The sequence below is a fragment of the Camelus bactrianus genome, chromosome 8 (genome assembly GCF_048773025.1).
Source record: "Camelus bactrianus isolate YW-2024 breed Bactrian camel chromosome 8, ASM4877302v1, whole genome shotgun sequence".
NCBI classification, from domain to species: domain Eukaryota; kingdom Metazoa; phylum Chordata; class Mammalia; order Artiodactyla; family Camelidae; genus Camelus; species Camelus bactrianus.
This window is the reverse complement of record NC_133546.1, coordinates 62,521,373-62,593,461: the sequence shown is the minus strand read 5'-3', so window position 1 is coordinate 62,593,461 and position 72,089 is coordinate 62,521,373.

The following is a 72,089-nucleotide window of genomic DNA, read 5'->3' as shown; positions in this document are numbered from 1 at the left end:
GGTGAGGTCTGGCACTCTCTGTGGCAGCTCCAAGAAGGAGCCTGGCCATTGGTTATAATCGCGCTGCTATGGCAGGAGGCTAAATGAGCGACACGTGGTGGTGTTCGGGGGTTATCATCTGTCTTCAGTTAATAGCGACATTTCCAGTGCAGGATTACTAACGAGAAGACCCCAGGACCACTGCCCAAACTTCAGATGTGAAGCATTAGTGAGCTCCCATGTAGGTTTTGTGAACAATAAAGAAAACGTTAAAGATGAGATCCAGTTTTCCATGGAGATGTTTGTATTTTGCCGGATGCTCTGGCAACAGTACAGAGAGCTCGTATTCAACACATAGAAACACATGCAGACGTGTACACGCACTGAGACACGCCCGGTGACTTCTCAGCACACTGATCTTAGGTCTCCTGGTCAGTCCTGGAGTGAGGCCGGTGTGGAATCATCTGGCATAAGCCCCAGCTCTGACACTCAGCTAAGTGAAGAGAAGTGTAAAAATGATGCTCCACTGTGAAGTGTGTCAGGCAGACAAACACACCCTCGTGTGCCCCGTTCCTCTCTCACCCGGACAAGGCATGTGCAAAACATGCTTCCCCTGAAGGGAGCCCACACCCTCCAAGGCCCTCCAGGTCATAGCCCATGGGCTGGGTTCCGAGCCAAACAAGGCAGATTTTACCCCTGACTGTAGAAGGAACTCAGAAAGGAGCTTCCCATTCAAAGAACCTGCCTGACCCATGAGGGTCTTCAGTATGTATGATTTGAGGGTTTCCATCTTCAGTGGGAGTGAATAGATAAAACAAACAATGGGACAAGAATGTCATAAAGTCAATAAGCCAATCATATCTTTAAAAACATTAATTTGCCCTAAATCTCTATGCCTATTATTCCCACCCCCAACCCCACCCCTGCTAAAATATTAGGCATCAAAAGCCAGCATTATCTGGAGTTGATTCTACTCTCTAAGAGTATTGGAGACAAACGTGAAGTACTTAGCCCAGGATTACCTGCTTTTGTGTAAAAGAGAGAAAGAACTCCAGTTGTAAAACCGTTGCTAAGAGGAGTTCTTGTCATCAAAGAAACAATACATGAATAATTCCCATGTCTTTCACTTGTGAATGCATAATTCTGTAATTAATAATCCATAACATAAATTATTGTATTGATCAACAAAGGCTACCAGTCATTCTAGGTGCACTGAGAAACTAAATTAGGACCAGGCAACAGTGGGAAAAGAAAAGAAGGTGCGTTAGACACGGCTCTTGGCCTCCAGATGCTCGCACAGGACTTTAGGAACAGATGCAGACAGAAGTATTGATATAGTAGCAACCGCACTGTAAATGGCAAAATGATCAAAAGGTACAGAAGCCCAGATGACGGAACTGTCTCTGTGTAAGTATATGCATGTTCCAAATATGGGTTTTGGAAGAACTGCAAACACTTAACGAAAAGAACATAGTTGTCATCATCAAATACTTTCACATCTCTTACGAGATGGCTTTGGGCGAGTTGTTTGGGTGAGCAATCGATATGAATGTGGATTATAAGCTTCACAAGGGTGAGAATGAGGCAGTCTTACCACTGCAGCCAGTCTGTGCAGTGGCTGAAGCTGTACCAGCTGAGCTGGGACGTCACTAGCCGTGCGACACTGGGAAAGCCATGTGGGAGTGAAGGGTCTGAGACGTCTCCTCAGGCACTCTCCAAGGACCCGTCCAGCTCCAGGGATGCCATGGCACGACATAGAGGCGTTTACATCCAGGCACCACCCTCACAAGGAAAGCCCGAACAGGCTCCAAGCACCCAAATGCCCCCCCACTTCCTTTGTCTATCAGTCTTTCTCTTTGGTCTAGAGCTTGATTCTCGCCACAGCTGGCACTTCACAGGTAAATGATCAAGACTGGAAACACATCCTGAAGCACCATTTTCCACACACTGTTCCCTGAAACACATGTGACTTCTTGAAAAAAGATCAAATAAGACTAGGATATACAAAAGCCATCCAGAGGCACACTAACATATTAAAGGATTTGACAAATTCTTCTGCAACACCCCCTCCTTTTCTTAACAGTTTTTTTTCCTTATCCCTAGTACTACTTAGAGATTACGGCCTATACACATTAAAGAAGATCCAGGTGATGCTCAGAGAAAACCTGATTCTTGGGCAAGGTTCATAAAATCCAACAAGGTGTAGGACGTGACAGGTGAACACTCGCTGGACAATTTCTAAAGAATAAGAAGGATATGGTTGCAAAAAGAGCCCCAGTTCTCCCACTGTCCTGCATCCAAACTCTTTCCAGTGTGACTTTCCAGTTTCTCCTATTTAAAGGGTGGATTCTATTTCTCTACCTTTGAATCTGGAATAGCCTTATGATTTGCTTTGGCCAAGTAAACACAGCAGAAGGGACCTTGTATCAGTTGTGACTCTAGGCTTTAAAAAGGATGCTGTCACTGGCTTCCTTGGAAACCTGTCATCATTCTTTGAAATGACCCTGAGATAGCCTTCTGGATAATGAAAGACAAGTGGCCAAGTCACTCCATCACTCAAACCAAGAGACGGCCAATTACTTGACATGTCAAGGAAGACCATCTTAGTCTGAGCCAATCCCTACTGAGCTACCAGCTGACCACAGATGAACGAGTCAGCCCTGCAAGGATCATCTAAGCTGGTCCCTGCACTTGTGAACATTAACAAATGGTAGTGGTTTCAAGCCATTATTTTTAGGTGCTTTGTTACAGAGCAATCCAATAATCGATACACAAGATGAAACCCCTACTTACTCCCACAGACAAAAATAGAACCCTGAAAAACATGAGATGATGACACCCTGTAATATATTGCTGAAGCAGAGAAGGAGAACTGATTCCAGCAAAAAGCATAAGCATTTCCAAGGCAGGGTTAGGTCTTACTCACATCTATATCCCTATACCAACACAATGCTGCACAAGTGGAATGTTCATCAATGTTTCTGAAGAATAAGGGCTTGGTAAATTGTCAGCGTCCCAGATAGCCAACTGTCTCCAAGGACCCATGAATTACATATCATGATTTGAGGAAGAATATAAAAAACAAGCATCCTTAAAAACAAGGGGAAATGATACTGGTGGCGGACAGTTGGAATTAATCGTTTTCCTGATCTGAACTCCTGTTTCTCATGCTCCTGGGATTGTAGGCGGGCGGTCCTTCCAGCATCTGACCCCCAGGATTCACATCTGCGCGAATGTGGCAATAGAAGAAGGCAGGGTGGATGAATCCCTGACTTGTTCTCCCTCACATTCACGGATATGTTTCCTTGGATGATTCCAGTTCACAGGTGCACTGGCCACACACTAATTGAAAGAATTATTTTCTTAACATTCGGTGTCATCTGCAGAGGTTTTGTGAAGAGCAGAATTGTTTCAGCCATCTGCTAGGAGCTGTTTGTATTCATTTAAAAAAAAATCAAACAATGCTGAAGCAGGGGATGTTTGCAATATTTTCCCCATTCACATTCTTTTGGGGGAATAAACGAAAAACAACCACCTACAGCTCCATGAGGCTAAGACCTCTGAAGACCAAAAAGCTGGGCTCTGTAAACACAGCAGCAACACAAGTGTGTCCCTTTTCTCTCTATTTTTATCCTCTCCCCATGACAGGCTGTCTGTGTACAGTGTGTCTGGGGGGCGCCTGCTGGGATTAGGGGAGCCCAGAGCAGGTCCTTCAGGAGTCCAGGCACTGGCACTGCCTGATAGATTTAATCTCATTAATCCCACCGTGTGTGCGCCCTTCAACAAGAGAAGGTGCCTCAAGTTCAGTGATTCCTGTTCTTTGGCTGGCTGCCAGATCCATCCCCAAGGGACTGGTCCTAATAACTGAAAAATCTCCTTATGGAGTCAAATCTCTAATGTATACAAATTCCCAAATTTTCCCAAAGGCAGACATACTGTAAATCACTCTGAACACTCTAAATGTCACGGCAGCATCATACTACTTTCTTTTAATTATTTGCTTTCCCTCCCTCTTTGATTTTAAGTTCCTCAAAGTGGCAGGTTAAAAACAAAACAAGAAAACACCCAACCAAAAAAGAGACAAGTGAGACACTAAAGGAAAAAGCATGCACACTGTCCTTCTCATCATACGGGGAAGCCAACAGTGACCTAAGATTGTGAGAATCAAGGTTGAAAGTGATAGACTGTCCTTTTAAGTGATGAAATAAGACACAGATCAAGATAAAATATTATTTTATAAGGCAGAATTGGGCTCTTTGACTACTTGAAATTTTTAGATATACTTCCTTTAAGGTCAAAATAGATAGATGCTCTTTGTAATCATTTGTAATAGAAAAGAATCTGAAAAAGAATATATATGTGTAACTGAATCACTTTGCTGTACACCTGAAGCTAACACAACATTGTAAATAAACTGTGCTTCAATAAAAAGTTGTTGGTTTGGGGGGAAAAAAAAAAAGATGCTCTGAGCAGAGTTTTGCACACACTTCTCTGAGATTACGGCATGGTTAAAACACACAACTGAAAATGTTAGCGTCATCCTTAAAATGTAATGCATTCATTCTGGAGCATGGTTTCCTTACCTTTTAAATTTTTTCCCTTTTTTCACATTACAATCAGCAGCAAATTAAATGCAAATGTCTAGAGAAATGAAACACTTGCGCTACAAATTTACACACACCAAATCAGAAAAAGAGAAAGTTATAGTCCTCTGGCTGATTGTAAATCCCCAGACTTCTAAATATGTACACTCAGTGTATTAAAGAGCAACTTAACCTTGCTTGGAGGACTTTGACTTTTGCAATTCCTAACATATGTTTATTCTTCAAACTAAAAATTGCATTTCCATTGGGTTTAATATTAATATACCAGTTTCTGCTGGTGCTTAAGCTACTTGTTAGAAATAAGTCTGGTGCTTTTAAAAATTACCTAGCGCTTTTTAGATAACTGGAGTCCCATATAGAAGAATATCATCAAAGGGGAAGGCCAAATTGTAATTAAATACCAGATTGTTTTAAAAGACAAAACATAAAGAAGCAATCATGTATTCAAAGTCACATGGGGGCAAACTCTGCCATGAAATGCCAGTGGGTTTTGCCATCACTCATAGACACGTCTCCCAGCAGGCAATCTTTACAGCTAGGTTATTGCAAAGTGTGCCATTTGCTAAAATTTAATGCATCGCCACAAGTCACCACCCCCACTCTACCACATCAACCGAGCTTCACGTCATCCTTTCCCAGATGTTGGATGTATTAGATAAAATGGGGAAATGGTACACTTCCACTTTTTAACATTTCTTTGTAATTGCTTCACCTAATGTAGCTCTCAATCACCCTTGTCCTCACTGATCTTCCCAGACCAGAAACAGATGTGCAGTGTCATTGTATACTCACCACTTAATGATTAAAAACAAGGGAACTGAATAGGGCAGGACAGGGTTGAAAGTCACCATGTAGATATTGGATTTCCCTCCGTATTCAGAGGAACTGTGCTGAAAACCCACAGAGGAAAAGGAGAATTAGAGTGAGAATCAAAGCTGCTTTTTGCCAAAGTTACTCATCTAACAAGAGATACTCTTGGTTCTCCCAACACCCCCCGCTGTGTATTCTCTGTTAAAAAATACCTCATAAGGACTACAATCCAAGGGCCACGTGTTCACAGACAAGGAAATGAGAAACGTTCCATCCACCAAAGAGGAGTACGTGTAGATTACTGGTCAACCTGAACAGGACAGAATGTTTTTATTGACAGTGAAAACCCTCATTCGGAAAGATTCAGTTACTTCAGAAATGAGGCCACCCTCCTCTCCTGCCGTGTAGAAGCCAAAGCCACAGGGAAGCTGGGGCCCGATGGGTTAGCAGCAGGTGATCCAGATGTGCACATCTGCTGCAGCCCACCCCCTCCCCCGGGCGATGGCTGGAAGACGGCCCGTCACTGGGGACAGCCCGCACAATGGGGAGGCAGAAGAACAAGGTAAAATGACATTTGGAGGGTTTTCTGAGTTATGATGATCGTCTTTGAAATTCCCAAGCCTTGTGAAGGGTCTTCAAAGGGATTCTCAACGCCAGGATTTAGTGCTCTGGGCAGCCGCCCAGGTACCACAAAATCCCCATGTGTGCATGTCTCCTTTGTTACCCGTGTCTCTACTCCCCTCCGACGTCAAAGCCATGTTTGCTCAGCTTGTTGGAAACGTGCTCTTCGCTGGCCACATTCTTCCCTTTTCTGAGTCTGTCAGGCTTCTGCAGAGCGATGGCACTGAAGCTGCACCCTCCATCGAAGGGACAGGGAGGAAGGACAGTTGTTTCTGGGTTGAGCTATAGGCTAACCAGACAGTGCTTGTTTGCTTGAGAAACCTTGTGTTTATTTCTTGTTTCTGTTTGTCTGGCATCTCACCAGCAGTGTAGTAAAATGTCTGTCCCTTAGCTTTGGGAATGGGAGACTTGCATAAGAGGGGTTCGCACCTTATTCATTGGTCCCTTGGTGGAGAATTGTTCTGAGAATGCTCCTGGACATGGCTTAGCCCAGCGTGTGGCGAACGTCTCTCTCTACCTTGAATAAGAATGAATGTAGGGCTGGTGGAGGATGGTGGCTTCCTGCTGTGTGCAAGGGATGGTGACTCTCATCGACTGTCCTGGGGTCTAAAAAAATCTGAACACTTGCCAAAGTCTTGATTGAATTGTAGTACAAGGAGGTAAAAACAAATCAAAAATCATCTTGATTATTCAATGAACTAATGTTGGCTATTTGGAGGCTTAGCCATTTACAGCTACTCCGTGTGGGACAACAAAACCTTCATCACCTCCTTTGCAGGCATCAGTTTTACCTTACAGCCTAGAAAGAAGGATTTGTGACCTTGTGTGTGTGAATACAGGTAAGCAGCACAGAGAAACCGTCTTAGCTTGCTGTGTGTGTGTTTGTGTGTGTGTGTGTGCGTGTGTGTGTGCGCGTGTTCTGAGACTGCTGTGCTACACTTGTCAGGCTGAAAACAGAGCAGGAAGTGCTGTGGGCTCCTGATTCAGACCCAGGAGGAGTTCCCCTCCAAGCACTGGAGGAAATCCGTAAGCCCAGGTCCCCAGGCCGCACAGCCGGAGAATGCCTCTCCGACCCAAAGACACGGGCAGCAGCTATTCCCTATGTAAGTGTGTGAAGTTTAGTTCCATGTGCTCGAAGGGCAGGAGCTGTGTCTTTTACTCTCCTGGCCTCCACGGCTCTGCTAGAGGCAGAGCCTGGTCTGTTCCGTGTGATTTATTGGTAAGAATGGGGAAAGGGCATGATATTTGTTCCGTGCCTATGATGTGACAGACTTTCAACGTTTGTTACCTGACTTTTAATCTATGAGGCAGTTCGTCCCATTTTACAGCTGGGAAACCGAGGTAGAGAGAGCTTACAGAACGCATTCAAATTCATATAACTGATCACTGATGAAGTCAGAATTTAATCCCAGGCCACAATGACATTAGACTACTGAAAAACAAAGGGTCTGACACTACATTCTTTCCAGAAAGATCTTATAACTTCATGGCTGGCCCCTTGAAGCTGCTGTCATGACAACAGATGTCAGGTGGAGAGCAGGGAGCACGGGAAGCTTCTGATGATCTGCTCTGTGACCTCCCAGTGTCCTGTCCACCTTGTCACCACACCTCACCCCTCAGATTCCTCAATTTTTACCCCTTATCGCAAAAGGGCCTACTCTACACCAGCTACTCTCTGGGGGCCTTGGTCACAAAGGTAAATGAAGACTCTCTCCCAGAGAGGAACTTACACCCTAGTAACATTTTCTCCTCACCACTAGGGTAGAGGTAACTAAAAGTGCACTTATTTTCAGAATTGAGAATCTGAAGAAATTCTTTGTACTCATTGACAACCGCTGACACCTTTCTACCTAGCTTGGCCATTCTCAGTCTGGAGCCCCTGAAATGACAGGGGTGTCTATAAACTATTTAGTTTAGAATGTTGGCCTTTGAGAGTTACTAAAATATTTAATCAGATTAAATGGAAACCATATCTTTACTTAAGAAATGTGTCACATGCTAATTCAAACATCAAGGGCCTTTGTGCTTTTACTGGAATTATAGTGAAATAGGCTTTTGATTCATTAAATGGGAAAACTATTTACTAGTTTACAATATTGCATATAAAGCAGGAGGGGTGGGAGGTCTTTCCCTGATGACCCTGGTGGTGTTGAGGAAGGAGGCAATAAAATAACTTTATGGTGGCAAGAAGTTAGATATCATTGACACTTATTGCTTCAACTCAGCACGGGCAGGAAGGCATTTGGGAAATTGTACATCATACGTTAAAAACAGGAGATAAAAGTGATCAGCCCGAGACCTGCAACAGTTGTCAGTATAAGGAATAGACCCCAGATCTTCTTATTCCAAGCCCCTCGTAACTCTGAAGATATGCTAATTCAGTCAATGTGTGCCTAGTGGCTGTTTTCTAGAAAATCATTCAAAGTTCCGAGAATACGGTTAAATGTCTAACACTTCTGCAATTAGATGAGCGTGTGTTATAGTCTAGATTTTCCGAGATAAATAGGAAAGTGCCAAGGGAAACAAAAACTCTTCAAATTCATTGTATATTGCAGGAAAGGGTTTGCATCTAGACCACCTATGCATTTGGTTGGCCACAGAACCGATCCAGTACATGGGCAGAGACACAGCCCCAAAGAGATTTGGCAATGAGTAGCTAAGAAGTAGCAACAACATCTCATTTTCAATGAAAATGACAGCCCACAAATAATGTATTCCTTCAAACACAGTTTGTTTGGTGTCCCATTTCCCCACCCATGGTTTCCCATATTGAAATGAAGGATCTCGCATAGGGTCTGCTACTTCGAATTTTCATCATATATTTTTTTTTGATGAAGGAATGGTGCCAAGACATCATGAAGAACATTGGGTCCATGGGCCAAAACGGCAATTATAGCTAAATGAAACAAAAAAATTGAAGGGTGAAGACTTTATTCAGTTCAGCTGTTAAGTCTTAACGCAAAGAAATAGCTTTCCACAAATCTGTAATGGACACCAATTTAATCTCCCCTGTTATTAGCTTTTGAAACTCTTATCATGGTGTATTTTGGCGGCCAACCAAACCCAGGATGTTCAGCTTAATAGATTTAACCTGAATTTTAAGGGTTTCCCCTCTTCTGCCATTCAAAGCATACAATTAAACCTCTTGGTGAACTGCTGATATAACATTTCTCTAAGCTAAATTTGCTTTTGGATACAAAAGACACATTCCTGAAGACTGACATAGCATTGCCACTAGGCCAAAAGGCAAACATGCTGTGGAACTTTTTTTTTCAAATGACAAAGTATATTGTTTCAGGATTATATGCAGCAATGTGCTGTATCACTAACCAGATATCAGGCTGCTGGGACTGAAATAACATCCTTGTGGCCCGGGCGGGGTGGAGGAGGGGTGTAGTTAACAGAGATGTCTCTGTCAGACCAGCTGTCTGGACATCAGCATACACAAACTCTCTGTCATTGTAGATGGCACAGTGAGAAACAGAACTCAGATGAAAAGGGTACATGCTAATATGTGCTGTTAAAGTTTCCTTCTGGCAGTTACAGAGAAATAGTGACACTGCCTGGACCACACTAGCCTGGAATATTGGATCAAACGAAGCAATATATTCATTCAACAAGTTATCTGTTGAATAACTAAACTGCACTGGCTCTGTATAAGGAGTAGGGATCCAGAGATCTTGAGCTAACAACCTGCTGGGTTACAGACTTTAATCAACAACTCATGCAAATAAACCTCAAATTGTACCCAGGATGAGAAGGCTGCAGAGGATGAATGGCTAATAGCTGAATGTGTTTCAGCTGTGTGAAGTTGGACACACTGCCTGATCTTTCTGAGCTTTTTTCTTCTTTTTAAATGAGGTTAATGATGGTCCCCATCTCAGAGACAGGGTTGTCGTGGAGCATTATATGAGATGATCAGTGTAAGTGCTGGCAATAGTGCCTGTCTATAGGATGCTCTCAATAAATGCCAGCTACTATTACTGCCACTCACTATTGTTTTCATTCCTATCAGTAAAGGGGGGTCAGAAAAGCCTTTCTTGGGGAAATGAGGACTGGGTCAGGGAGCTGAGGATAAGTGGAAGTTAACATATTAAGGAAGAAAGGGGTGAAACTTCTGGAATGGGAGACCAGCAGGTGCAAATGCCCTGTGGCGAGTGGAAGCACGGCAGGAGGAAGACCCCAGAGAGGCTGGCAATGGGGACACTGAGAAGATGTCAAGTGAGGCTGGAACGGTGGACAGTATTGAATATCTCTATGGATGTATTTATTAGCTCATCTCAAACATTTCTTGTTGCTTTGAAAACACATACACAAAATGGCATTTCCATTAACGTGGAAATCCTAATTTCACAACGCTATGCAGAGCAAACAGAGCATAATTCTGTTCCTGTACCTTCAGAGTGGACCATTTATTCATTCATTTCTCCATCTTCCAACCAGTCAACACTTACTGAATGCCAGCTCTGGATGGAGCAGGGAGTCAGTGCTGAAATTACAAAGGGGAATCAAGCACCTTCAGTGCAGGAGCTAGAAATATGAACAATAAAATAACTCCTAGAATTACCTAAAAGGGAGAGAAAAGAGTTTCTAGGAAGGACAGAGGGAGTATCCACTGACTGTGTGAAGAACAGAGGAAACATTAAGGAAGAGACTGGGAGACTTGAAGAAGAAATAGGAAAAAAGGAATGAAAGGAGCATCTCATGGAGAGGCAGCAGAGCACGAGGGGGGCCGTGGTCGGCCAGGCGGCCGGGGTGGGTGGGAGGGTTGAGGGCGGGCAGGAGCCGCGTGGGCGGGGGACCTGGGGCGGTCCTAGGACCAGGGCCCAGGGCTTTGAGTGATTTTATGCTTCGGGAACCTGGAACGGAAAGATCGGAGCAGAAGCCACATCGCTGGGGCAAGCGGGGCCCCTTCCATTATCTGACTAAGCCATCCCTCCTGACCGTGCCGGGGCAGAGACGCGTGAGGCGCACGTACGCACTGCGCCCAGAGCTGCTCGTTTCTCCTTTGGACCGTCCGAGCCGCTGCTGAGCTTAGGCTGGAGGGCGGAGGAGGGCAGAATCTCATCCCAGCGTTGTTACCGAGAGTGAGACTCGGAATCACTGCAGGTTGATAAAGCGAATCATAGTTCGCACTTGAAAGCAGGAAATGTGTAGTTTTTAAAAATCCTATTTTTGAAGAGTATTTGATGTCAGCATCAAAGTCTCACCGTATAATGCTGACTAAACAAAAACAGGAGACAAAGCCACACACAAGTGAGAGACTGCAATTTGGTTATGAACGCAGGGTGTATGTGTGAAACACCCAAAAGGAAAAACACCAGAATGTTCAAGGATATGATCTCTGAATGCTGAGGTTATGAGTGACGTTATTCACTTCTCTTTACTTTGGGTGCTTTTCCAAATCGTCTTCAAATATGTATATATTGATTTTATAGTCAGAATAAAAAACACGACAACTGGAAGTCTATTTAAATGAACATCTTCAGTGGTCAAGATAACATGCAGGGAATGCAGCACCGAAACGCTGGGCCCACCAGCATCAGACCTTTGACGCCAGTTACTTAATGGTTCGTAAATAACTTCAAATCATGCCACCAGGTCACCCTTCAACATTATGTCAAATATAAGGTAGATGATTAAGGTAGAGACAATAAACCCTAATTCTAAGATAACATATAAAGCACCTGCAAGAAGGTCAACATACCATTAATGATAGATTTAGCTCTTTTTCCTGAAACTTAGTGATTTTCTTTCTCATAGAGGAGCAGACACTATTGGCAAAAGAGTGAAGCAATTTAGCCCTAAGAGGCCTAAAGGAATATGGAGCCTACTGAGTAGAGAGCAAGAAAAGATAGTCTTACGAACAAGCCCTGAGGAAAATGCACACATGCCAATTACGGCCAGTTTCAGATTACAGAGCACTACAGTGCATTTGAAGCAAAAGGGAGTTATGTGGCCAAGAATGGGCATGTGGGCATGTCTAAATCCCCACCTATGGCTCAAGTGTTAACCCTCAAACATAACATGTAGCATCGTGCTCCCCTGAATACCTTGTAAACCCAATTGTACGTGAATTATCATTATTATTTTTTAAGAGTTGACTTGTTTAGGATAAAATAAGAAGGAAGGCCAAAGCAGGAAAGAAAAGAGAAAGAAAGAAAGAAAGAGAAAGGAAGGAAGGAAGGAAGGAAGGATGGAAGGAAGGAAGGAAAGAGGGAAAGAAAGGAAAACCTTGAGCACATAGAATTGCAACCGTTTATTCAAGCCTGGGAACATGAATGGAAAAACTGGACAACACCTGAATGTTTGATAATCTCCTGATTTCATCTAAGCTCAGAAGGTTAACACCATTTTAAGGAGCAAAAGCCATCAGCTTGTAACAGCACAGTAAAATAAGACACTGAGCGTGAAAGAGGGAAGGGGCGTCCTCCAGAGTCCTGTTGGATCCATCCCTCCACTTCACGGTCCTTTGAGTAAAACCAAGTAGTTTTTCACCTTGTTCTCTGGTGCTGTTTCTGTCTCATTATCTTTCTCTCGTATCAAAAGTACACTCTCACTGGCTAAAAGATGGCTTCTCCCTTTGTTTAATATTCAATAGCACCATCCATGAACCCCAGAAATATTTAGCAACATTTCCCAGGGGAAAAGTAGAAAACTGATGTCTTGCAAGTAATGGTTTTGTTGTTATAATGAGGAATCCAACTATTTACTAGAGTGAAGGAATTCGTACCCCAATCAGCCAACTCTTCCTTATTAGAAGGACTGGGGGTTATAATTTGAAGTGAAATCATTCTACCGATCCCAATGCCAGTTCAAGCTTGTTGACCCTCATGGGGAAATTCACACTTGGAAATGTGAAGCACAGTGGGTAATATTTATATGAAATCTTTAGGAATGATGGTATTTTGCTCATGTGGAAAATTGTGGCATTTTGCCTAGATCAGGAAACCAGCAGATTAGCACATTAACGCTTTTAGGAAACATGCATATAATTTGCTTTGAATGTGGTCTTTGACTTCTAGGATGAATACCTAATGATTTTCAACAGACAGGCTACTTTATAAAGCATTTCTTTAAAAGTGCTCGTTGCTAAGAAGCTCCTAGCATCAACAGTACAGAGCAAGTATGAACTCCACTTTTGGACAGAAGACATTGCCCCTGCGTGCCCTAAAACCATAAATAAGGCAATTTTAAAATAATTTTTAGGCTGGTCTTCAATTATACATTTTTATAGTATGTCATGTATGTAAGTTTTATATGCCAAGAGCGGATCTAGATGCAGTATTCATATCAATTCACATAATCCTCACAACAGCCCCACGAGCTACCCCTATTCTCATTTCAGAGACAGACCAATGGCAGCACGAAGAGGTTAAAAAAAAAACAAAAACAAATACACTTTGTCATAGTCACCTAATCTGGCAACTGGAAAAGCCAAGACATGAACCTGAGCAGTCTGACATCAGAGACATTGGTCTTAACTAACCATTACCCATGCTGACTTTATGTCTCGATGGGCTGAGAGCTCTAATGTTCAGCAAAGATCAGGAAACGAGCAAATATTATCACTGTCAATTGCATTAAAGGGCCAACTTTCCCTTTCCTCTTTCTTTCGTAAGTGGAGAGAGACTGTACTTGCCCTTTAATTAGGCTCTAGCCAAACATATTAACAAGTTGCTATACGTTGGGGGATTATAGTTTTGCTTATATACAATGCTTCCACTCCTGGAGGTAAAATATTAATCAATCAGTAGAAGATTTAATTCCTAAATTGGCCCCCAAATTAATCAGCACTTGTGCTTAAAATGTTAAAAATTTTTGTTTATTCTCATTTCCTATATCATTCACCATCAGTCTCCATAATGACTCAAATGCCAGTACGGAGTCAGAATTTAAAGGATCCGCAGTAGATAACCCATTGCATGGTGGTACTGGAGAAGAAGAGGGAGGAGAAAATGGTCAGCGGTGAGGGAAATGAGAGTGAATTTTGATCTGATAGAAAGAGAAGGTAGAGAGAGGGCAGGGGATAGGGAAAGACAGACAGGGAATGGCGAGGGAAGCAGTCTTAGGTCCACACCGATCTCCCGACACTGAAGAAAGTCCCCTCTCTAGGAAACAAGGCGAAAGTGATGGCCACAGAGATCTCTGCCCAGTTTGGGCATCCAGATGTTACCTGTTTGTGGAAGTGCATCTGCTTTCAGGACAGAAGGCTACTTTCCCAGTACTTATCCCCTCTGCACCCTTCCAAGTGGCCTTTAGACAATATTACTTGTAGCTTTTCTCCTCACAGAGCCAAACTGACCCAGGTGAAGGAAGCATCCAGAACACTGCTATCAGTGAAGGCTGTGATTCGGGTTAACCAATGCATTTTGGGGTAGCAGAAGGCAGGTGGACACTATTCCTTCCAGGGGACTCTTCCTTTGCTTCTGTTTTATCTAGCAGAGTTGCATTTCCCCTTGGTCTCTGTCTTTTTCTGACCATCTTCTTCCCATGCATCATATTCTATCTTGTATCTAAAGAGCCTGCACGTTGAAATCCACCTACTGAAAATAAGAAATAAACTAAGAACACATGAGAAGTCAACACAAAGTCTGCAAACATAACCAGACTGTCTGATAAACTCCATATTAAACACTAGAGCATAAAGGATTGGATTCTTCTTCAGATTTTCCTCTTCTGAATCTTCAGCTGATACAATGGAACATTCATTCTGGGTAATAAGAGTCAAAGCATTTGGAATACAATTTTTTGTCTCTCTGTTCCAATTCTGATCTTCATTTGGTCTTTCATAAATACTTGCAGTTCATCTGTTTACTTTCTTTGATGAATTATTGAGAATTATCTGATGAATCATTCCTTCCTTTTTCTAACCTTATAGCCAATCAAGGGTTCTGAGCAAAAGTGAATCATTGCAGAATATGTAGTAGATCAATCCCTTCAGCTCTGAAGAACAGATTCAAGGTGAGAAGTTCGAGATCGGAAGTCCAGGTAGGAGACTGTAGTGGCCCAGGTAAAAGGCACTGAGTCATTGAGCCTGGACAGTAGAGTAGAGAAGGCAAAGATAAAGATTTTTAAAATTAGATTTAGTGGTTGATTGAATATGTGGTTAAAGGAGACAGAGAATTTGGAGGAAGATTGGGTTCAGGAGCAAAGCTAAAGATTTCATTCTCAATCAGGTTGAGTTTGTGGTTGTTATGGGTGAATAAGATGAGAAGGTCCAGCCAAGAGTTGTACAAGCATGAAATTCACAGAGAAGTCAGCGGTGGAGTTACAAAGGCTTCAGCAGGCTGCAGGTGACTAGAATGACGAGAGTAGATGAGAAAACTCAGCGGGGAGTTCACAGTGTAGATGAATAAGTATTAGCTCAGGGACAGAACTACCAGCATGAGATTTAACAAGGAGAGCCGAACAAAGTGCCTGTGCCTGATAATGTACCAGAGACTATTAACATCTATTAACTTTCAGGACTAGTCTTACTCTTCTGAGCTTTCCATTGTACTGCAGGGGCTTAAAGGCTAGAAACCATATCCCTCCAACTCCCTCAACAGTAACGTTCCCATTCGACTCTGTAACTAGAAGGTGCTCCCATGAGAATTAGAGGGCAGGAGAGAAGGAGAAGATGTGGCTCCCTGAGGACATGTACCTAAGCTTGGTGGCCTTGGAGATTTACCATAGGCTTCTGGGCATCATCCTGAAATCATCCTCTTGCACTCCAAGCAGCAGAAAATTTGGCTCTATTTTACCACGATTCTCTGACACTAGCAGCAGCTTCCTTAAAGTCTGCTTCTCAAAGCAGAGGCTTCAAATTTCCTATATTAAATCTCTTCTCACTCACACTTATATGGGCAGTCGATCTACAACAAAGGAGACAAAACCATACGATGGGGAAAAGACAGCCTCTTTAACAAATGGTGTTGGGAAAACTGGACAACTGCATGCAAAAGAATCAGTCTGGACTCCTCTCTCACACCAGGCACAAAAAAATAAATTCAAAATGGATTAAAGACTAAAATGCAAGACCTGAAACCATAAAACTTTTAGAAGACATAGGCAGTAAACTCTTTGACATAAGTTGTTGTAATATTTTTTCAGCTATGTCTCCACAGGCAAGAGAAACAAAACAAAAATAAACAAATAGGACTACATCAAACTAAAAAGCTATTGCACAGCAAAGGAAACCATCAACAAAATGAGCAGGCCACCAACTGAATGAAAGATGATATTGGCAAACAACATATCAGATAAGGGGTTAATATCCAAAATATACAAAAAACTCATACAGGTCAACATTAGAAAACAAACAACCCAAATAAATAATGGGCAGAGGATCTGAGTAGACATTTTTCCAAGGAAGACACACAGATGCCGACGGGAACATGAAAAGATTCTCAGCATCACTAAGCATCAGGGAAATGCAATTCAAAACCACAATGAGATAGCACCTCACACCTGTCAGAATGGCTGTCATCAAAAAGACCACAAAGAACAAGTGTTAGTGAGGATGTGGAGAAAAGAGAACCCTCGTGCACTGTTGGTAGGAAGGTAAATTGGTGTAGCTACTTTGGAAAACAGTATGGAGATTCCTCAAAAAGTTAAAAATAGAACTACTATATGATACAGAAATACTGCTCGTTGGTATTTAATGGAAGAAAACAAAAACACTAATTAAGAAAGATATATGCACCCCTGTGTTCACTGCAGTATTATTTACAACAGCCAAGATATGGAAGCAACCTAGATGCCCATCAATAGATGGATAAAGAAGATGTGGTATATATTTACAATGGAATATTACTCAGCCATAAAAAGAGTGCAAACTTGCCATTTATGACAACATAGATAAACCTAGAAGATATTACACTAAGTGAAATAAGTCAGATAGAGAAAGACAAATACTGTATGATTCATTTATATGTGGAATCCAAAAAATAAAACAAATGAACAAGCATAATGAAACAGAAACAGAGTTATAGATACAGGGAACAAACAGCTGATTGCCAGAAGAGACGGTGTCGGGGAAGAGAGAAATAGGCGAAGAAGATTAAGAGTTATAAAGTTCCAGTTGTAAAATAAATGAATCACGGGTGTAAAATGTGCAGTGTGGGGAATATAGTCCATAACTGCAGTATCTTTGTATGGTGATATGTCGTAACTAGACTTACGGTGGTGATAAGTTTGAGCTGTATAGAAAAATGGAAACACTACATTGTGTAACAGGTACTAACATAGTATTGTAGGTCCATTATATTTAAAAAAACCACAAACAAACTCATAGAAGAAAATATCAGATTTGTGGTTACCAGAGGTAGAGGTAGGGAAGTAGAGGGGGAATGAAGGTGGAAATGGATGAAAGCAGTCAAAAGGTACAAACTTCCAGTTATAAGATAAATAAATACCAGAGGTTTAATGTACAACATGATAAAAATAATTAACACTGCTATATGTTATATATGAAAGTTGTTAAGAGTGCAGGTAAATCCTGAGAGTTCTCATCACAAGAAAAAAAAATTTCCATTTCTTTGATTTTGTACCTATATGAGATGATGGATATTCACTATACTTACTGTGATCATCACTTCATAATGTGTGTAAATCAAATCATGTTGTACTTCTTAAACTTACACAGTGCTATACATCAATTATAACTCAACAAAATTGGAAGGAAAACTCTCTTCTTCCTTAAAGTACACACAACAGGTTCTGTCTTCAGGAACAAACCTTTAGTAATATAGAAAGTATGGTGTCATAGAGGTATAGGGACAGCAGGCTGAGCGCGAGTGATACAGGAAAAAAGTAGAGGCAGGAAGCATAGACACATTTTGGGGGGTAGGTGGAACCCTTATGAGAAGAGGCAATGTATTACATGGAAGCTGAAAAGGGAGATGGGTCAACATAATGTGTGTTTGTGCGTGTGTTATAAGATAGAACTAAGCAGGTTTATACACCAAGGCAAGAGCCAGTAGAAAACGAGAAGGTGAAGACATCTGAAATAGTAACCACAGTGTAACCATGACTGATGAAGTCAGATCCTGGACCAGATGGAAGGAGTCAAGGCTACTGGTGGATAGGCTGGCCATTAACAGGAAGAGGGTATTCTATTCTTCTAAGATCACAGAAAGAAAGAGGATGTGAACTGGGAAGTTGAAAAAAGATCCACTTGCCTTCATGAAGTAGGTTCTGGGTGCAGAGGACAGGTGGGTCTGACCACCCAGCATCCATGCCACCTCCTGTTGGCAACCAAAACCCGAATTCTCTTGGGGAACCACCCCTTTCCTTTCTCCACCCTGTGACTCTGGAGTGGAGCACATGATCTAGTCCTCTGCTAATGAGAACACCACATTCTGCTGTCTAGAGTGGCTGGTCTAGGTGTGCTGTACCACAGGAGCTAATAGGATGTGATGGGACATTTGCTGAGGCTTCTGGTTAAGAGGCAGGTAGAAGAAGCCCCACAGGGCTTCAAGCAGAAACGATATGCATTATCTGGTTTCCATGGTGGGAAAAGACTCTCTGAGGATAGACTTAAACCAGAAGGAATGGAGCTGAGAGAGAGAGAGACTGAGAAAAACCAGGTCCTGGTGATGGAGATCAAGGCCCTGCTCTGAGCTTCATTTGAAGCTAGATCTTTCCCTGGGCTTTTCAAGTAGCTTAACCAACAAATTTCACTTTTGCTTAAGCCAGCTTGGGCTGGGTTTTCTCTCATTTGCTGAAAGAGTCCTAAACCATAGAGTGAGGTTCTCTGCTGAAAATGAAAGAGATGGGACATGTATTTAAAAAAAATAAAATGAAAAGCAGACTGATAGCATAAACAGCAAAGGGAAGCATCTTAACCAATAATCACCAAGTTAGGCCATAAAACACAGTTCAGTTTGGCTGAACTCAACCAGGCAGATGTCAAGCCCGAGTCAATAACTTGGTTTTTTAATGTTCTCTGCGGCAACTAAAAGAACTGATTTTTTTCATCACTTGGAATTGCCTTTGTGAAGTATGGACCGCTCTTGGCTGGGCTCATATGACACCTAACATCTGGCTAAAAATTGAAAAATGTGATGTCAACCATGTGTTTTGTCAAACACAATTACAAACCCCTGGGTAGTTAGAAAATATCTAATAATTGTTTCAGATTTCATCTGAATCACATGGACACAGCTTTTGTGACTCCAAACTTTCACAGAGTTAAGGAATCTAATCTCTGTACCCACCATTCCTCTGTTTTACAAGTCAGCCCTCAGCCCAAGTGTGATGTCAGCTTTTCCCCCGCTAAAGATTTCCCCCGAGGAGTGTTTCCTCGATGCAAATACATCAAAATTTCAGCTCCGTGAGCAACTGTTCATGTTGGAGTCATACATCTTACATTTCAACTCTGTGTCACATTCATAGCAGTAGAATGCAGGATATTCCAGTTGGAAGGCGGATGTAGATTTGGAAGGGCAAAACCAAACCTTTTATTTTTACCAGTAATGGAGCTGAAGTTCATCAAGATGGCTAAGTAACATGCGCAAAGTCCCATTCCTAGGTGGTGGCTAGGCTGAGACTTGAACCCACGATGTAGAGCTCCTGCCACTACCTCATGCTGCCTCTGCCTGCCATCACCTATAAATTTAGCTTACATGACGATGCTGCAATAAAGGACACCTTGTGGCTATGAACATATTTAGAGCTACCCAAAATAGTGGCCATCGTCCCTTGACTGCTTCCTTCTAAACATCCAAAAAAGTGCAGACTTCAGAAATCATTTCTCTACGTTATTAAATATCTAAGCACCATAGCTAGCATCCCTGTTTACACACAGTTCCTGGGACTTACTGTTCAAGTATTTAATGCTGACTCATGTAGCTACCATACTGAAAGGGACTTTTACATGAATTAGCTCATATATGTGATTCTCTTTTTATGTTTCCTTAACAAGTTTATATATTTGCTATGACCTTGTAGAATGAAATATAATATAACAATCAAACACATTCATGCAATATGATCTCATATGCAATAGGCAGGGCAGGGTTATCTTTATTTTGTATAAATATATAAAGAGGAGGGCATAAACCTCTGTCTTCTGAAGTAAGTTGCTTACTTCACAGAGCAATCTGAGAATCAAGGTCATTTGTTCAAGCCGTAGGGAGATTATGACCTTATGACTTCTTGCTTATTAATTCATTCAGTTAGAATTATCATACAACCAAGTATTCCATTACAAAATTTCCATTACTCCATTATGTTTAATCATTATCATTAGATGGAATATTATAGATTCACATAAACATGGTTCCAGGCTAAAAACATTGTACAAACAAGCTACATAATTTATTCTGAACTGATTTCAGAGAAAAAGGTTTTATAATTTTCCCCATGTTTTAGAGTTAGAATCAAGATTATGAGTTAAAATAGGACTTACAAAGAGGAGAGTTTGGCTCAAAAACCTAAAGAGATGAGCTAAAATTTGGTAATTTAAGCATTCAATATATATTTTGCCCTTTTCAAGTCAGGAAGATAAATGTGGGGTCAAGAATTTAGAAGAACATGAACTTTTAAAAATGGTAGTATTTGACATACAGATGGCCAACGAGCACATGAAAAAGTGTTCAGCATCACTAATTGTTTGAGAAATGCAAATCAAAACTACAATGAGGTATCACTTCATACCAGTCGGAATGGCTGTCATTAAAAAGTCTGCAAACAATACATGCTGGAGAGTGTGTGGAGAAAAAGGAACCCTGCCACACTGTTCGTGGGAATGTAAATTGGTGCAGCCACTATGGAGGACAGTATAGAGGTTCCTTAAAAAACTAAAAATAAACTTACAATAGACTTACCTGGGTATATACCCAGAGAAAAATATAATTCAAAAAGACACATGAACCTCAATGTTCATAGCAGAACTATTAACAATAGCCAAGACATGGAAACAACCTAAATGTCCATCAACAGATGACTGGAAAAGAAGATGTGGTATATATACACAATGAAATACTACTCAGCCATAAAAAAGAATAAAATAATACCATCTGCAGCAACATGGATGGACCTAGAGACTGTCATTCTAAGTGAAGTAAGCCAGAAAGAGAAAGAAAAATGCCATATGATATCGCTTACATATGGAATCTAAAAAAAAGGACACAAATGAACTTATCTCTGAAACAGACTCACAGACATAGAGAATAAATTTATGGTTACTAGCAGGGTAAGGGGGTGGGAAGGGATAAACTGGGAATTTGAAAATTGCACCTCTTGGGGAGTGATGAAAATGTTAGCTATCTTAAATGCAGTGGTAGTGATTTCATTGGTGTATACGTCTATCAAAATTCATCAAATTGTACATTTGAACTATGTGTAGTTTACTATATAGGAACCATACTACAATAAAGGTGTTAAAAAAAAGAGAAAAGTCACAGGTATAAGAGCAACATATAAAAGCCAATTGTACTTCTACATACCAGCGATGAACATGTGGAATTGAAATTTAAAATGTAAAACCATTTGTAATTGCTTGAAAAATAAAATACTTAGGTATAAATCCAAAAAAAAAGGTAGTGTTTGTGGATCTCAGAATTTTTTAAACTACAAGGAATAGTTTTCACAGTACCTATTAAGCAACCAACCAATTAATCAACAAATATTCACCGAGCACAGTAAATATAGGACACTCAGAAGTGTGAGACCTGGCTCTGGATTCTAAGAAGCTTATGATGCCATAGAGTTGAGAAGTCATGGAAACAATTAGTGGAAAATATCATATATCATCCACTGACGTGATAAATTCTTCTCCCTCATCCTCTGGTCTACCCCTTAATAATCTGGCTGGGGCTTTGCTGAAGCTCCAGGATCAGTCCCACCTTGTATAAAGGAATGTAAGCCTTTTGTTCCTGTTGTTCAAACCTGAAGACAGTAAACCAATGGAGATAAAATGACTTTTCATCCTGAGTGTTTGGCTTTTACAAAGTATACATATCTATATGTGCATAGATATGTAATTATCTATTATCAAAATAATTCAGAAACCCTATAATGTTGCTAGTAAAAGTGCTTCTCTCCATTTTACAGTCAAAGACGCTTAGACTGAGGGAGAAGATCTCTCTTGACGTGTTCAGTAATGCCTAGATAACTTTGGCACAGTGAAATTTAATTTAGCTCAATTCAGATTTAATTCCAAGGGCATTTGACCTAAAAGTCAGAAGAACTGGTTAATATCCAACTTCATCACTTAGTAGCTGTGTCATAAAGAGCATGTTACTTTCAGTCTCTCTGGACTCAATTTCAGAAAGAGCTGCCTATATTAGCAGAATTAGGTTTAGTTCTGAGTGCTAGGAAACCAAAAATAAGAATGACTTTAAAAAGTGAAAGTCTGTTTCCTTCACTCATAAAAGAAGTCTGGAAGTGGGCAATTGAGGGCTGGTATGGTACCCCATGAATCAGGGTTCCAGAGTCCTTCTACATTGTTGCTCTGTCATTTTCAGCATGAGATTTCTACCTCTGGATTCAATACAGTTGCTCAAACTCCAGCCGTCACATTTGTATTCCAGCCAAGAAGAAGGGGGTACCATTTCTCATTCATACATTTCCTGTGAGTCACACACAACACTTTCACTTTTATTAGTCAGAAGTTAGTCATGTTCACATCTACTCCAAGGCAGACTGGGAAATCAATCTTTATTCTGAACAGTTATGCTGCAAGTCAAGGATTCTATTACAAAGGAAAAAGGAAGGGACAGAATTTGGAAACCAGTGCCAGTCTGCTATACTGTCCTATCGACATCATTGCTAGAAAGCTCACTTGAGACATTATATGTAAATGTGTATACCTTATTCTATAATGTAAGGGAATTTCCTAGTATTTCCAACAAATCTGCCTTCAAGTATAAAGAGAAAGATCTTTCCTTACCTAGTGCTATTCTTGGGTGTTTCAGATGAATCAAAGTATAGCTGTGACCACCATGAGAATGTACTTGAGACCTCCCGTTACAGGGAGCCTCTATAATTGACCACTTGCCACACCTCCCACAGCTGCTCCCAGCCAATGACTGTCAGGGAGAATTGCAAAGACAGTCTTATTCCTGAGACTCAGGGCTCTTCTGACAGCTGACTTTGGCTCAAAGGCTCTGGATGGTTTTGCTGAAACTTCTTCAGATGGCAGAGTTGTCCAAGATGCTCCACCCAACTGTCTCTGCCTTCTGTCTTCACTCAGGGTCAGCCTTGATCATGGTCTCCCAGCCTTCTCCAGCCCCCTCCCTGTACTCTCCATTTTCTTTCTCACAGCCCACTTCCATAATAAAATCCTTGCATGTTTAATTCTGTATTTACATCTTCTTCTTGGAGGACCTGGATTAACAACACATAATATTTTGTAAAGAAATATAACTTGTGGAATTTCTTGATTAAAAATACTTTTTGGCAAAACTAAACTTTTGCTAAGTAAGCACATCTTTAGGATCATGTTTTATGTCCACTTAATCTCCAAAAAGTTCAAGTTCTCCTCATGGATTATTTTAATTATGACAGCAGCTAAATTCTTGGTATTACTTTTTTTTTAACTGCAGTATAGTCAGTTCACAATGTTGTGTCAATTTCTGGTGTACAGCACAATGTTCCAGTCATACATATACAGATGTATATTCCTTTTCATATTCTTTTTTATTATAAGTTATACAAGATATTGAATGTAGTTCCCTGTGCTATTCAGAAGAAACATGTTGTATATCTATTTTATATATAGTAGTTAGTATCTGCAAATCTTGAACTCCTAATTTATCCCTTCCCACCCTCTCTCCCCTCGATAACCATAAGTTTGTTTTCTATGTTTGTGAGTCTGTTTCTGTTTTGTAAATAAGTTCATTTGTGTCTTTTTTTTTTTTTTTTTTAGATTCCCCAAAAGAGTGATATCATATGGTATTTTTCTTTCTCTTTCTGGCTTCCTTCACTTAGAATGATGATCTCCAGTTCCATCCACGTTGCTGCATATGGCATTACTTTATTCTTTGTAATGGCTGAGTAGTATTCCATTGTATAAATATACCACAACTTATTTATCCACTCATCTGTCCAAGGACATTTAAGTTGTTTGTATCTTTTTAGATACAATGGCAACATTTTACTGGGCTTATAACTATAGAGTTGGTATAAGTATGCCATGGCAATATTTTTAAAGTCCAAGATGAATATTTAAGGATTCTATTACTAAAGGCTCTTTAGAGTCAAACTCTTTGCTCATTCATTTAAACAACAGCAAATATTGTGTGCCTACTATGGTGCTGGGTACACAGCTGAGACCGAGATGAAAAACATAAACCTGCCCTCAGGGGCTTTGTCATCCAGTCCCAGAGGAACGTTCCTAACAGCCAGCTATCAAGATCCCTTAGTGGGAATCTTGACTGAGGAAGGACTACAGGCTGACCCCGGAGAAAGCCCTCTGTGCTAACAGATCACAGTTGTTCTTCCCAAGTTACTCGTAGATATCCGTCCCCACACAGAGTAACTCAGACAACCACAGAGAACAGCTGCAACACTGAAAAAAACGCACGCCCACACTTTCCTCTTCAAACGCTTCAGAAGCAGCCATGTGGGAAGAGAACCAGAGAGCGCGGAGGGTCAAAGAAGAAACACAAAGCCGGCAGTCAGATCCAGGGGGGCAGAGAGCAACCTGCCCATCAGGGTCGATGCAGAAGGAAGTTTGGGGAGTCATCAGACACCTCCAAACACTGGAGGAAAGCGCTGGAGAAAAGCAAGTCCCAGGGGACCACGCGGAGGGAAACGCAGGCTTGTTTTGGTCGTTGTTATTGTTCTTTTCACACTTCCCAAGGGTCAGCCTGGCCTGGCTGGGGTGTTGTCCTCAGTGCTTCGCAGGCTCCACACAAAGGCAAGAAGTACAGCCGGTAGATTCCACAGACCTCACCAACTCAAAACGGGTTTTGTAAAAATTGCTAAACATTGAAAAGTAAATTCAATCTAGCTAGTTTCAACTATTGCTGAATTAATTATTTTTCATACTGAATATCAAATGGGATTATTTTCTGAGCCAAACAAGTTGTTGACTGCATTATATATTTTAATGTTCTCAAAGTATTAAAGTGACTTTGGCGCTGTGAAGTACTCCTGAAATATAAATACTGTCTGTTTCAGGTTTGCCAAAATGTCTTTTCTTTCCCAGCTTAATTCTTTTTACAGAAATTCTATTATTTTATACAGGATTGCTTATGGAAAAAGCAAGCAGTTGTGCACGGCCAGGGTCCAAGGAATCGGTAAAACTCGAAGAAATGAAGCAGGCTCCCGAGAAGCCCTGACGTTCCTTGAAGGGAGATGGTCATGTACCTGTCCCGGGGCTCCCCACAGCTCCTGGGGCCGGTCTTGATGCCCAAGTCCTTTTGAATTAGGTGGATGGGGGACGGACCGCTGTGCAGCTAAGAAGTAGAAAAAGAAATAGAGAGAGGTTGGGAGGGATGAGCCACGTCTGAGCCCTTGGTGTTGGAGTGGAACTGAGAAGAAGGGCCCTGGACCCTAGGAAGCCAGTGACCTTAAAGCAGTGGAGAAAATACATAGCAGATTGTCTGTGTCTTCAAAAATAAACAGTTGGAGGAGGGGAACACCTGAACTAATGAAAACTGTATCTTCTAGCCCTCTCTAAGGAAATGGAAACAGTTTGCATGCATTCGTGGTAGACACAAATGTGTCTAGAAAATCCTGAGGGTTGCTATGGCTTCGCTGAAGGGGGAGGGGGAGGGGCGGGCTTGCACACACTGGGCTACTCCACTTCACAGGGCCTTTCTCCTCTCTGAGAAGCAATGTTCCTTCAGACGAGGGCTCATGTGGTCCAGCACCAGACCTTCAGTTTGGTTTTGCTTAACATCTGCTTTGAAGTTTGGAAGGGAAACTGAATTCTGAGGCAGGCGGACTTCTGGCGGGCGCTGCACGGCCAAGGCGGGGGGCTGACAGCTCTCAGGCATGGAAGGCAGCAGGGCACGGAGTGCACCTTAGACAGCACCCTCCTCCCCAGGCTAGCCAGGAGGAACCTCCTCTTTTCTCAAGCTTGAGCCATTTGTGCATCCCTTCTAGAGTTTCTCTTCATCGGCTTGTGTTCGTGTGTGAGCTTGTTCCCTCTCTCTTAAAAGGCTGTGGAGGAAAGGGCATAGCTCAAGTGGTAGAGCGCATGCTCGGCACCCAGAAGGTCCTGGGTTCCATCCCCAGTACCTCCTCCAAGTGGAAATCAGTGAATAAACCTAATTACCTCCCCTTCATAAAACAAACGATACAAGCAAAAGGCTGCAGAAATGAGTCAGTGGATGATAGACAAGTGGAAAAGGTCACAGCAATACCCAGGTCCACTGTCTCTGCTTCCCCACAATAAACTCTCTCCTCCCAGGGTTTTCGTTTTTGTTTTTCTCTCTCTCTCTTCTGAAATCTCCCCTGGAAAAGTTAGAAGACACTCCCTGGCAGCTAAATCAAATAGCTTCTCTTCCTCTATCATCCCCCTTCATCCCTCTGATCTACGTGCCAGCCTCCCTTCATTGTTTGAGGGGTATCTCACTCTTTGGGGTTCTGTTGCCCCTTCTTGGATCATTCCTTCTCAGTCTTCTTTGCCTTTTCCTCCTTTTAGTATTAGCTAACCGCCATCCACAAAACACAAGCTTAATTCACTCGGTGAACACTAGGTGTGTTAAGTACCCAGAATGGGCCAGGTACTGTGTTCATGGCCTTGAGGAGAGAAACAGCTCATCTGACGTCAGATACCACTTCTGGGACAACGTGCAGGACCTGGGATGCCAAGAGTGGTCCACTCTCCTTACTGGTCCACTCTCCCAGTAAGTGAGATGCTGGCAAGCAGATGGGACTCTCTCTGTGGTTCAAGAAACACGATGGCTTGATACTCTCACTTTTCTGAATCATGGACTTCCAGCTTCTCTCTTCATTGTCCCCCTTGACTCTGCCTTCCTGGATGGATATTATACATCACTACCCACCTGCATGCCCTTCCTCTTACCACAAGAGCCACCCTCCTGTCCCTCTTCCCACATTCTAGGTTAAAGTCCCCCTGAACAAATTCCACTGCTGAGAAAACCTCTTCACAACAAGTTTAAGTGATTTCCAAATCCCAGCATACTGCTGAAATGACCCTTTCCTCAGATGACATTTTCTGATTCTCAATGATAAATGGCTTTGCAATGTTGCAAACCACTTCCTCCATAATTCATTCTCATAATTCACTGGGTGCAACATGCATTGTAGTCATCTCCCACAGGAACATCTGTGTGCAGTAAACAAATAGCACCACCAGAGTCGCTGTCCTAGAGACGCCCCCCCTTTGGCAGAGGGAACAAGATCAGATCTAGAGAAAGAAGTTGGTTCTTCTGCCCAACTCTTCCACTTGCCTCCAGAGTCGATGCTCCCCACTGAGTAGCCATATCCTTTTTGAAAAAGTTGAAAAAAAATCTCTCCCTAACTACACAGTTTCCGGATGCAGCCATGACGCTATCCCCTCCCCGAGGCAGCACCCATGTGGACAGGATCCAAACAGCTGAAACTTCTGACTCCCAAATCAAGCTCTGTTCTCCACTGCTGCCTCCAAAGCATGGCCACAGTCCTCCCCAGCAGACCAGGAAAGCCTGGGAGGACCTCCCATGTGCCTGACTTCCTGACAACCTGAAGCTTTCCAGGTTGCCGGGCACCTTGACCCATGGGTGAAGAAGAGGAAGGAACAGAGATGGAGCCCAGCAGCTTTCTGGGGTCCTTGAAGAGTATCTCCAGTTCTTTCTCAAACGGCTTGAATTTGGCAAATCCCAAAATACTCCTTGCCAAGAGCTTTTTTGCCTTAATTTCTTAAGCCCATGTGAATTTCAAAGGAAATTTGGTCCGTATGTTTCTGATTCATTTACACTTAACTCATCACAAAGTTGTTGTGAAATAGCCATTTGATGTCCAAGAAGCCTTTAGAAGTCCTGTCCTACGCCTTTTCTCCCTTGCCAATGCTAAATACAATTCCACTCCAGAATCTCTTTAAGTTGGATCTAAACTCAGAACTGAAAGAAAACTCTTGTCTTGATAAAACATCCTTGTCAGCAAGTAGACGATTTAAACCCACGGGAGACACAATTCCCTGAAGCTCCTGCAACTTCCTCCAATTTAGCTCTCCTTTTCCCCTTTCTGAACTCATGTGAGATGAAAAGCAGAAATGCCGAGGTGTAAACAGACATGGCACCGGGTCTCACCTCAACCGCAGCAGAAATGCTTGGAGAAGAGTCACCCCAACGTTCGCTAACAGATTTTCCAGCTTCCAGTCTTCAGGAGAGTTGCTGTCACGTCCCCGCAGTTTGAACTTTTTAAGCCCCAAGAGCCTTTGATGTCTCCAGACTCACCCATCAGTATCCAACGTGTGGTGCAGCCCAGCCATCAGCTAGAGAAGACCCAGACTCAAATAAATCTCCGCTTACCTCATACGTAATATAATCCTAACATAAGCCAAATTCAGACTAATAGAGTTTAGGAGGAAAGGATGTATCAGAACTGTGGTTTCCAGCTGGGTCTTTTGGTGTGGGCATGGCGGGGTTGGTTTTAGTACCAAATACTAGAAAGGAGACGCATGGAGGTTAAGACAGGTCTTTTGCAGGCGTGAACTCGGAAGCCTCAGGCACCCTGCGGGAAGCAGGCACGGCCTGCCAGCTTGGAGAGGAAAGTGATGAGTGCGCACGCTCGGCACTTCTTGGCAAGGCACTCACGCAGACCTCAGCATCCGTCCTCGTCTTCCTTCCTGCCAGCGCGAGCCCCCAGAACAAAGACTCCTCAGATCCCAGGAGATCAAGACTGGGTCTCCCGGCAGGAGGAGAAACCCCTCCCGAACAATCCCCTCCTTCACCTCTGTGCTCCCCACCCCATCTTTTTTTATTTCCTGCTTATTCTGAAATCATTTTCTTAAGCATTTTTAAACAATATTTGCATTTAATCATCTGGAAAAATATTCTTTCTAGCAGCCTCGGAGCTCTTTCAAACACCCCTCCATGAATCTAAACATAACTTGAACCATTTCAAACAACTCCCTCTTGGCTCAGTAAAGTTGCCATGTTTTTTCCCCTTATTTTAAATTGTGCAAACAATTAGACGTTTTGAAAACGGCATACATCAAGTCAAGCAAGTCAGGTTTTAATTACTCTAAAACATTTATAATCCCCGCTGTCAGAATCGGCCTTCTCCCTTTGGGCACGTAACATTCTAGCCCAGTTGTGATATCTTTCTGCTTTGACCTAAATATCTATTTACTTTCCTGAGTCAGTCCAAGGCCTGATAGGTCAAAAATTAGGCATGGGTGGTTAAGGAGTAAATACCTGCTGTGAGATGCCAGAGTTAAGAGGAATTAGAAAATTAAATGCATCTTTAGAACGCGGTAACTAAGTTCACATTTGTATTTAAATAATCTTCCAATTTTTATGCATAGTTGTCAGTCGCTGTAACAAAAACACGATGTCGTGCTCCTGCTGTGAGCCCTGTGCTTGGCTTCCTTGTTTACAGTCACAGCTATAAACACAGTCGTATCCAGTCTTGCTTGGAAGCAAATTTCCCATTGTTTTCTGCATTCACCATGTTGAGAAGTTTCTAGCATTTTTCTTTATATTCTCATTCTTTATGCGTTGGCCCCTAAGTGGCTAAACTTTTGAGAGTCCAACCAGATTTCCACCTACCAGCATCCCATGGCAGATTTATGGCCTCTTGATTTTTAACTCCTCTCAGATTTCCAAAGTAAGTTGTAAATAGAAAATGTGCCCAAGGTATTTATTAAAAGTCATTTCTATGCAAATGCCTTTGCTTTAGCCAAGTCGACGCTACAGGCGTCTTCCCAGCTGCTTAAAACCCATCTACCTTTCCAGGAAGAGCTCAGCTCACCCCAACTCGACCAGGGTCAGGCTTGGCAATTCCAGGGAGAGGGGTTTTGAATCGAATTTTCAACCCTCTTAATGGATAAAAAAAAAAAAAAAAAAAAGACCCTACATCAGTGTTAAACCTGGCTTCAATAATTTGATCAGAGGAAAGTTGAAAGAGGGTGTTGAAGAAGAGAGATAAAGGAGAGAAGAGAGAAACAGATGATGATCAGAAGGAACACAAAGAAAAGGAGAGAAAAATACTGAAAAGCAAATACCAGCAAAAGACCATTCAATATATTAAACAGAAACAGGGCAAACAAATGTGAATGTGGAGAGAAAATAATTAAATTCAGAGTGACTTTGCCAGTGTAGAAATATGGACTCCAGAAAATAAAATTCTCCAAATGCACATTTTTATTACCAACTAATACCTGCCTTGCATTTTGGAATTAAATTGCATGCATGTGCAGACACACACACACACACACACACACACACACACACACACACACACACACACACACACACACACACACACACACACACACATGATTTGCTGCTCTCCTAAACCAGATGCAGCCAACAAGTATGCCCTATGGATGAGGAGACTAGCTAGCCCCGTGTGTACCCCCTAACACCCCCCAAACTCCAGGTCACAGGTCATGTCCCCACCCCGTGGTACCAGCAGGGATCTGAGAATGGCATTAAGTCACCAATCATTGCCATCACTGCAACTTCAACCATCACTTCACGAACAGCACGAAGAGAGTGGGACCAACCCTGGCCTCTCAGCAGCGTCCAGCAGTCAGGAAGGCACGGCGTTGCAGAATCTGCAGCCCATCTCTGCACAAGCTCTTCCCAGGAAGTTCTCAAGCACTAGGTCTGGATTTACAGAAAATGGAAAGACCCCTGGCCCTTGGTTGCGTCTCCATATTTTACCCAGACAGCATCCTTTGTTAGGGATCCTATCTTGCCTATCAGGCAACTGCATTGAGACTTTCTCTCTTTCTCATGAATGACCTTTAAAAATAAACTGCATAAAGATATAAAGATTAATATCTTTAAAAAGAGAAGAGGTGGATGTCTCCTCTCTACACTCTGCTCTGTCGACGCTCACTGGAATCCAGTCTACCTTTCAGATGTGATTACAGCCCTTGTGTTTCTGACCCTACCTTTTGACAGAGGACTGTTTTATATAGATTATTTTTTCACTATTGTTCAGAAACAATATCTACTTGTTTCTAAAATGCTAGGTCTAATTTTCAACTTTATTTTATCCTTTGTCATTGTCTATCAGAATAGAAAAAAACATACTCCTGAGGCTCTGGTATTGGAAAAAATATCTAAAATCCAATAGTCTCTGGAAATATTTTTAGGGCTAAGCAAAAAACATGCATGTAATTGTCTAATTTTTAAGCCAGAATGATGCAGCTGAGCTGGCCAGGGACAGACAAGATGGGTCTACCTCCGCTGAGGTTTTGGAAGCCCTCCATAATTTTGCTGCACTTTTCTAGTGCAAAGAGCTCAAAGGAAACTCCAGAAAGCACAAGTGACCCTTTGTGAACTGTTAGAATGAAAATTAATGTTTACAATGTTGATATGAGACAAAAGACCCTGAAGTGACTTCTAAACCAAAGAATCAATAAATAATGTGGTAGAGCACGTGCTTAGCATGCACAAGGTCCTGGGTTCAATCCCCAGTACCCCCGTGAAAAATAATAAACAAACAAATCTAATTACTTCCCCCCACCAAGAAAATAAAATAAAATAAAATAAAAAATTTTTTTAATTTAGATATTCAGTGTAACATATTAACCAGAAAGTTCTGTCCCCTCACCATCCTGTATGAAGGAAAAGGAGCCACACAAAGTGGTTAATCAGCAGAGAGGTTAAACCCTGAGGAGGACAGCCCAAACCCAAACCCTGAGTTTTTAGAGAAACTGAGTGAAAAATAATAGAATGGAAGCAAACGAGAGGATAGAAGCCTACAGTAGTGTTTGATCAAGATATTTAGGAAACAGGAAACTGCTAAAAAATACAGCTGTGTCCTTCAACACAAAATTACCACCCCAAATTATTTTGTTTTACTGAAAGGACATGAGTTTGCTATTAAATCAAAAGTTGAGCTAAACCCAGGTATAGCTATAGCCTTGTATCCCACTGTAATTTCTTTAGGGAAATTCCATTAAGAATAATGTTATTCTTCAAAGTTTTTAAATGTGAGTATCATTTTAAATTTTTTGATGCTTCTAACTTAATAATTTCATGTGGTCATAAAAATAATTTGTGTTTAAGTGCTCTCCAAGAATTCTGTTCCAAGAGCTGCAATTCCTTTCGTTTGGCCTAGAGCCTGGGTGACATTTCCCTGCTAAGAGTCCCCTGTGGGTTCCATCTGGATCATGTGAGTCTCTGGACAATTGGCGTTTACTTTAGGTTGAGTCAGTTCCTAGTTCCAACGTTGCTGTGTCAGAGATAGAGCTAGATGCCAAGTTTACTTGGGGGATTGAGACTTCAACGTTTCCGACCCTTGTGCCAGAGAGACTACCTTCTGAGAGAACACATTCCAAAAAGAGTAAACAAACTACAGAAAAATGTTCAGCCTCACTTATAATTAAGGAATTGTAACTCCAACCAATAACTGACTACCCCACAGCATGTGTTGTAGAGTCAAAACAAATATTATTCACAAGACCGACAGTACTATACTTTGGTACAATCCTTATCCAGTTGGAGAATATGTCAGTAATACATAGGAAGAGTGGTAAAAATATTTATTCCCTTTGACCCAGCAATTCCATCTTTAAGGAAAACTTGAAAAGAGTGAGAGAGTAGAAATGACACCGCAAATTGTCCCCAGCAAGTGAAAACAAGAAACAGCTTAAACAGCCAACAATAAAAGATGAGTTATCCAATCATGGTTAGTCCATTGTGAACACTGTGGTCTACACTGACCATAATAATTCTACCCCCAGGCCAGTGTTGGCTTGTAAACGGCTATGGGACTCAATTTTGGCCGCCAAGATGAGAGGAAAAGTTTTCTCAGGAGTTTTGGGGGAAGGGTATCTCCCTCCCAAGAAAAGGATGCGGGAAGAAACAGTGCATCGTCTAACTCTGGGCGCTGGCCGTGCTGGATGTGGTGCCCGGCACTGCTGCCGCTGTGTTGGATCCACCAGATCGGGGAGTCAACACCGACGGGGTGCTCCTTAGAGAAACGGAAAAACCTGTGTCCTTGATGACAGCTCGGAGCTACTAAATCAAACAGCCCAGAGCCTCAACTTCTATTATACGTGAAATACCCCATATCTATGAAATAGTAAACTTTCTTATAACACCAGCTAGTTTGATTTGAGTTTTTCCCTGTAACTCGCTGCCAAAAGAATCTAATAGAATCAAAATTAATCTAGTCTTCCATAAACTTATGGCAAGTATTTGTCAATAATCTTAAATAAGACAGTAAGATCCCCAAAAATATAACTACATAAAAATCATGAATACCTACACATGTACATCATGAATCATATTAACAAGAAATAGTTACATCTGAATTAAGGAACTTAAAAGTAAATTATAGTAGATTTTAAAGTTTTTAATTAGATTTTAAATGCTACCTTCTTTAATGTTTCTTCCTGTCATTTCTCAAGATGTGAGTCAGCAAAGGTTAAGGGGCAGTCAGATTCATCCCAATCTCAAGCACATTTTCTAGAATATTTTTAGTTCTATAGAAATAAGGATGGATTCAGTGCTGTTGTGCTAACGCACAAGCCAGAAATCTCAATGCCTTAAAACAACATAGCTTTACTTCTTGCCCAGGCTGCCTACCAGTCTGCCAGGGTTGGATGGAGCAGCAGGATCGCGCTTCTGATCTGAGTCGCTCAGGGACTCAGACGGATGGGGCAGCCACCATCCCAACAGCTGATTGTCACCATGCCAAAGTTTAAAAAAAAACAAGGAGGCAAATTTTGTTCTGGGTTTTAATGCTTCCGCCGCATTATTTCCACTCGCATCTCATTAGCCAAAATAGGTCACGTGGCCTTGCCTAAGTTCAAAGGAAGAGGGAAGGTACAATTCTCCCATGTGCCTGGGAGCCCCATATATTGGCAGACAGCACTAATGACTACCGCAGGGCTACAATAAACGGCTACTGATTGCATAGCTCCATTATATATACAAGGGGTAGACTTTTTTCTAAAACCCCAGAGGCAAGGGAGGGATGAAGCCTACAGGTAGTAAAGCTAGTAGAGTGAGGCACAAAGCATCCCCTCAACACGTTTTAAATACGTGCTCAACTTCACCCAGCGGTTGATTCCTCCAGGTACCTATGGTTGCTTATAACATGTGGTTGAAGCCTCTGCATATTATAAATGTAGTGGAGGCTCCTGTATCATTCCTCACGTGCTGCAAGGAAAGACCACCAGACAGCAAAGGGATTGTTACAGAGCATCTCCCTTGCAACGGTCTGCACGCACCACCAAAAACAACCAGCCCTGAGTCTGCCTGATAGGACATCCCCCACGCTGCTCTCTACTTCCTGCCATCTTTCCACGTGGGTTTTGGAAGTCTTTAGCAGTTTAACATTCTGGGCTCAGATCAAGCATCTATTCTGAATTGTGAGACTCAGGGTCTACTTACCACAGTTCGCTCCTCGTCTCATTTCTCCCTTCTTCCCTTACCTGACTTCATCCTTCTAAACTGCACCCTTGACTCCCAGGAGCACAGCTCCCCTCTTCCCATTGTCAGATGGCAACCCTTCCAGCATTTAACTGCTGCTCCTCTTTAGCTGTTTTCTCCAACAGCCCACAAAAACCTTTGGGCATCACCGGTTGCTCAAAGCCTAAACTCTCACCCAAAACACAAGACTGGCTCCTCCCCGTCACTAGAGGAATGGACAGGCATTCCTTCTTCGGGGGCTCTGTGTCCGAGAGAAGCCTGGGAGCAGTGGCCTCGGCTCATGCCAGGCCTTTAGCAGCTGAGTTAGGTGGGAGAAGGTGGGTTTTACTGCCCCCTTGTTGGTCTGGTCCCCACCATGTTGTAGATCACCTTACCCCTCCCAGAGTGTATCAACAAGAAATGTTTAGATTATAAATATCAGAAGCCTTCACTTAAACTGGATTTTTCAAAATGATTTATTTCTTGGCTCATAAAATATTCAAGGGTAGGGCTGGTTTGAGGCAACGCTTAATCCAGGGGCTCAAATGATGTCATCGCGATGTGATTTCTCCTTCTCTGTTTCTCTGCCCTCCTTTCTCCATCCTGGCTTTTGCTTTGACAGATTCTCCCTCATGAGTACAGGATGGATGCCAAGAGCTCTAAGGGTCACAGCTCGTTCTCAGCAGACCCAGCAAAAGCCTTGAGCTCCACACATGGTCCAGGTCACATGTGCCTTCCGAAGAATGCGTCCATAAGTGGTCTGGAGGATTAAATATGCAGATTGAATGAGGTCAGTCAGGCTTGCCCTTGGGGGTGAGGGTAGGGTCATGTGTCCCCAACCTGTGGCGGGGAGAGGCACAGGTAAAGTACCCCCCAAGGAAATCCAGGCTACTGTGTTATGGAAAGAAGATCGAAAGGATGCCAACAACCCAGATACGGGCTCCCAGGCAGCCTCCTTAGATGTGGCCCCTTGCCTTTGCTCCCTTCAGAACTGACCTTTCTTTGTCCATCAGGACAGTTAGCGGGAAAAGGTCTTGTGTTCAGTAACAGTGACGGCTTCATGTGCTCTTCCTTCTAAAGCCACATTTCCATTTAACTGAGGGCTTCCTGAAGAGCCAGTGGATCAGAAGAAAGAGTGTTGGCTTTGTGGTCTAAACACCGAGTGTTGGGTCTCAGCTCAGAAACCTCAGATAACCAACTTCATGGACTTGGTTTTCTTATTCGTAAATAAGAGAGATGGACTATGTGATCTCTGCTCGCTATGATTTTTTTGTTCTATGACATTGGGTTAGCACTGCAAACATTACTCGCTCAATGCCTCACAGCTTACAACAAGCTGCCACCCCCCCCCCCCGATTCCAAGTGAAATGTTCACACCACAGTTGTCATATTGTAGAAGTGGGGAAAGGAGGACAATGCTGAGGGACTTGCTTGTGGATTGGATGTGTAGGAAAGGGGAGATGGAGAAGGCACAGACACCACCAAATTTTTCAGGTTGTTATCCAAGATGGCATTAAAGTTGGCACAGGAAGGAAAATGCTGACTATCGTCTGCTCCATGGAGGAGACAGTTTGGTTTTAGATGTATCTGGGTTACAGTGATCATGGGATAATGATATGGAATGCTCAGAAGACCTTTCAAGTGGAATTGGAGCTTGGCAGCTAGGACGGAGCCTGGGGGGGGGGGGGAGGGAATGCAGACAGCTCAGTGGGTTAAATAGAAAGCATGCTAGAACTTAGCAGGGTGGTTGATGGTCCTGGGGGTCATGATGGAGAGTAAAGCTCTAAGATCAGGAAGGGCCTCCCTCTTAGAGATAAGGTGATGGGCGGGGTGCAAAGAGACCTGGAGGAGGAGAATTAGGAAAGAGTCACTGAAACCAGATGGGAAGAGAGTTTGGGGATGGTCGGGGTGAGGGAAGGGGCAGGCCAGAGGCTGGGAAGAGTGAGAACTAGGAGCTGTCGGAGCCCCTTCCTCAGAATGGATCTAGGGGGTCTCCTCCGGTGGAGGGTGGGGGGTCCCGACAGTGACCTCCGGAAGCTAAAGAGAAAGTGGGTGTTGAAATGAGGGTTGTGAACACAGATGAGGCCAGAAAGTGCTGTCTGCTCAGCAGTACGGGGAGGGGTGGGGCGCCAGGCTTGGGAGGGGGAAGACGTTGAGAAATGAGACAGGAGCTTAGAAGCACAGCTGTGAGGAATAAATTAACGAATCAACAACATTTGGGTTTTCTTAACTTGCCCGGCAGAGCTGACCGACTGACAGTACATTGTCCAGCCCGCCCCTCCAGAAGCCCGCTGGGACCGGGTATCAAGGCGATGAGACAGAAAACTAGGGCAAACCTCACAGAATATAAACGAAATGGATTTGTATTTATTTTGGTTCCTCAGGGCTCTGTGAGGAGACATCCAATCTCTCAGGGGACAGGAACTTGGCATCCACTCCCCTTTCACTCCCCTGCTGTTTGGCAAAATGTCGTGGGACCTGGTAGCCCAGATTCAACCTAAGGTAGGGGACAAAGTGTCTGAACTGAAGGAATTATCACGGGGTGAGCAGAATCCCTTCCTCAAGAGAAAAATATTCATTTCCAGAGACTTCTAGACAGAATAAAAGGAAATGTGGCCACGAGTACAAATGGAGTCATAAATGCCTGCTTTATCCCTGCATGAAACTGGGGCAGAAAATGTTATCTCACTTCTTATGCAAAGAAGTAAAGAAGTAGACCGTTCGGGAGGAGGCTGGATGCACTGCTCAGTCTGAAAAAGCACAAGGCTCTGAATGGTGTTTTCTGAGTGAGAGAGAGAGGGAAAGAGAGAGGGGGAAAGAAGGAGAGAGGGCGAAGGGAAGGAGAGAGAGAGAGAGGGAGGGAGAGAGGGAGGAAGAGACATAATGGACACTTGCTAATCCATCCTGGGCTGCCCTGTCCTGTTAACACCCAGCCCCTGGCTGGAGAGTAGAGCGCGCTGTGGCCGTGCTCTCTGTGCTGCCACCTAGTGGACGTCGTTGGTAATTCCACAGGCGGGGAGAGGAAAACTTCCTGCTCCCCGATTTAAAAAAAGAAAAAGAAAACATCAGGCAGAAAAGACTGTCCGGTCCAGAGTATCCCTAGCGCAGCAGCAACCAGCCTCCTGACAGCCGCAAACACATCCCTTGTCAGTCCACCCCGTAGGCCTGAGAGGCCCAGCGATGCTTCTCACACTGAGCGCTGGAAAAACACAGCGGGCGCTGCAGGGGACGGCAGGTGAATCCCGCGCCCCTCGGGGACATGTCCTTTGCTGTGGTTCCAGTCCTGGCAGCAAAACTCTTTCTCCTTCCGATCCGGGATTTGTTATGCAGCAGCCCTTTTCGGCTCAGGACTGAAACAAGCAGTGATGAAACCATCAGTGACCAGTCGGTAGGCAAAACACATCCTCGTCCATTTTGCGGGAAGAGTTGTGACAAGCTAATGAGATACAGCCCGAGCGTCTTCCCCACAGAATCTCACGCGTCCGCACTCGCAGCGCAGCCTCAGTGTGCCTGGTGCCGGCTGACTCTAATTAGGGCAGGCATCAGCTTGGGTGGGAGACCTGCTTCTAGGCCCACGTCAAGGTGGGGTCTTTCCTGTCTGTCTCCTGTGCTTCGCTTCTCTGGTGAAGAACCTCCAAGGCACATTGGCTCGTAGAGTCCATTCTTAGTCACCAGCCAAATATCAGCTTAGAAATGGCCTGTTCTCCTGGATGCCAGGGCCACCTCACTGCCGCAGCCCTGTTCCCTCTCTAGTCGTATCGGGCAGAGGAATTGCAGAAAAGACCTCTGCAACCGCTCATCTGGCATCTCATGCAGAAGGATTAACAGATGGTTAGAAGAATGGAACCAATGGTTACTCGAATTTCGGGCAGGATCTTTAGATATGTTTTCCCTGCTGAACAGAAATGTTCTATCACTTACTTAAATAATTTCATGAAGACAGCTTCGAGCCGGAAAACGAAGGAAAAGATTATATGAATTCCACATAATATTGCCAAAGGCAGTGCAACTATCTATTGTTTTAAGAAATAACTGACTTTTAAAAACCTCCATATGATTTATAAATCAAAATAACTTTTCCCTTGAGAACAATCCAGAAAGAGTTGAACATTCAAAGCACCAAACTTTCAAAAGACCTGTTGGATTTAAAGGTTCTATCCAAGAAAATAACTCCCTGGATTACTTAAATGGCCGTGCAGCTCTTGGAGGCTCAGATGAAAGACACCATCAAAGTCCAGAGTATTATTAATAACCGTTGGTGTCCAGCCATCTCATTCCCCTGCCTCTTTTGGGCAAGCATCTGCCTGGTTCTATTTTGCTATTTGATTTCATTATGTAGTTTTCTGACATCTGCTCCCAGGCTCTCTCAGACAAGAGTGAATTCTACTCAGAGATGAAATCGCACAAGAAAGGGACGATAAGGTGAATTCCTGAAATCTGAAGATCAGATTAAAGGAGTTTGGAGAAAGGCAGGCACGGTTTCTCCTCCAGACACTGCTCGCCCAGAGGCTAACGAGCCATGTCACTGAATGGCTCCTCCAACACACACACATAGAAGAGCCACCGGGCCATTAGATCTCTTCATTATGCTGCATCACAACACAATGCTCCCGGGCTGTAGCAGAGAACTTCAGCATGTGGCCTCTCATCCCTCAGATCCCTCTGCCCGGCTTGCCACCGGCGGGTTCACTCTTCACAGTCAGCACCTGCCTTCTCCTCAAAGAGCTGCTCTCGGGCTCCACCTTCGGGAGCCTGGAAACTGAAGCCCCACCCACCTCCGGCAGCCGGTATCCAATGATGCTCAGCCAGGAGACTAAGTCCTCCAGCTCCCTTGCCCCTGATGGAAACCACTCTGGGGGCAAACTGCGTTATCTTCAGAGCGTCCCTGCAGGACTGAGACACAGGTGCCGCAGCGGTTTCAAAACATGTCCACAAATTCTTTGACACGCCTCTCTCAAGAAGGTGGAACCTAATTCTCCTCCCCTTAAACATAGGTCAGACAGAGGCACACTCTTCTCAAGAACAGAAGATGGGGGCAGTGATGCTAGGCGGTCCTAGGTGAGGTCCTAAAACAGATGGCTTCTGTCTGGCCCACCCTCTCTTGGACTACACACGTGGGGACACTCAGTGTGACGACACCCAAGCAGTCCTGGGACAGACCCATGTGGAGAGGAACTGAGGCCTCCCACCAACAGTCAGCACCGACTCTCAAACCACGTGAGGATCACTTTGCAAGTGATCCTCCTGTCTCAGGTAAACCTTGCTAAGATGTAGCCCTGCTGACATCTCGACCAGCATCTTGACTGCATCCACAAAAGAGGCCCCGAGCCAGCACTGCCCAGCCAAGCCACTCCTGGAATCCTGACTCACTTAAACTCTAAGAGGTGATAGATACTGATCGTTGCTTGGGGCAATTTTGTTACACAGCAATATAGAACATATAGGGTCCCGTGGAGGACTTGACTCAATATTACATCTTTGACTGCTTTCTTCTCTTTCTGACGGTGAAAATCATGCTTTCCTTTTCCCCTGTGGGCTTTCCCTGGGAATGCTGCCCAATGCAGGTCACCCTTGAACAATGCAGGGTTGGGGTGCAGGCCCTCCACACAGCTGAAAATCAGAGTATAACCTAGAGTCGGCCCTCGGTGTATGTGATCTTGCATTTCCATGGTTCCTCCAGATCCATGGTTGCCCCATTCAGGGATTCAAGCACGTGGGGATTATGTAGTGCTGTGGTGTTTACTACTGAAAAAAAAAAAAACCCACATATTAGTGGACCCTCACAATTTAAACCCGTGTTGTTCCAGGGTCAACTGTAAATCCCTTTCAGAAGAACCCTTGTCTCAGAATGGGATTCCTCTCTGGGAACTGGTTAAACCTTCTTATAAAATGATCCTAATTCAGGGTCCTTTTTCTCAGCCCAGGGTCTCTTCCATCCCAGGAGTCTTCTAGCTTGTTTTTCCTCTTTCCATAATAACTATCATCACTCCTTTCCTTCATCCTCCGTACCACTGCCACGCCCCTTCCTCAGCTCAGGGACCACAGGAGGGCAGGAGGCTGTTACGAGCCAAGCTAGAGGGGAGAAGGCCCTTCCTGCCCACCAGCCAGCAACGCGAGCCTCTAGCCTCCTTGGCCGAGCATCCGCCTCTGCTCTTGCGTCCTCTGGGGGATGGTGGGAGCCAGAGTCTGCCAACAGGATAGAGGGTCTCCCTGCTGCCCTGCTGTGACTCAGTGGGTGGGAGAAGCGTCCTGAGCTCTGGCCGTGTGTGAAACAGGCAGAAGTCCATGTTCAGATGGAGGGCTTCCCTTGGCATTTTGCAAAGCAAACTTTGGAACAAATGTCAATATTTCTTATAAGTAAACTCAAAGGGAGACATAGGTTCTACAAACTGCTAGATCTGTCAGTTTTCCCAGAGGAAGATAAAACAAAAACAAGTATTCTTGAGATGTTTCCAACATGGAAACACACAGAGCAGGGAAGAAATCTTGCTATAACATACACCGTACTGACCTGTCAGACACGGCAGGAGACAAACAGGAGTGAAACTCACACTGACTCCCCACACGGAGGCTGTCCTTTAGATACGTTCATGGCGGAGGCTGGCATCCTAACCCCAGTACCTCAGAAGGTTCATGGAGGAAATTGTATTCCAAGCTAAGTCCATTTTTAAACCCCTGAAATATCTGAAAAATTAATTAATTTGAATTCACTCCTTTGTAGTATATGATCATTTGCCCGCACTGTGTCTAGACTTATTTTTCTCCCATTAATGAAGAAATAAAAGATCTGCTAAGTGAATTAATAGGATAGAAAGTGTGTGGGGAACATAGCTGACCTACTAATAAGAAAAAATCTTTCAAGAAGTTCTAGCCATTTATATTTTATCTATAAACATGCAGCTTCAGGAGGAAACAAACTTCAAGAAAAACACTCTTAACAAGTTTTCCAAGCCAATATTCTTGTCTTCAGTGTATTAGCATCCCTTTAAAAGATTTTTTTCCCTCAAGGATAGTGTATTAGTCTGCTAGATCTGTCATACAAAGTGCCACACACTGAGTGGCTTAAACAGGAATGGATTCCTCACAGTCTGGAGGCCAGAAGTCCCAAGGTGCCAGCAGGGCTGGTTTCTCCCAAGGTTTCCCTCCTTGGCTGGCAGACAGCTTACCCCCTGTGTCTTTACAGGGTCACCCCTCTGTGCAAGTCTGTGTCTGACTCTCCTCCTCTTATAAGGACACCATTCATACTGGATTAGATCCCACCCCAGTGGCTTCACTTAACCTTAATTATGCCTTTAAGGACTTTCGTCCCAATACAGTCACATTCTCAGGTACTAGGGACATCAATTAACAGACATCAACATACAATTTTGAATGGACACAAGTCAGTCCATAACAGAGTTTATTAATTCAGTCTAGATTTTCCTCTAAAATAGTTCTCTGAAAATAAGATTTTGCTGTGTATTAACCTTTTTTTTAAAAGAACAGGGTAATACAAGCCCAGGGGGGTCACACTTGTTACAGAACCAAGAGAGGAAAGATGGTGTGCACTATATACAATAGCCAAGACATAGAAACAACTTAAATGTCCATCAACAGATGATTGGACAAAGAAGCTGTGGTATATTTATATAATGGAATACCACTCAGCCACAAAAAAGAATAAAATAATACCATTTGCAGTAACATGGGTGGATCTGGATATCATCATTCTAAGTGAAGGAAGCCAGAAAGAGAAAGAAAAATACCATATGCTATCACTCATAGGTGGAATCTAAAAAAAAAGAAAAGAAAAGAAAAAGAAAAAAGAAGACACTAATGAACTTATCTACAAAATAGAAACAGACTCACAGACATAGTAAACAAACTTATGGTTACCCAGAAGGGGAGGGAGTGGGAAGGGATAAATTCAGGAGTTCTAGATTTGCAAATACTAACTACTATATATAAAATAGATTTAAAAAAACAAATTTCTACTGTATAACAGGAAACTAATTCAGTATCTTCTAGTAACCTATAATGAAAAAGAATATGAAAACAAATATATGTACATGTATGACTGAAGCATTATGCTGTACAGCAGAAATTGACACATCGTAACTGACAATGCTTCAATTAAAAAAGAAAAAGAAAGAAAGATGGTGTGTAGAAAATCACATCTTTGTAATCTCTGGGAAGGAAGGGTGGCAGGGAAGCAAAATTCTGGTCTGAAAAGACCTCTGGAAATATGTGTCCACTTATTGCCTTGGGCTTCGATCCGACTTCCAAACTGCACCGAGCTCCAGGGAACAGTGTTGAGATTCTCCATCATTATTCTTTTTCCTCCTGATGTGTTTGGATTCACTAAACACAATGTGCACCCGCCAGACTGACCCTGGCACAACTGGCAGGATGGCCATTTGGCTGCATCACACCTCACCTTCATGACAGAGAGGAAAAGCCAGCTGTCCCAGGGTAACGCTGGCACTGACGACCATGCCTTGTGAGAGTGACAGGCAGGGCACACCTTGAGAAGGAAGCTGACCAGGGCAGAGTTTAGCAGTTGGTCAGAACCTTTCCCGACAGCTTGTCTACCAGTTCCAAGGACTGAGCTGATCAGGTAGCCCCATCATGAAGAGAAAATATTTCCAACCCTGTTGGGAGATTCTCCGTCACCTCCCCTACATCCCAATCTTCAACCCTCAGACCCACGGTGGGGAAGGCTGGGAACACCTAGAGCAGAAGCACTTTCCTTTGGTGAAGACATGATGGAAATGCTGGGAGTTTTATCAATTTTATTCACCTGAGACTTGCACTCCGATGCGTCATTATGTTCCCAGATCCACAACTGATATCCAGACCAGGGAATGTGTAAAGTTGTATGGTGGGAGCTGAAAATATCCAGACTTGTGAAAAACACAGACCAGGAAGCCTGAACTCCCTCTGGAGACGATGAGTGAGACAGTAAAACTTGGATTTTCACACACGCGCACACGGATACGATGCTGCACAGGGAGGGAAACCACCCATAGGATGCGAACTGTGGGGTTTGAAGAGTCCCTGGTGGTTTGAGGGAGCAGATACCAGCTGATACAAGCTGCCAAACAAGTACACTGTGTGGGAGGGTTTGACTCAATGAATCAACAAGAGGCTTGGCTTGGAGAAGGTCCGTCAGGAGACGTGGGACATACTGAGGCTTTGAACTCAAGGGATCAGGATTTTTTTAACAAGCCTTGAAAAAAAAAAGATGAAAAAAATCATATGGTAACGTGCTAGGCTCCTATTATTTCTGGGCTTGAGTCCTAAAAATCAGGGCCCAAGGGAAGATTTAAGAGAAGGGTGGTTTAACACACACACACACCCACAAATACACATGTGCCAATTTTTTAAGATAGAGAATTATATCTACAGAGGATTTTCCAAGGCAGTTTGCCTATGGTGAGAAAGCGGAGGCTCTTTAAATAATCCTCCAGGGAAGGGACTGAAGGAGGCAGAAATTTAGTCGGAAGCGAAACAGGTGAGACCAGTCCACCCATTTGCTTGGAGGAAAAGGTAATTGAAGTGCTCCTCCTTCGTTTGAACTTGAACCTCTATTCAAAAGTGTTCTTGGCTATTTCCATCCCTTCTTTGCTTGACCTTCATAATCTGTAATGTTGTTCTCTCTTTAAAGGGAATTGAATTTGCACAGTCATCTGTGTGCCTGCAATATTTACAGCTTAGTATTTCATGTGAATTGTGATTCTAAAAGGGCTAGATTCATTCAAAAAGGGCTGGATTCATCCAACCCCATTATCAGGACATGTTGACTTTAGAGGATGTGGATTCTTGTTCCAACAGGCTCCATGGTGCTTTGGTGGCTCAGGAAAACTTCCTTACTTGACTGGCTCGAAGAGTTGTGAAGGTTTCATCAACATGTGGCTACATGTTAGCAGAAGAAAATATGATCTAATCTTGAATCCTCAACAAGTATTTTCCGCAGAAGAACAAGGGAGGAAGGAAACTTGTTTGCTTAAATTCTTACTATCTTTATGTGTTTTCCGTTCATTATCTTGTTTAATCCTCCCAAGAACTGGGGCAGGGATATTTTTAGATGAGTGGAGAAACTCATGAGGCTGAGACAGATTAAGTAAGCTGTTTATCATCATACAGCCAGTCGGGTTGACTCCAAAGCCTAAACTCTTTCCTTTTCAGGGCTTGGCGATATTAGAGACTTGTCAGCCCACCAGCCATAGAATATTCTCCTGCAATGGACACGACATTCTGGTCATAACCAGTCATGATACGGTCCTTGTTTATTCAGAACTATAATGTCTAGAGAAAGGAAAGTGCATCTAGAGTGGATCCTGATTAAACAGTTGCTGACTGAGTGAAAATGTATGGAATTTTTGTAGATGTCTACTGTCTTGGATAGAAAGCATGACATTCTCCGACACTGTGACATCTACAGCCTTGGTTTAAAGTTCCCAGTTCCCAGTTTCTTTCTGTTTCTCCTCTGCTCTCCCATCCCACATTCTACACCTGAAGAAGTAGTCAAGCGGCACTCATCTGTGATGCTGCCACGAGGCAGGACCCGCTCAGTGATGACAGCACCGGCTTCCAGGCACCAGCAGACGCAGACTGGCTCCCGGCAGGGCGACGTGCCCATGTCAGACTTTCTACTCTCTGGCAACATCTAGCTTTGCAATGGATCAAAGTTCCATTAGTTCAGATTAAGGAACTTAGTTCCTTAAGTTCAGATCAAAGCAGTGCCTGCTCCCATTTGTAAAAGTGCAGTGTCCTTGTTTTCTGAGAGGCACAGGGGATTTAGAAGGTACTCCTTTTCACATCATCATAACATATGTGAGTCTAGTTCACATGCACGCACACGCACACACTCCTCTTACTAGGATACACTTACTTTGATAATTTTACCTCAGTAACATTTTCATTACTTACAGGTTCTGGAGCTCTTAGGTGAGCAGTGACTACGTAACTGGCAGCCCTGCTCACCTATACAAGATCCCCTGTACCAACTTCCACGTGGATTTAATTCAAGTATATTTGGAGCAGATAGAGTTCTGCACACATTGGGAATGAGCTCTGGGTGGTTGGGAAAACTGAGTCTGACGGGTAATGATAAGACTTGCCAGATTTCCAGGTGACAACTCAAATTAGCCGAGCTTTCCAGTTCTGCCAGATTAGCTATAAATCAGGCAAGTATCCACCTGCCCCAAAGATGGAGCCCTGGCAACTCCATGGAAACCACTGCAGTAATCACAACTTTTTTAGAAATTTAAGACCCCAACCAAACTCAGAAGGGTGAAAATTACACCCAGTGGGAACCAAAATAAAATGAGTCTGAGTTTATTGTTTTGCTTTTGCAGAATCAAGTTTCCATCTCACAAGGTATTTGTTTCACATCATGAAATAACTTCTCTAACTTGAAATATTGACAGAGATAATGGTGGAAGAAGGAGACACGGACTAACGAATTCAGCGTCCCGAAGCCATCCCTAGACCTGTACTCACACCTCCAGTGAAAATGACCATGGACCCACCGTCCACATGTCCACAAAGGAGCAACCCCAAGTATTTCCAAACCTCAGGAAGTCATCCACAGCAACGTGTCAGTATCCTGCTGGCTGTTTATTTACAACTTGGTGTGTTCTCCGGTGATGGGGCCACTTTACGGTCCTTAATTGGTAGATACACATTTTCCACACCACTGGAACTTCAAACGGCAGCTTCTACACCCTTTCCACACAAAAGCCTAAACGCTAACATGCCTCACAAAGGCCCACTAAAATATGAATCGACCTGAATACATAGTGAAGTTAATTGCTAATACTCCTTGGCAAATCAGATCCACTATTAACAGCGCAATCACGAGGACGCAGAAAGGCGCCCCAGCACGACCAGATGCGCGTGTAAAATAAATAAATAAAGTCCAACTGCCACGCTAAATAAAGTTGTCCTGCCACCTCAGGTTACCATCTGTTTCTAGTTTGTCTCAACAGTTTTCCCTGCGCTTATTTTCTCAGCTCCGAACAACTCCAGCTGGCGGGCGTTACGATGCTACGTGGACGGGTCCCCGAGCCCCTAGGTTACCTCCGGCTTCCCCAGAGCCCAGATCTGGGGGTGACCTCCACGAACAAGATCCCTGCCATCCTGCAACTTTTGGGTGTCCCATTCCCTCTGTTTAAACAGGGCGGTAGGGGGTGGGGCTAGAGATGAAGGAGGAGGGGGGAAGAAAAATTAAAACCTTTTCCTGTTAGGGGGATGTTAATAATAGACAAGTGTTAGATTTGGCAATAAATTATTGTCCAGATGAAGGGAAAACAATTACAAATTAGAAACAGATTTATTCACACTCAGTGCATTAATGAAAACTTAAAAAAAAAAAACGAAAGAAAGAAAGAAAACTAAACTGTGTGTACTGTGTGGAAAAAAATAATGGCCCGGCAGGCCTACTTTTTATTAACAAGTCATCAGTAAGCAGGTTGTAATTCATAACAAAGAATTCACCCCGAGGAACACCACATGACTGTGAGCTTTTTGAGTTTCCTAAGAAAATACATATGTGTTCCACTTGGTTTCCTTTCAATAAAACCCACCAGTTAGCACTTCATTTTCAAGCTGTTCTGACAAATCAGGTGAGTTAGCTTTGTAGAAAAAACAGAAGCCAATTTTTCAGCTGAGAATTTTAGGGAACTTTTTTTTTTAATAACTTAAATAAATTTCCCAAATGGCAAGGAAGCCATGATAAAGGCTGTGAAATGAGTTCATTTGGAACAGCTTGAAAGAAGGTCTGTTTTAATTCACTTCATTAATTTTTCCTGAAGAAATATGTAAGGATACATCTCTGGCTGCTAAGGTATGCGTCTGAAGGGAGGAGAAAAAAAATAACTATAAGATTTCTGTGTTTTTATGATCCCTTGAAAGATGATTAAAAATTTTTGGAGAGCACTCTCAGCAGCGCAACAGAACAGAAGGACATTAAACTGATAGCAGCAAGGACTTCCTGCCTCCAGTTACTGAACTGAGCACAAATCCTGCCATGGCCACCACCCATGCAGTGTGATTCCCCACAGCTCCCCGCAAAGCACCAGGTAAACTAGACCATTTGATGTTTCCAGGAGAGAACGAGGACTTTCCACGATTCCCCCTGCAGGTAATGGCTTCCTTCCTACCTGAGTTCCCTGCTATCTTCAAAGGTTTCATCATCCTTTAAAACTTACTTTCCTTCCAGCTACCTCCAATGAAATCTCTATGCTCATTGCCCTAAATAAACGAACAGAACAACCTCTTTCTCTCTGAATCCCCATAATACAATGTTGATTTCCTCTGATAGTCTGTCTTGGATGGAGTCCCATGTGAAAGAGTGCTTTGAGAATTTCACTTTATGAAAAGGTTTGCTTAGCCTTTATGTGTGGCACAGGTGGTAACCTGACCAAATATTACATTTCTTGGCCCCCTGTAGTCATGCATGGTCATGTGACTAGTCCCGGCCAATGAGCTACAGGCAGAAGTGACATGTTTTCTACTCACTCTCACCCTCCCTCCCACAGCCAACACAGAGACCTTAGGTTGAAATGGTAACTCCCAAGATGAAGATGGCCTGAACCCCAGAATCACTATGGTATGTTGTCCAGGAGACTTGCCCTACCTACAGCCTAGTCATGGCATAAGAAATAAGTATTTGTTTGTTGTGATGTGCAATACACCTCTGAGATTTGGCCCCAGCATTGCTTGGACTATCCTGATCAATTCAGGGTAGACCTCATCTTTGATATTGAGAATGATATTCTTGGTCACGTTTCACTCTTCACTTTGGATGCCAGGAAACTCAGCATTTGAAGCTCTAGGTTGACCTCTATGGCCACTATTCATGTTATTCCCCCTTCTTATGTGTGATCATGATTTTTTAAATTTAAAAATCTTCTGATTTAAATTTAACATCATTTTCTTGTGGAGGTTCATGTGAGCAGCCTCACATACATCTTTGGGATGAGGCATTGCATATGCATATGCACAAAGAGAGAGAGAGAGAATCAGTATGGTGGTGTGTGTGTGTGCTTGTCCTACTTTCAGTACTAGACTGCAAACTTCTTCAGGGCAGCATCTGATATCCACCCATCTTTCCATCACTCAGAGTTGCTAACACAGTGACTTGTTTAATCACTATTAACTACGAAGTGAAATAAACTATGAAGAGCCTGAAGTTGAAGACAATAAAGGTATTGCCAATCACTACATCTGGTTGCACAGTTACTGCACTGCACAAAGGCCCCTGCTGAGGGGCCAGAATGCAGCCTGTACACTGCTAAGTCTTACACCTTGGCCCTAGAGGAAAGAGTCCTGATGCACATCTGGACTATCCTTAATGCAGAACCACCCTTTGTGTAGAGGCTCAGAGTGGGGTAAATTGAGCTTCTACAAGTCTAATGTGACCCTCTTTTGCTTAGACTTTGCCATCCATAGCTGTGCCCCACCTCTGAGATTTGAGGGACCTGGAGGCTGATACCTGGGCTCATGCTCAATGTCTTCTATATCTTTTAGAAGACATTACAAAGTTAAAGGTAACCTTTATTTGATTTGCCTAGATGGTATTTGTGTCAGGCCTTTCCATCAATTCAGAGATACTATTGACATTTGTTGATACAGTCATCCTAGGATTGGGAAGAAGAGAGAGATGAGTCTTAACTTGGGATGAGATCAAGCTGAGCTTCTCCAACAGAGTGAACAGGATATTCAGAGAACATTTTAAATTGTACCTGTCTCAGTATGTAGTGAACCAAAAAGCTGCATGTGGGGAAGCTGTGAGCCAAGAACCTCCTGGTTCTGATTTTGGACAAGCCAGTATAGCCTTCATCTAGAATATTTATGTAATGTCACTGTCACCAGTGTGGTAAGAGGACATACTTTCCACCTGCTTCAAAGTCTCCTCAGTGATCCCCAACATATGACCTGGTCATTTCAGGTGCAGTGATTTTGCTCCTAGGGTTTCCCGGGTTTCCACTACCTCCCTTCCCAATCATGACCTATCCAAATAGCCCAACCCTCTGTCAAAACCAGTTGGAGCTCCATTTCCCCTACTCGTTTTCTGAAGCCACTGCAAGATCCACCAGGCCCCACCTAAAGGAATTAGGTCAACACTCAAGCAAAGAAACCAGAAGCATCACACACTTCCCACAACTTCTCCACTTCTAGAGCCTCTGTTGTCCTCTTGTTCTCTAACCTCCTAGGGTAGCCAGTGGATCTGGGTCTTGTTCAGACCTACTGAATCAGCAATCTGTGATGTCATAAGCTCTCTAGGTGATCCACACACACACTGAATTTTGAGCATCCCTGGTGCAGACAGTAATAGACCACATAACACCCAAAGGTTCACTGAATCACTTTGTGGGTTTTATCTTTCTTCCCCATTATCTTTCAGGGAGAGTGCCTTGTACATCTGTACAGGACCATGCATATAGTAGGTACTCAAATGTTTTTATTGAGTTGATGAACCACCCCTTAATAATACTTCTGGATTCCTACAGCACCTGACATGAGCTGGGCATGAACTCAATTTGGCTTATGTCGTGTGCCCTAAAATTAGATCCTGCTGCTCAAAAAAGAAGTTGGCCCCCCTAAAAGCAAATTAAAATAATTGACTGCCTTCTAATAGCCACCTGCAATTCACTGCCTCTCACAAGCAACCAATTTTCAAGGAGGCAAAAAAAAAAAAAAAAATCAAAACAAAACCATCAAATGGCCAGATTTCCACAGGGCTGAGAACAGCAGCACCCTAATGGAAGCCACAGAGCCGGCCTCCCAGAAGAGAAAGCAGTGGAGAGGTCCTGGGTCTTGGTTGGGAGGGATCTGGGAGAGGATGGGTGAGAGATGACCAGTAAGTTTTTATGTTATTGGGTAAAGAAAAGTTCACATTATACCCCTAGTGATGCCTGTAAATAAAGATAAAAGCAGAGGCAGGATACTATCAAGTTTTAATACAGCTGCTGGAGCTTGTTACCCAGGGCTCAATCAACAGAGTTCAGAAACAGCTGGCTTTGAAGGTGAAAGCCAGACTCGGGTACCCAAAGGTGCTGATGTTAATGTGACTAAAGCCACATGTCCCATTACAACTCTTCTGGACTCTCTCTCCGGGGCCTACAGCTAGGCCTTGTCACGAAAGCCCTCCCAGGTGTGAGGAATTTGAACCCAAAGAAAGCTGACCCAGCGCTGGTAGGTCATATGAGGTGTAGAGGCTTCATCTGAAAGATGGCCCAAATGAGGGAAATGCAGTTTACCCTTCTTTTGAAGAAAAGAAGTAAGGCAACACATACGTGTAAAGACAAAGTCATACTTATGCACTTTTAAGTTTGCCCTCAACCCCAACACACACACAAACTCACTGGAACCCCTTTTCACCCTAAAATCCTCAGACAGTTGAATTATTGATTCTCTTTGCACCTCGGTTTATTCTCTAGGGTCAAATTTCTTCATGTTTCCTTAAACCTTTTAATTTTGTAGAGTGGGACTTTCCATAAAAAGAGAGACTGTAAACATTTTTATGATCAATCTTTCATTTTCCAAGTGGGACCTGAGGAGTTGATGCCCATCCATTCACAGTGTCTTACCTGGGAGCTCATATCTATTTTGCAAAATGGAGGAGGGAATTCATGGGCGAGGCAAGGGTGCCCATGGAGTAGGTGGCCCTGGTTGAGGATTAAGACGGTAAGGAACCTGTTCTTGCCTCTAGGAGCTCAAAGTCTACCAGGAAATGATGAGATGTGATGAGAGGGAAACACAGAGTGGTGTGTACCTAGAGGAAGCCCTGAGTGGCCCTGGCAGGGGGACAAGAAAGCAGCCTAGCACATGGGGAGCTACAAGTAGGTGAAGAACTGGACCCGATGAGGACACCTGGATCACCTAGGAGAGGATAGACAGGTTAGTTATGATGAGAAAAGGAGAAAATAGTAGAAATGGAGAAGAAAGAAATTCGTGGAAATCTCATCAACAGGGCTGAGGGCCTGTTGCATGACACTTTTTTCTAGAAGCACACTCAGCCAGCTTTCTGGAATTTCAGCTCTCGGCCATCTTCTCAAGTGGTGGGAGAAGAACTTGGAGCTGGGGAGATAAGGGAAGAAGGAGTTCTACCAAAAGGTGGGGCAGGTGGGCCCCCCAGCTTGAGGCCTGCCCCTCCGTCATCCTTAGCCCAAAGTCTCTCCCTGTTAAGTAGAATGTGACCATCTCCACTGACACAGGCAGGTGCCCTGGTCACGTTCCAGCTTTCTCTGTTTTCTTCTGGGACAGCTCATTCATATCACAGCCCAGCTTGAGGGAGCAATAGAGAATATGTGACTGCATCAATTTCCAGCCTAGATGGTTTTTCCATGTCCAAGTTAGGCAACAGATGCACATGTCATCCACAGCACTTCAGGGTGCTGATTAGATAAGAAAGGCTTACCATTTGTGTTACGCCACGTACTGCGCTTAGATTGGTTGGATCCCTGGTAGGAAGCTGCATTTTAAAATCATTTTCCCATTTTCCAAAGACCATTTCTCAAAGTTCACTAACTTGGAAGAAGTCAGTATTTTTGACATTTCGTAGACATGGTTACAGACACACACAAAAAATAACAGATAATTTGTCAATGGTCATTGGGGCAGTGTCTAACCCAGGATCAGCCTTTACATCTATGGGGTCTGTGTTACTGAACTTCATTTCTGTGTCTGCACAGTACACTCAAGTGCTAGGCTGTAGAACCTAAGGGAAAAATACAATACTCGGGGGAGAGAGGAATTAAGAATACGAACAGTATTTATCAGTTTCACTTACACATTTTTAATAGGACAGAATTATTTCTTTATCATAGCTTTGGTGCATATATTCTACACATAAAACACATTGTTAGCTGTAGAAAAATTAAAGAATTGAATAAAAAAAGAAAAAAGAGAAAGAAAATTACTATAATCCCTGTTGTGGACATTTGAGATATGTGTGTATGTGAATGTGTTTGAACGCATCGTTTTCACAGATGTGTAAAATATCACATGAATTTTTTGTTCACACTTCTTGTTAGGTAAAATAAAATTTCAAACATCTATCTATAGGAATAAAAACTTCTGCAGCATTATTACACAGTATCACATTTTATGGAAGTACTATAATTTATTTAACCTATTAGACAGCCAAATTGCTTCATTTTCTTCATTATAAACAATTTGCTCACCCACTTATTCTTTGAGTTAAATATCTATTTACTCTCTTTGTTTACTGTTTATAAAATTTTTATTTAAAAAATTTTTTCATTTTTTATACAATTTTTAAAGGTTAATTTCTCTTTTTTTTCCTAAACTAACACTAATTATTATTATCATTAGAACTGACAGGTTGGAAGCTTTTGTTCACATAATAATACCCAGGGAACTGCATTACTAGGAATATTTTTTGGGTGTGTGCTATTCAGTATGGCAGCCCTAGCCACAGTGTGGCTATTTTTTTTTTTTTAATTGAAGTATAGTTGATTTACAATGTTGCATTAATTTCTGGTATACAGCATAGAGATTCATATATATATATATATATTCCTTTTCATATTATTTTTCATTTTAGGCCATTATATTGAATATAGTTCCCTGTGCTATATAGTAGGACCTTGTTGTTTATCTATTTTATTTATGGTAGTTAGGATCTACAAATCCCAAATGCCCAACTTATCCCTCCCTACTGCCTTCCCCGCTTCATAACCATAAATTTGTTTTCTATGCCTGTGAGTCTGTTTCTGTTTTTTAAATAAGTTCATTTGAGTCTTAAAGGTTACTTCTATTTACAATTGTAACAGAATATTGGCTGTATTCCTCATGGTGTACAATACTTTGTTTCCTTTCATCAGAAATATTTCCTTCACTGCAAGTGCATAAAAAGCTAGTCACGCTTCACTGATTGCTCCATTTAAGTAGTTTCAATTTTCAAAAAACTAGGTAATACTTAAATTATAATTTGCTTTTCTGTTAAGAACTTCAGATTTCTACTTTATGTACCTTTCCCATATTGTATTGAAGAATTTACATAATATGTGAGTAATTTGCATATAAAATTTAATTCAGCAAATATTAGGACTGTGCTGGAGACATGTCCAGGAGATTACCCAGTGATCCAGGTCCTCGATATCTGAGACTCAGTAATGGAAGACGAGGATACAAAGGGCCGTGAGGTGGGCCCTCTGTGCCACTGGAAAGGCACGGATGGCTATTGAAACTCTGAGGCGTGGTCTCTGCTGTCCGGGAGGATGGGAGAATGCCACGTGCAGCAGTAATCATTTGGAAAGTGTTAGATTTCATATGTAACAGAAGAAAGCCAACACATTATAAAGATAAATTACATATAGAATTTTTGACTCGTTACACATCTTTATAAAAAAGAAAGTTAAATCCAAAATGATATATTTTAGTTTTACTAAGATGACAGGAGGGGGACCAAATAGAATATTTATTATCGGAAGGAAACTTGTATCTGAATTCCACTGAGGCCCATTTCCTCCACAAAGAACAGGGGAGAAAGACAGAATCTAAGGGTTTCACAAAATAGTAATTGGTACTGTTCTTTCCTTTGTCCTTGGAGGAAACCAAGGTTTCTAGATGCTGTGTACCTCATCTAATCTTGAAGTCACACATCCTGGGATGGCTGAGCCAGCACTGGAATCCAGGGATCCAGACTCCCAGCTCTGTGCTCCTTCTATCACTCAAAGCTCCTTTCATCACAAAGTGAGGCTTTCCCAAGGGCTGCTAAGAAAATTTATTAAAGGCAAGAATTCCCAGCCCAACAGGTGCAGAAACGTGAGAGGATCCTTCACCTGTCACACTGAGTTGATGAACTTTTTCCTGCACGTCTGAGACGGAGGAGTTCATTCAACATTCATGCATTCAACAAGTGTGCACAGAGTGGCTATGATGTACCTGGCATTACACTAAACACGGGGGACCCAGCAGGGAACGAGCCAGACCCTTGGAAACATGCCTGTCCAGACATCAACGTCTGCTGCTTGACTTGGAGGGGCGTGGGTGGGAGCAAACAGGTGTTGATCTGGCTCCAGGGAAAAAGAGGGGAGTTCAAATGTTCCACTGCAACCCACCGTGCTCCGTGCAGATCTCCACTTGCTGATCAACGATCTGGAAACTACATTAAAACACGCACCTGATATTCCCATGCAAAGATAGAAAATCATGCCCTGTGCTACCCGCCTCTCTGCAGCCCACTAGATCATCTCTCCTACAGTTCACACTCACCCTGACTTTTTGTCCAAGATCAACAGTTCTTCCAACAATAGGTTTTGTGCTTGTTTCCAGCATTTAGGCTGTCAGTTTGTGGTCAGTGACTTTCTCACGTCCTCTCGGCTCTTCAGTGTACTGTCAACGAGGTGAAAACTCATAAAACAGAGGGAGCTTCAAAGAATACAAGAGCAGAGGGGACCTAAGAGATCACCTGGTTCATCTGCCTCTTTTGACAGGTGGGAAAACTTGGTTCAGAGAGATGTAGTGACCCACTCGGGGTCACACATCTGGAACCTAGAATTGCTGAACCGAAATCCATGGGCTCCCAATTCCCAATCCAGGGTGTGGTCCTTTATCCATGCTCTTCTTATATCTAATCTCAGGTTCATGGCACTAGTTTACTCTTTTTCCAGGCTCTCACTGAGATAATAGCCCCAATAATCTGAAAAAATCAGATCAGCCCAGTGCAAGCAGTGATGAATGGGCACAGTGGAGGAGGAGCACTTCACATCGGAAGACTCTCACCTCGAAACTGTGCCCCTCCTACTGTGCCCGCGGCTCCATTTCCATCTCCTTCTCCCATTCTCTTTACCTCCATGACGTCCTGTAATACAATGGGAAGCAGGTATTTGATTTGGTCTGTGTCCCTGGTTCCTGCCATGGCTTCTAAAAACATGAGGGATCTCCAGAGTGATGAGTGTCTTTTGCATGATAATGAAATGACTGGGGTCTGGGAACACCTGGGAAGCTTCAGGGTGAGGGCTGGGCTCCAGAAAGACCAAGCCTTGATGAGAGGGTAGAATTTTCCAGCCTCCAGAGAAAGGAGAAGAGCTGGAGACTGAGTTAATCGCCAATGGCCAATGATTTCACCAATCACACCTCCATAAGGAAAATTCCATAAAAACCCCTAAGGGGTGGGGTTTGGAGAGCTTCGTTAGTGAACAGATGAGGTGCTGGAAGTGAGACAGGATGGAAGGGGGCAGGGCACAGCCAGTCAAGGAGTGATGCAACAATTAACATCAAAATGGTGGAAGATTCAACCCCCAGTAGGCCTTGAGGCTCAAGATGGTGGGAGATTTGACTTCTAGTAGACTGAGCTTCATTATATGCCTATTGTAATACAATAGCATTGTAAATAACATGCCCACAGGCACCATGGCAGTCCCAAGGCTAGCCACAAAAGGTCAAAGAGTGGGAAATGGCCAACTTCCTGGGAATCTCAGACCCTTCTCCAGACTAGTTAGACTGGTCCTTCCACTTATTAGCGTATGAAGCCACCAAGCCCATAAAAACTGGCAACACAGCGCCTCCTGGCTGCCGCCCCCCCCCCTTCAGAGACCACCCGCACTCTGTCTGCGGAGCGTGTAACTACTTTTACTCTAATCTGATGTATCTCTCTGAATGAATCTACCTTTACTCAACTGTGGCTCGCTCTTGAATTCTTTCCTGTGCGAAGCCAAGGACCCACACTTGGCAGGGCACGTCCCATGGGCCCAATTGAAGCCTGGGACACAGCCGTCCTCACGCCCCACATCTGTTTTTCCTGCAGCAGAAGGGTGGCACATCTGGAAAGGGCATGGAAGCTCCAGATCCCTTCCCCTACACCTTGCCCTGTGCATCTCTTCCACGTAGCTGTGTCTGAGCTGTATCCTTTATAATAAACTGGTAAACGTAGGTAGTGTTTTCTTGAGTTCTGTGAGCTTTTCTGGCAAATTACTGAACCTGAGATGGGGGAGTTATGGGAACTCTCCATTTGTAGCAAGTCAGACAGAAATGCAGGTAACCTGGGGACCTAATCGTTGTGACTGGCCTCTTGAAGTGAGGGCAGACTTGTGAGCTCAACCTCTGGAGTCTGGCGCTAACCCTAGATGTTAGAGACAGAACTGAACTGAATTGTAGGACACCCAGCTGGTGTCCGGAGAGTGGAAAAATTAGCTACTAGAGTGCAAAATCTCTGTACATTTGATGTCAGAAGTGCTGTAAGTAAAAACAGTTCATCTTCTCATTGGAAAGCCCAGAACTTGTCCCCTCAGCCATTACACTTCTCTGACCAAACCCACTCCCCATTATTTCATCCAGTTCTGTGATTTCAAATGCTATCTGCACTCCCAAACAACTCCCAGATTTATGTCACCAGCCTCAGCCTCTCCACTGAACTCCAAACTTCCTAGTCAGCTTCTCCCCATGGATAACTAATAGGTATCTGAAATCGTCTATGTCCAAAATTGAAATCCTGATCTCTCCTCCCAAACGTTAGGGTCACCCTTAACTCTCTTCTCTCACACCCTACAATCCAGCCCATCAGCAAATCCTGCTGACTCTGCTTTCAAAACATATCCAGCATCTGCCCACTGGTCCCCACCCTCTGCCACCATCCTCGTAATCTCTCATCTAGATTATTGGAAAAGCTTCTTAATTGTGTGTCCATGTCATCTTTTGCTCTCTCGAGTCTATTCACTCCACAGCAGTTAGTGATGTTACCTGATGTATGTCATGTTGTGTCACTTTTTGTCTCAAAACCCTTTTATGCAGTCCATCTCATGATGAGCAAAAGCCAGTTATCATGACAGCCTAGAAGGTCCCCATTGCCTCTCCAAACTCACTTCCTCCTGCTCTCTCTTTTACTTTCTTCTCTCTAAGCCACTTGACCTCTTTTCTCTTCTTTGAACATGCCAGGACTTCTCCTGCCTCAGGGCCTTTGCACTTGCTGTTCTGATGCTTGAATCACTTGTCCATCTTATTTCCACGGTTCTCATACCTCCTCAAGGTCTTTACTCAAGTACCTTCTTTTTAACTTTTTTTTTCTGATTTCCCTGTTTAAAACTACAACATTCCCATTTTCCCCAACATTCCCCATACCTTTTCACTACCTTATTTTTTTGTATAGCTCTCACCACCATCTGACAGCCTCTATATTTTACTTACAGATTTTGTTAATTTTCTGCCTTCCTCTCTAGAATAAGGATATGCAATAACAGGCAATTTTTTGTCCCTATTGTTCATCATATATCTCCATTACCTTGAATAATGTTTGTTTCGTAAGTATTTGCTGAGTGAATTAATTAATATACCATAATTTTTATTAATGTCTTATTCTAAAAAAATTTCTAAAATTAAAACTTTAACTGAAGATGAAAATAACTCAAACAATTTACAACCCTACAAGTCTTCCTCCTGCTTGAGGACATCAGTAACAGTGACCACTGCGTATCTATGAGAGAATATATTGAGCCAAAGGCTACTGGTGTCAGAAACTCAGACTAAAAATGCTTGGATCCAGAAAAGTACAAATTGTAGTGTAATGTTATCCTAGACTTTTAGGAAGGGAAGTTGGCCAAAGAAATTTACATAATTCCAGGGAAACCTCCTGGAGAAGATAATGAAAGTGTAAGGACAATTTTTCAACCAAAATTTAACTCTACATGATGAAGTCCAATTTTTTTACAATCTGCTTTGTGAATTTAGGTTACCAAAGGGGACACTTCCATCCAGAAGGAGTGCAGTTTCCCACCAGAACTTGGCTACCCCAGGGCCCTGGGGTGGCCCCACAAATACCATGCCCTGCTCACTAACCCAGCACTCGACGGTGCCAGGCTTCTGTTTATAGAAGGAAACCTGAGAGGAAAGAGAGCATCTGAGTACAGGGATGTTTAGGAGAGAAGTGTTGAACTGGAGCCTCCACAGCGATCAGAGGACAGAGTGGAAACACATTTTGCATTGAGTATCAATTCTTGGGGACTCCAGCCCAAGAGTTCCTCTGCAATTCTCCTGAACTGATTCAGGAGCTCCTTATTGTTCAAATGCTACTTTATGAGTCACTGCGCAGGGAGAGGAGACCCAATGATGTGGGCTTTTGAAAAGCAAGCAAAGTTAGAAGGTTTTGCTGGAGGAAAAGGTAGCTAGTAGGTAAAAAGAAGGTTTGACTTTGGCCTACCATGATTTGCTGGTGGAGTCTGTCCCCAGACTGTGACTTTTCAGTGGCTAATCAATTACTAAGTGACACAAGAGGTACCATGGTTTCATTACAGTCCCTACCGCACAAGGGCATCTCTGCTTAAACATCTCAAAGGCGTCTCAAGCTTATATTCAAAATTGAACTCCTGATCTTTTTACCAAATACCAGTCTTTCCATCTCAGCTGATTGCCAGTTCTTCCTTCCAGCTGCTCAGGCCAAAAGCCTTGGAGTCATTTATCTTAGAGAATGTGGGCTGCTACAACAAAATATCACCGACTGGGTATCTTAGAAATAACAGGAATTCATTGCTCACAGCTCTGGAAGCTGGAAGTCCAAGATCATGGTTGGATAGGAGCCCTCTTTCTGGGTCATAGCTGGAGCCTTTTAACCGCATCCTCATCTGGTAGAAGGGGTTAGGGATCTCCCTGGACCCTCTTCTGCAAGGGCACTAATCCCATTCATGAGGGCTCTACCCTCATGACCTAAGCACCTCCCAGTGGCCCCACCTTCTAATACCATCACACTGGGCATTAGGTTTTCAACATACGAATTTTAGGGGGACACAAATATTCAGATCATTGCATCAGCTTTGATTCTTTTTTCTCTCACATCCCACAGTCAGTCTGTAAGGGAATCATTAGCTCCACCCTCAAAACACATTTGGAATTAGATCACTTTTTACCACCCCACGGTTCCCACTCTGGTCCTCATCATCCATGTTCCTGTCTCCCAGCTTCTACCCCTAACCCATTTAATGGGCTGAATTGTGTCTCCCCAAAATCCATGTTCAAGTTCTGATACCCAGTACCTGTGACTGTGACCTTATCTGGAATTAAGGTCGTTGCAAAAGAAAGTAAGATATAAATTAAGATGAGGTCATACTGGATTACGGTAGGCCCTAAACCTAACTACTGGTGTCCTTACAAGGAAAGAAGAAGACACACAGAAACAGAGAAACACACAACAAGAAGGCCAACGAGACAGAGACTGGTGTGATGTCACTGCAAGACCAGGAATACCGAGGACTGTCGGCAGCCAGCTGAAGCTCTGGAATGGCAAGAAAGGAGTCTCCCCTAGAGACTTCGGAGGGAGCGTGACCCTGCCAACACCTAGATTTTGAACTTCTGTCTTCAAGAACTGTGAAAGAATAAATTTTAGTTGTTTTAAGCTACCCAGTTTGTAGTACTTTTTACAGAAAACTGAGGAAATTAATACTCCCACCGCAGTCTATTCTCAACATGGCAACCAGAGGAGTTCCTTTAAAATATAAGGCAGATCATCCCCCTCATTCACTCCAGGTTTCCAGGGGTGTCCCTCTTCTCCCTGAGAAAAAACCAAAAGCCTTACAGAAGCCTGGAAGTCCCACAGGAGCGACTCCCCGTGACTGCGGTGACCTCACCACCTACTCTCTCCAGCCACATCGGCCTCCCTCTGTTCCTCCCACACTCCAAGCATGTTCCCGCCATAGGGCATTTGCACTGGCAGTTTCCTTGCCTAGAACATTCCTTTCCCAGATTTTATGTATGACTAGTTGTCTCACTAGTTCAATTAAATGCTAACTTCTCAGTAAGACCTAATATGGTTACGTAAAACTGCAATCCCCCCCACAATTCCAGCGCCCCAGAATCCCCTTTATCCTGCTCTCCGTTTTCTATCTCTGAATAGCATTTACCACCTTTTCATCTACCGTACAATTTACTTCATCATTGTGTTTAATCTGTATTGCCCATCTCCCTCTACTAGGAAGTAAAGTTTATGAAACATAGATGTTTTATCTATTTTAACTGTTAGATAGATCCCCCCCAAAAGTGCCTGACACATTATAGCTACTAAATCAGTATTTTTAGGATGAATGAACAGGAAAAGACAACATGACACAGCAGATGTGAGAGTTTGCCAACCTCTGATCTCTGCTATTCTTTTTTTTTTTTTTTAGTTCTCTTCTTTTAACTGAAGTATAGTCAGTTTACAATGTTGTGTCAATTTCTGGTGTACAGCATAATGTTTCAGTCATACATATACATACATGTATTCCTTGTCATATTCTTTTTCATCATAGATTACTACAAGATACTGAATAAAGTTCCCTGTGCTATACAGTAGGACCTTGTTTATCTATTTTATATATAGTAGTTAGTATCTGAGAATCCTGAACTCCCAATTACAGAGCTACAGTGATCTCTGCTGTTCTTAACCCCACTTTTATTCGGAAGATCAAGTTTTCAGTGGTTAGTTAATGCCTTGCTATTCCCAGCTAAAAGTAATAATCCTTACTTTCTCTCTTTTTTATTTTTTTGTTGGTTTCTTTTGTTTATTTATTTATTGTTTTTGGAGGGGGCACTAATCAGGTTTATTTATTTATTAAGTTTTTAATGGAGCTACTGGGGATTGAACCCAGGACCTTGTGCACGCTAAACACACACTCTACCTCTGAGCTGTACCCTCCCCCACTACTATATGGATACCTACATTTTTAGGCAGGTATCCATAGGTCTTACCTTGGTGTCTTTTTCTTAATCAAAAAGTGCCACCAAAAATGGACTTAGAGCAAATGCCAAAAAAAGTAAACGCCAGCTACTACCACCTCAAAAATATTCCTGTTAAGGAATAAGCTGTTCAAAGTGAGAATTAAGTGCTTCAAAGGCTCTAGTAATCCTCCCAAAATACAAGCAGCACACTTCTTTCCATCTTAGTATAATGGGCTCACATAGCCTCTATCATTTCTATAATTAGAAATTACTAAATAGCTTAGGGGTGGAGAGCAGAGGGTCTAGGCTTTGGTGTCTATGAAATCATCATAGGCTAAAACACTTAATCCTTTGAGCCTAGATCCAAATTGCAAACTACCCAGGAAAAAAAATGAGATCATATATCTGCTACTCAGATCATTTTCTTATCTGCCAAAAATGCCTCTGAGAAGAACTATGTGTGTGTGTGTGTGCGCAGACACAACACACACACACACACACACACACACACACACACACAAGCACACACTAATTCCAGCAGCAAAATTGCTTTGAAAATGTTAATACATATTAATAAAAATGTAAAGACAACAGCTGTTTGAGTTTCAGATGAACTGTAGGCTAATTTTTTGCCATTAAGTCACTGAGAGTGTTTTGCACATGATTGAATGAAAACATGGTCCGAAAGGAAACAAATGCAAGTAGACTAAAAAAGAAAGTTAAAAATTTGAGTTTAAAAGAATTTATCATAAATTATTATTTATCTTGCCTTGTTGCAGAGAACAGTATTCTAGTTAACAGAGAGTCATCATGTGTTCCATATGTGAATTAGCAATTTAGACTAGCATAAAATACACTTAACACTGAGTACTCTAAAAAGAACATAGCCTTTCTTTGATGAATCAGTTAAAGGTGTTTCAAAATATTGCTGGGCCTTATAGTCACCATGGTTAAGAAATAATCACTTTACTACAATAGGATGCAAGTGCCAACTGACAGAATTCTGATAAATAATAGTTCACTATAGATGAAATTCAGGCTTACCCAGAGGGACATTTACCTGACAATGCAGCCCTTCCAAGTTTTGTTAATGGCGAGACTTGGAATGCTCAAAGTGCCTGTCTAAATACAGCCCAGGGCAGCGCTGCTCTAATTCCTCGTGGCACTCGGCACCTGGGCCTCTGCTTCATACTTGCGATGCTGCTAGGAAAGAATGCGGCTAGAAACGCACCCCCTCACCGCCAAAATGCCTCCCGTGCAGTAGCTGTTGGAGATCCATTCAGTGGCAAAGTGCACAACAGTTAACAGGGGTTAAAAAATCAGGCAAATGAGATGGAAACAAATGCACAATGGGAATGAACACACTCTACACATGTCAGAATTTGAACAGGCACAAGAAGACAAAATTTTAGGTCCCAACTACTGAAAATGCCCCTTTCCTTCTCTGGGAGGCCATCTATGGTCACGTCTGGGCTCAATCTCTTACAAGGACTTCTGGTTAATGATAAGTGATCACCCAAGTGAATGATGAGCGGTGAGGGCAGCCAAGTCTATGGTCTGAGATGCCACAAAATGCACACCTATCCCACTGAAGAGAGGCTGATCCTGCCAGGTCAGCCTGATTAACCTCCACATCTGGTTCTAAAGGCCTCAGTGGAATGGACAGATCCATCATCATGAGAGCAAGAACTTTACTTCACTCACCTTTGCTTCCATCCCCAAGAAGAGTGCTTCACATGTAGTAGGCCCTTGGAAAGTATTTACTGGATGCGTGAATGGGGAGTCTGTTCTACTGGGAACACCTGTATGGTGGTAAGAAGTCTGAGCCGATATAGAAATGAGACTCCTCTACTATCCAGCTTCAATAAAGCTTATCTTAATGTCAGCGTTTCCAAGACAGCTCCATGCTGGTTATATACTACTTTGGAATTATTTTTTTGTCCCAGGGAGATAGTTCCATGAAGTCATGGACACAGGGGTCTCCTTTGAGGACTAAAAGAACAGGCAAGCTTTACTACAAATGTACCAACTGCAACAGCAGAATTCCAGAATGATAATCTATAGAAGGGGACTTTGATATGTAGCCCTCCTTACCACCCTCAGATCATCTATAACAGTTGGGCTGGTCCTCTCTCTCTGCGCAAGTGGTTTTGCCTTTACTCTACATCTTGGCCCATGAACATCTCTCTCCATTCTGTCTGTGGTACAAACCTTCACTAGGTCTCATCTGAGCTGTTACAATACCACAACTGCTCTCCTTAAAGCTGATGCCCTCTCTCTCCAGTTCATCTCTTATGGTTCCATCTTTTAGAAGAAACTGGAGCCACATGGAGGGGCCATGTGCAGATGCTCCAATCAACAGCTCCAGCTGAGCCCAGACATGGAGTTATTCCAACCCAGGCACCAGATATGGGAGTAAGGAAACCTCCGGATGGTTCCAGCCCCAGCCATTCAAGGCTCTCCCAGCCATTGGAAACTTCCCAACTGAGTTCGCAGACATTGTGGAGCAGAGAGAAGCCAACTCTACTGTGCCCAGTCTGATTTGCTGAGCCACAGAATCTGTGAGCAAAATAAAACAGTTGTTTTATGCCACTAAGTCTGGGGTGGTTTGTAACACAACAGTAGACACCTGGAACACCTCCCCACAAGACTCAGGGATCCTGGAAGGTGGGGAAACATTCAGCCATCACTGTATCCCTAATTTATATTATGGGGGGCATGAAAGAGGCTCTCACCAACTATCTGCTAAGTGCAAATGAAAGGCTGAATGTCTGCTACCTTTCGCATTTTGGGCTTTTTTTAATGTTCAGCTTTCCAAAGTTCACGGAATTTTGGAAATCTAAACCTTTGGACCAAAACTAACACAGGAAATAGATCTATGGGTTAGGTTTAGCCTACTGTGTTTTTAGAATTCTTACAAAAATGGCCCTTCAATTTTCCTTTCTTCGTGGTATGAACTCCTATGGGAGAAGTTGGACCTGCTATTGCAAAGCAAACTGAAATGGCACAAAATAGAGGAAAGTATTCAGTAAAAAGGGAAAATCAATCCAATTCAGTTAAGTGCATGTCATTTGTTCCCTTTTCCAATCAAAGTGTCCATCCTGTGTTCCTCTGTTCCATTTTACATAAGGGAAAAAATTTCTAACTGCCCCATGTGCCCATGATTTTCCTCTCCTACCAAATCAAAATTCAATACCCAAATGCTATTCAACATAACTCTGTAATTGCTTTGGCTCAATACGATGTCTGTAACATTGAAGTTCCTTTAAAAAGTGTATCTTAAAGACCCAAAAAGTGGTGATGCTTTACCCTGGTAGCACACTAATTTCGTAATTCTCTGGTTTTGTCAGGGAAAGAGATGCTCAGAGTAAGTGAATTTTCCAGATAGCCTTCCCTGACATAGAAGATCTTACTTAGAAAGCCCATGAACTCTCCCACCACAGGGAACTGGTGACCCCTGCAGTACCTTGGGCTGAATGAATAAGGCCTGGCCAACCCTTGCTTGTCAGTAAACGCTGGGCTGTAGAAGTTTCCAGTCCTTAATTGCATCAAGGCTGAGGGTTGTACACATAAACCCCAAGGGCTCAGTTGGAGCAAACCCATCAGTGACTAAGATTCCTCCATGGAAAGTGGCAGGTACGGAGCAAAATTAATAACCTTCTTCTCAAGCTTTAACACTATTTATTTACAGAGACTTGGATTGCAGAGAACTGGTCTCCCTGCCCAAGGCTTCAGGCGCCTTTGACTCCTTGGCAGCCTGACAATGGAAGGGTCAAACTTTCTAGACACACTGATCCAGGTCATATCAAAAGTATTATCTCTTGAGTCCCCTGATATGTACAAAAAAGATTTATTCTCCCCTGTACAGATTTGATGTGTCTACTTTCACCATGATTCACTCTGTCAAGGTTCTTACTGACATCATTAAATGCTTAGTTTCCAGCTTCTTATTAAATCATTTATTAATTCACGTATTCCTCTGTGCAGCATTTATTAAGCACTCATGATGTGCCAGGCCCAGATTAGATGCTGAGAATAGAAAGATGAACAAGATCAGCTCTCATCTTAGGGAATTCACAAGCTGGTGAGGAAGGGAGACAAGCTAACAATTGACTGGAATATCGCTGGGGTCAGCAAACCACAGCCTGTGGGCTAAATCTGATCTGCTACCTATTTTTGTGTGTAACATTGTACAGGAACCCAGACACACTCATTTGCTTATATATCGTCTATGGCGGCTTTCAGGTTACAACAGCAGATCTCAATTGTTGCATCTAAGATGCTGTGGCCTGCAAAGCCAGAAATATTCACTCTCTGGCCCTTTACAGAAAAAGTCTGCTGACCACAGCAGGGTACTGTGATGTGTGGGATAACAGAGAATATGTTCCATATTCAGCAGTCCACAGAGGGCGGGATGGGTCACCAAGGAGCACCCGCACTGAGCAGGAAGTGCGGAGGGACAGTCAGGAATGACAGCAAAGGCAGAGAGCAATAGGTAAAAGGTTGGGGGGGGGGTGCGGTGCTTCTGAGAATGGTCAGGTCATGGGGGAGGACAAAGGTGTGCAGGGAGATGGCGCTGAGGAGCGAGAAAGGGCAGGTCTCTGCAGGCCATGAGGAGGCCATGCTGGATTCTGTTCTGTCAGAAATAGGGGTTCTTTATAGGATTTTAAGTAGAAGAGGCAACAGAAACTAGATTGAAAAGAGGTGAGCAGAAAGACCAATCCAAAATTTGAAAAAAAAAAATCAGTGATGCTTTGACATGTTTTAAAAATAAAAATTGTGTACAAAGGCCAAAAAAAAAAAAGGTATTACACTATCCACCAGGAAACTTGTTTCAATATGCTTGTGGAGTAGCAAGAAGTGTATTTTAATAAAATTATTATCTTAAAAAAAAGATTCCATTGCATTGCTCTAAGCAAGAGATGATGACTCAGAAAAAAAGGCAGTGGCCGTTGCAGGGAGAGGAAGATTCAAAGGTCTCAAGGAAAACGAATCAACCAACATTAATTTATCACATAACTCATTGAACATTCTATGTGGCGTAATAACTGCAGTGGCCAAGAAGCCATCCCAGAAAGGCTCAGGCCAGGACCAACGTGGACCTGCGGGGCTCAAAAAGGAAAATCTTTGGTCGGCCTTATTTTATGACTATAACTAAATGGCAGCCGGTGAACTGAGTGGATGGGTGACTTGCTTGCTGATCACAGAGACATCTTTATTCACTCTTTTAAACTGTTCTAATCTGTGATACTTCTGACCGTCTTTACTGACTTTCTTGACACTTCCTTCTAGGTGGCTACAGTAAGCCTATAAACCTGTTGCCCCCTGCACCAGAAGGCACCAGAAAGGGATGCTGTTCTAGCTGATATTTTTTCTATTTCTACTAACAATGGCAGCCTCTGTTTTCCTCTGCTGCTTCTCCAGACGTTACCGAGCCTCCACAACTCTTCCAACTCTCCCACTGCCAGTCTGCCGCCCCTCCAGTCTCTGGTTAGGAATCAGGGAAAGCTACAACGTTCCATAACAAATGATAAAACTCACTATTGTATGTAAAATCTCAGTCCCATTGTCGAAAGTTAGAGACATTAGTGTAAACTTACATCTACATTTAGAAACAGGTGGTTACCTATGGAAGTAATTATAGCTGTGTCTAGATGCATGGGTTAGTCTACGCCTCGTTTCTCCAACTGACAAAGCTCTGCAGCAATGACGCACCAGGAGCAACCAGCACAACTAGGACCCAGATCATGGTTTCTAATACTCTTCTCAGCAAAAGGAACCAGGGCTCCTTGGAAATGTACCATATGAGCCTAGAGTATCTTGTAGTGCCAGAAAGCAAGCAAACACTCATAGTTTTCAAACCATAAAATAGAGGAAAGTCAAAGGGACACAGGGACTGACTGAGAGAGCTCCCAACAGTCAAAGCTAGAAAAACTTGTGCAACAAAATAAGGTAGACATAGGTTATAACTCAAAGTATAAAGCAAATATCCACAAGTCCATTGTAACAGAAATAAATGGCTAAGTAGATAAATAATTGGGAAAGCAGAGAAAAAATCAAATATCCCATGCAGAATTATTCCAAATAATTTACATAGATACTGTGTCTCAAAGAGATGGGGCATAATTCCCCTCTCAAGCTGGGTGGGTGGCTGGCTGCATGAAATCACTTCCTTCCAAAGAGTACAGCGTAGGAAGGTGGGAGAAAGTGACTGGACAGTGGAGGAGCCGACAGACATGACCACCGCCAGGAGATCACAGACGCTGATAACATGTGCCCTTGACATGATGGGATAAGGATGGCACTTCACCTCTGTGGTCTTCCTCCCCAACACCCACCAGCACAGGGGAATCGTGGGAATCCCATCAGACAAATCCTAACTGAGGAATGATCTACAAACAACTCACCAGTATTCCTCGAAACTGCCAAAGTCATCAAAACAGGGAAAGTCTGTAAAGTTGCCACAGCCGAGAGCAGCCCAAGAAGTCATGGTAACAAAATGACTATAAATGGAATGTGGCATCCTGCATCCTGGAACAGGAAAGGGACATTAGGGGAAGAGTAAGGAAATTTAAATAAGCTGTGCACTTTAGTTGCTAATATTAATAGTGTGTCAATATTGGTCCATGAATTAAGACATATGTACGCATCTTACTCACGTAAGATGTGGATAAAACGGGTAACGGGGCAAGGGTGTGTATGGGAACTCTCTGTGCTATTTTGGCAATTTTTCTGTAAATCTAAAACTGTTCTAAAATAAACAGTTTATTCAAGAAAAAGTAAGTCACCAGGCTTGGGAAGAAAGGATGAAGGGCCCCAGTCCCACAGACTCTGCTGTCCTGAGGATGGAGGTTCTTGCCCATCCAGGTACACCCCGGTCCTAAAGGTTCTGGCCCCTGACAGTGGATCAGGGTGACCTTCATGCACTTAGGACAAGACTCAAGGCTTAAAGGCTTTCAAAAGGCTATGTGAACAATTATTTCTTATATGCGCTCTTGTCAAATTTATTCTTCCACAAGATAACAAGGCTCAGATTCAACAAGAAAGACAAATCTACCCAGAAAATGACAAAAACTCACGTGACGTTTGGAAGTCAATTGGTAGGAATGTGTTAGAGAAAGACCGCTCCCTGTAGTCCTCATTTACGAGCTTCTCAAACTGGCTCCTAAACTAGCTTCCAGCTAAGAAAATGTGTTAAAACATCCATAAAACGGTACTCATAAGCCCTCCATCAACAAAATCTAATTGAAGCTTATAAAGAGAGAGAACACCAAGTACTTCTTAAAAAGGCAGAGGGGAAGAGGTTGGTCTTCTATAGGCAGCAGGACCGTGTGATACAGCTGCTTTCTCCTGGGCTCCCACAGGAGGGGAGAGTGCTAGGGTCCCCTAGGGTCCCTGGGTTGTCAGAGCCCATGTCACATCATGGCATGACACCACTGGCTGCAGCAGGGAGGCTGGGCTCTAGAGTAGAACTCGAGACAGGTAAGTGGGATTCACTTCTACTCTTTCCCTCCTTGATTAAACCAGTCTACTGCTCCAACCAACAATTTTCTCATATAGAAATGAAGAACAATGAAACTTTCATCCTTACCTACCTAAGTGGCAGATTGTGAAAATTAATGAAATACAATCGTACAAGCATAAGGAGGCATCTCTTTCTTCAAGGCTTTTGGAGTATGTGTGTATATATATATATATATATATGCATTTTTTTTTTGGTAGAATTCTTAGAGAAGTAAATCAGTGCTTTAGAATCAGTAGGTGGATCTTTGTTTTAGCCATTTACTTGACAAACATCCTTCAGTTCATGCTTTTGTTATATTCCCATCCTCTGGTTATTAATTGCATAAGATCTTTTTTTCCCATTTTTTAAAATTGAAGTATAGTCAGTTTACAACGTTGTGTCCATTTCTGGTGTACAGCATAATGTTTCAGTCATACATATACATACATGTATTCCTTTTCATAGTCTTTTTCATTATAGATTTCTATAAAATATTGAATATAGTTCTTTTGCTATACAGTAGAAACTTGTTTATCTATTTTATATTGTAGATATTATCAGCAAATCTCGAACTCCCAATTTATTATTTCTCACCTTCTTTCTCCCTGGTAACCATAAGAAAATCATACTGTTTTCTATGTCTGTGAGTCTATTTCTGTTTTATAAATAAGTTCATTTGTGTCTTTTTTTAGATTCCACATATGAGTGATATCATATGGTCTTTTTCTTTCTCTTTCTGGCTTACTTCACTTAGAATGACGATCTCCAGGTCCATCCACATTGCTGCAAATGGCATCGTTTTATTCTTTTTTATGGCTGAGTAGTATTCCATTGTATAAATATACCACAGTTTCCTTATCCAGTCATCTGTCGATGGACATTTAGGTTGTTTCTATGTCTTGGTTACTGTAAATAGTGCTGCTTAATTGCTTAAGATCTTAATCTTAGGCCTATACCACATGCTCTTTTTCTCCATCTTCCAAGCCCTCCTCCTCCTCATCTGACCTGTCTCCCAGTACTCCTGGGAATATCTGAAATACTGAATTAGAATTATCACCACAAAAACACATCAAAAAGTCTAGTGGACCAACAATGTCATATTGTATAGCATATCTGTAATCGTCCATGGATGAACTGCCTAGAAACATTGAGAATTTCTGGTGATTTTGGTCTGTATCCCACCTATTTGCCTCATCCACAACCAGTGATATTTAATTTTATTCCTAGGCTGGGAGGCAGGGCCTCAGTTTCATGCTCTTCTGTGCTCATTCCCCCTCGTTTCTGGGGCTTCTTTCTCAGTCTCACTTTGGCAGCACCTTTCCTCAGTTATTAGTTTGCTCCTGGACTAGCCTGCACCCTCAAGCATGCCCTGGTCCTTGGAAGTTGCCAGGAAATTCCTCTCATACCCACCCAACTGTGGCCCCACCTTTCTTCTCTGCTGCTGTCATTGTTGCTGCCCGGGGAAGAGGTCTCACCCTTTCCCTCTGGTACTTTCCAGGATGCATACATACAGGGCTTTCCTGTTTCCGGTTCTCTTAGCATAACTTCAGGCAGAGGTAAGAGTGCTTACTGGAGGGGTAGGAATCACCACCAGATAAGGAGAGTTTGAAGATAATGGAAAAGGGAAGCTCTTCCAGCAACGTCATGGAAGACACGGAAGGGACCTGGGGTCTGCTGCACAGGTGGTTGAATTCGAGGAGGAGGAAAGGAGGGAAAGAGAGAGGTGTGGGGGGAGAGTGGGAAGCATACTAAGATGGTTCATTCTCATAGAATTTTTTAAACATTTAATGGAAGAGAAAAAAGGTCCTTGCTGAGACTGCAATTGGACAAGAATTATGGAAAATAAGAGTAAATTAAGGAATAGCTGTTGAGAATAAGATAAAGAACTGCTTGGCGGCCAGGGTAAGAGTTTATCCCGTCACATTGCGAGTCCACTGAGACTGGCTATAGCTGCCAAGAACCAGGAATGGCACCTCACAGCCATCTGAGGGAGGCTTCCTATTATCCTGTATGCTTTAAGTGTTTCCACTAAGTGTGTTTAAATGGGTCTATGACCCCAGAAGTTAAGCCCTACTGCTTTAGACAATCATGTAACTTTTTCTGCCAGAGAGCTTCTATTTCAGAATGTCTTTCAATCATAGAAGAGTTATGAAACCACCTCTATCTGGATTTGAAGTAAAAGACATAAGGTACTAAGGGGGGAAAGTTTACATTCTCATAACTTTCCTTCATCACGGGCATTATTTTGGTGTGTTGCCAAGCACCAATCAACTCTGGGTAGTGCCTGCGTTCCAAAACAATTCTGCAAGAATATATTACCCTATGAACAATAAACTATTGTAACATTTCTTCATTCCAATATCAGACCTCAAAGAGCACCGCATCACTTTTTCTTTTGATTATTTTCTCATGAACCTGGAGTATTTGATTTATGCTTAACTATTTCTACATCTAAAGACATTTTGGTATTTTATAATCAAGTTTTAATCTTCTAAACTAGATGATTCAGGAAAAATACTTAATCCATCAAAATAACTCCAAACCATGTGCTTTTCAAATTACCCCCAAAATGGCATATAGTTTCCCTCATATTGGGATTGCAAAAAGCGAGGCAATTTATGACCTTTGGCTTATTTCCAGTTCCCTGAGCTGTCAATGCTATACTAATGCCATCTTCCAAAGGACCTCTGGCAAGACTTCACAGGGATATCTGTGGGTTCAGATTAGCCGGAACAACCAATGAATTTATTAAGTACTAGCAATCAGCCTTGAACCTTGTTCTCAAGTGCCCATATAGTTCACCATAATTCTATCTTTGAATAGGAAATAAGCTTGATGGAAAGAGAAAGGAAACTGAAACTATTAAATGCCCACCAAGAGCCATACTTTGCATATATGAGTTCATTGAAATTCAGGGAATTAATCATACAGTGAAAAAATCATGGTTCAGAGTTTTGTAATTTATCTAAAGACACAGCCAAGGATTAGATCTTAGGCAGGTCTACTTCTTAAGCTCATGGAATTTCCACCACTCCATTCTGTTGATTCCTACTAATGGTTATTAAAACTAGAGTAAACAGTGCTAATAGTCTATTTTAACCAATTTTTATTGGAGAAATGATTATATATATATTTATTATATTATACATATTTTTATTATACATATATATAAAATTCACACATTTCCCCACTAATACACAGGATATGCATGAATTTTGTCCATCAAAACCGTGATAGTTGAGAATGTGTCTTTCCCTAAACCACAGGTGAAAAGAATAAACAGAAATAAGTTCTAATAACTTTCCAGACTTAGCCTGAGTCTGGAATTTGTAGTTTGGAAAAAGAAAAATCATATCTAATAGTACACTAAGTGCCTAAAAATAAGGAAAATTATCTCAAAGTGAATTTCCCTATGAAGACAGCTTTTCCAGGGCAAGTGGGAATTTATTA